General features: G+C 43.8%; 2 protein-coding genes across 5 annotated transcripts; both read left to right on the top strand.

Moving 5' to 3' along the window:
• Positions 1-10,989: 10,989 nt before the first annotated feature.
• LOC311044768 (Fc receptor-like protein 5) lies at positions 10,990-50,659 on the top strand. Of its 4 annotated transcripts, none has more exons than XM_084056547.1 (7): positions 10,990-11,127; positions 18,600-18,641; positions 47,660-47,821; positions 48,286-48,387; positions 48,486-48,743; positions 48,839-48,967; positions 50,551-50,659. In XM_084056547.1, the coding sequence occupies exons 1-7, from the start codon at positions 11,097-11,099 to the stop codon at positions 50,607-50,609; spliced, it is 783 nt and encodes a 260-aa protein (XP_083912673.1). In that variant the 5' UTR covers positions 10,990-11,096; the 3' UTR covers positions 50,610-50,659. The 4 variants fall into 4 exon arrangements, with proteins under 4 accessions (XP_083912673.1, XP_083912672.1, XP_083912671.1 ...); XM_084056546.1 differs by lacking the exons at positions 47,660-47,821; positions 48,286-48,387; positions 48,486-48,743; positions 48,839-48,967; positions 50,551-50,659 and adding exons at positions 21,175-21,339; positions 21,516-21,617; positions 21,819-22,079; positions 22,174-22,326; positions 23,240-24,520; XM_084056545.1 differs by lacking the exons at positions 47,660-47,821; positions 48,286-48,387; positions 48,486-48,743; positions 48,839-48,967; positions 50,551-50,659 and adding exons at positions 21,175-21,339; positions 21,516-21,617; positions 21,819-22,079; positions 22,174-22,326; positions 23,234-24,520.
• A 2,065-nt stretch (positions 50,660-52,724) lies between these two features.
• LOC311045702 (butyrophilin subfamily 2 member A1-like) lies at positions 52,725-59,953 on the top strand. The gene is made up of 9 exons (XM_084057662.1): positions 52,725-52,865; positions 54,263-54,604; positions 54,852-55,127; positions 56,062-56,172; positions 56,329-56,355; positions 56,986-57,005; positions 57,226-57,334; positions 57,779-58,289; positions 59,642-59,953. Exons 1-9 carry the CDS (start codon positions 52,748-52,750, stop codon positions 59,769-59,771), a joined length of 1,644 nt encoding a protein of 547 aa, XP_083913788.1. The 5' UTR covers positions 52,725-52,747; the 3' UTR covers positions 59,772-59,953.
• Positions 59,954-63,576: the final 3,623 nt, after the last annotated feature.

Genomic DNA, 63,576 nt, shown 5'->3' with positions numbered 1-63,576 from the left:
CATATGGGGTTTAGGACCGTGGGTTTGTAAAGGTAACGTTGCATAGAAGAACACTTACTCGCAAGCCAGACAGGTGTCTGGCTATGAGTGTATGAAGCGCGCAACGTTATCGCCAACTGGACCTCTCCTCCGTTCCTGGGTTCGTCTGTCTGTCCTCCCCGTCTCTGCTGCTACTGCGCCGTCTGCTCACCGTCCGCTGCTGGTGCCTTGGTACGTGCCGCGATCGCTGTATTCTCCACCTCTGCTCCGTGGTATGTCTGCTCCTCCTGTGCACAACCGTCCCTTCTGGCTGTCACTTCCACACTGCCCCTGTGTGCCTGTCTCTCTCCTGTTCGAATGGCCCGCGCCTACTTTTGTATTTGTGGCGGCCACACCCTACTCCGCCCTCATTTGCTCTGCCACCAGCGTGACCTGGGGACATTGGCCGTCTGGAGTCACAAGGTCAATGTCACGCAGCCTATAGGGGAGTCCAATGTCAAGTGGCTCGGGGACCGGGGGGAAATACATTGTCAACCATAAAACATGCAGTGCAGAAATACATTTAAGAGAATGATGTTTTTAAGTGCATAATACAGGTTTTTCATCATCAATAAAAAATGTTACAAAATGGTTTCACCCCCTGCTTTGACCCTGTCACACAGACATCTCCCTCCACAGCAGAGCCCAACTCACTCCACAAATTTGGCCAACTCCCTCCACAGCAGAGGACAACTCACTCCACCCCACTGCTTACACCTAATGGCCCTCCTCCACTGAGTTCACCCGCATAATCACCCTCCACCCAGGTTAGGGTTAGGGTTAGGGTTTAGGGTTAGAATGTAAGAGTCTCCACCGATTCAACCCACACACACACACACACACACACACACACACACACACACACACACACACACACACACACACACACACACACACACACACACACACACACACACACACACACACACAAACACAGGGCTAAAGTGTTTAATGCATGTTTTATAATATTATAATTTATAGCTGCAAAGTAACTAGTAAAACAAATACATTTAGTGGAGTAAAAAAACAATATTTGGATCCAATATGTAGTGGAGTAGAGGTAAAAGCATTGGAAGTTGGGAATACTCAAATAACGCACAAATACCCAACATTGTACTTAAGTACAGTACTTAAGTAAATGTACTTAGTTACTTTACACCACTGACACATTGAACCAATATTACACTGGTGACATTGCATGGAGTGAGTTGGCTTTGGTCCTGGAGTGGCTTTGGTCCTGGAGAGAGTTGGTCTTTGGTCCTGGAGGGAGTTGTCCGAGCCCTGGAGTGAGTTGGCCGAGCCCTGGAGTGAGTTGGCCGAGCCCTGGAGTGAGTTGGCCGAATATTTCTTAAGTCTTCATGGAGTGAGTTGGATTTGGAGTGAGTTGGGTGGTATTCGGGAGGGGCGGGGAGAAATGGACAGTAGCGAGCCGATTTTATTGGCAGCAAGTGGACAGCTGACTGGAGTGTTTTGATTGGAAACAAATCGACGGGGGGGGGGGAGATTTCATAGGCAAATCGATCCACATAGGCAAAGTGGATCGGGTGGATTTTTATTGGCGACATGTGGACGCGGGGGAGCTCCGCGATTGGCCCAAATAGGACCAGACGAGGTAAACGGACGGCCGCCTCTATGCGCCACCGTGCCCCCTACCTTAAGTATCATTCATAGTCGGACGTAAGGATACGTAACGAGCGCCAGCGCTCCTTGCGTTGTCGTTTTTTACTCCCCCTCCGTCACTTAAGGCTCCAGTTGTTCCGTCCGTCGGGCTGACGTTCACCGTCAGCCCGACGGACGTTCTCTACGTTTTGCCTGTTGTACCACTGGGCTACAATGCTAGTTTCATAACATTGCAGCGTGACACAACCGGTTGCCAGATTTTGTGAGAGAAATAAGTAACCAGGTCTATGAAAACAAGCCCAAAAGAATCGACTAGGCCACACATGAACAGTGGTGGAAAAAGTACTCAAATGTTTTACTTAAGTAAAAGTATCACTACTCCAATGCAGAAGTACTCTGTTACAAGTAAAAAAAATTGGAGTTGGAATGAAAAATGTACTTGAGTAAAAGTACAAAAGTATTGGTATCAGAATGTACTTAAAGTACCAAAAGTAAAAGTACAAAAATGTTTGAAAATAGCCTATGTATAAAATTGGGCTAAAGTGGTTAATGTATGTTTCATAATATCATCATTTATATCTGAAAAGTAACTAGTAACTAAAGTTTTCAAATAATTGTAGTGGAGTAAAAGTACAATATTTGCCTCTGAGATGTAGTGGAGTAAAAGTAAAAGTATTGGAAATTGGAAATACTCAAGTAAAGTACAATTACCTCAAAATTTTACTTAAGTACAGTACTTAAGTAAATGTACTTAGTTACTTTACACCACTGCATATGAAAATAGCAGATCTACAATATATATTTGAGAATCACTGGTTTAAATAATAATTGGCCCAAATAAGCAAGTACACTTTAGAAACAAGACCAAATAAAACCGCAACCACCAATAAAAAATTGCTTGTTTGTTTACAAGCAACTATACAGAAGAATAAGCCCAAAGTCGCTTATAATAAGCAGACATGGCAACATTGGGTACGCGCAATCTCTCACGTGAGCTAACCATGTATGTGTCCGTAAAGAACGGACGGAATGCCTCACCCCCATGACGCACGTTAAGACACATCTAGGGACTATGAACGGGCCTTTACTGTAAGTCTTACAGTGTAAGACAACAGGTAGGTCATCTATGGCAGTGCAGTGTTTCACCTTGTGACTCTAGTGATGTCATACAAAGCTTCCCCCTCTCCCAAGAAATGTCATCCACTGCTTCAACTACCACACTACACTATTAACATTATACACACTATAATAAAGACCATTAAAGTTGGAAAACAAATCATCAATTATCATTTTGGTTGGAAGAAATGGAAACACTTGTGCAATGGTTTGTGGGAGAAGTAGTTCCTTCAGTCTTAAAATACAGTATGGAAACAGTCTTGCCTATCTTTGCCTTCCACGTTTTCCACGATTTGTTTTCAACGGAATTAAATGTTTTATGGCCATGATTCATCACATCTCTGGTTGGCTTCATTACAAGCTTAAAACTCTTTATAAAAGGGGTTTCTGAAACATCTATGGATAAATAAATGGGATTTTTACATCAGCACTGGTAAAAACCTCCATGAAGTTGGCACCCAATATGATGAAAACATGAATAACTAGAAAAAGTGCTCCTCGGAGCACAGGTCTCCGCCATGCAGGTTAGGAATGTTATTGTGGGCCAGCACTGTTTGGAATTCGCCAATCAGGATGGATATAAAAAATCACACCCTGTGTGAAGGAAGCGGTGCCTTTGGGGCGGGGCATAACTCATTTCAGTTGGTCCCTATTGGTGGTCCACTTACCAAATTTGTACTTGGTAGCATGCTGCAAACTGGAATAATGGCTGTTTAAAGCCCAGCCAATGGGCAGACAGAGGGGGCGGGGCTTAAGTAATTACAGTTTGTCCCTATTGGTGGTTTTAGTCCATGCACAAAATGTGTACTCCGTAGCATGCTGCGAACGTGAGTTATGGCTGTTTAAAGGCCAGCCATTGGGAAGACAGAGGGGGCGGGGCTTCAGCAATTCATGCTGGTCCCTATTGGTGGTGTAAGTCCACATACCAAATGTGGACTTGGTGGCAGGCTTCAAACTGGAGTTATAGCTGTTTTAAATCCCGTGCCCTAAACGGGCGGACAGACAGAACATACACGGGGGGTCCCTGGACCCCGCTTTGATAACTTCAGCAATTCATGCTCGTGCCTATTGGTGGTGTAAGTCCACATACCAAATGAGGACTTGGTGGCAGGCTTCAAACTGGAGTTATAGCTGTTTAAAATCCCGTGCTCTAAACGGGCGGACGGACATAACATACGCTGGGGGTCCCTGGACCCCGCTTTGATAACTTCAGCAATTCATGCGCGTCCCTATTGGTGGTGTAAGTCCACATACCAAATTTGGACTTGCTGGCAGGCTTCAAACTGGAGTTATAGCTGTTTAAAATCCTGTGCTCTAAACGGGCGGACGGACATAACATACGCTCCCTGGACCCCTCTTTGCTAACCAGTGGCACGTGTGGCCAATGAGAGGATAGATGGCATAGGCAATCTGCAAGTGCGTGTGTGTGTGTGCGTGTGTTTGTATGTGTTGCTTCTTTGCCGTGCTCATCCCGTGCTGATACGGACGGACGGACGGACGGACGGGCGGACATACGGACAAAGTCAAGTGTAGAGCGGTTGGCACCGCTAAAGTAAAAAGCGGACGGAAACATCTTGCTGACTTGACTCTAATGATAATTTGTACTGATTTGCATGATGTTTGGACACAATTTGTAGGAGTAATATAAAAAAGAAAAGTGTTTTTCCATAAGGGCCACTCTTATGGAAAAAGGCACTGGCCACTCAAAACTCCAAGATGGCGACCATTTTTTTCAAGATGGCCACCACCTTAGCGGAGCAGTTTGTGATATAAACTTTCAGGTTGTGATACAAGGATGAAATTTGGCACACATACTCTGTAAGGGCCACTCTTATGGAAAAAGGCGCTGGCCACTCAAAAATCCAAGATGGCAACCATTTCATTCAAGATGGCCACCACCTTAGTGGAGCAGATGGTGATATAATCTTTCAGGTTGTGATACAAGGATGATATTTGGCACAAATACTCTTCAAGGTCCACTCTTATGAAAAGGGGAGCTAGCCACCCCAAAAAATCAACACGGCCACCATGAAAGATTATGTCACTATTTGCTCCGCTAAGGTAGTGGCCATCTTGAAAGAAATTGTCGCCATCTTGGAATTTTGAGTGGCCAGCGCACTTTTCCATAAGAGTGGCCCTTAGAGAGTATCTGTGCCAAATTTCATGCTTGCATTACAAAGTGAACGATTCCTTTGAAATCTGCCATTAACCTGCTGCACTTACAAGAGGGTATGTCACGTCACCAGCCGTCCCTTCCCCTTTCCGGAAGGACATATAAGGCCTGGTCGTGACGTAGTACTTCCTCTTCAGTTCCTCTGTTAGAAGATGTAACTACGGCTCACACGCTTTAAAACTGAATTTATTTCAAAACAACATAATCTTCGATTCCAGTCTTCACGAGAGAAACCAGCTTTAGCCCTAAAAGCGGAGATTCGGATAAATCGCCCACAGGTTTTCTCTCACTCCAGAAACCATCTTTACAGCTTATTTCTACCTTGTGGTGAGTTGGCTAACTAGCCACCTTTAGCTGCTAACTAGCTACCTTAGCCGCTAACTTATCTGCTAACTAGCCACTTTAGCTGCTAGGCTACAGCCACAGCTTCCGCTAGCACCTTGTTTCTTTAAGCTAACTCCCCGCATAGAGCTGTTAGCCTAGCTTACGACCGCCTCTCTCGATGGCCAACGCTAGCAGCGTCTCCTCCTACGATGGCCCCCGGACTGCTCGGCCCTGATCGCCGGAGACGGCAGCAGCGATGAGTCGCCCACCATCACCGGCCCCTTGCGCTGTGGAGACGCTGAGGCCTTGGATGCTAGCGGCATTAGCGGCGTTAGCGGGTCCCGCGACGCGCCGCAACGGCACTCCCACCTCCCCCCTTGACCCCAGTAGCCACGAGCGGCGGTTCTCATCGCTCGCGGGACCATGATGGGACCTCACCACCATGGGTCGCAGCACTAGCCTAGACATCGTCTTGCGCAGCCCCTCGGAGCAGTGATCTTCACCAGCACCCCCCTCCCGTCCGGCTCATCTGGTCAGCTCTCTCTCCTGCAGGGCCTCGGAGAAGCCACTGACAAGACCCCAAGCACCACCAAGCTCTCCGTTTCCTCCGTCTTCAAGAACCTCACCAGCCCTGTGTGAGGAAGCTGCCAGTGGCCGTTGGATCTAGGGAGAACTTCCAGACCGCCTGGAAGGGCCACGCTGATCCCCGTAAGTTCCCTGAGCTTGATTTTGCAGGACCTCAAACGCGAGGCGGCGTTGGGCGTCTTTGAGTCCCCTCCTCCCCCCAATGCTGCCAGGCCACAACGTCGCGACGCCACCCCGTCGTGGGCAGGGTACGCGACACTGACCACCCTGTTCCTCCCAGTGTCTGACAGACCTAGAAGGAGACACAGCATTGCCGGCCGCCCCACCCAGGTCTGCTCGGTCAGAGTGGGTGGGAGCGGATATCCCGTTGACGTTGGGGAAAAGACAGAACTTTTGCACTTTTCTGTGAGGTCGGTACAAAATATAATGCCTGTCTTTGTGCCAATAAATTTGTTACAAAGTACCAAACCTTGCATTATTTCAACCCTGTCGAAATAAGCCCACAGTGCTTGGAAAAGGGCCGGTCCTCGGCTTTCCAAACACTGCTGGGATACAACATATAATGCCTGTCATTGTGCCAATATATTGTTATATAATGCTCATCATTGTGCCAATATGTTTGTTACATTTACCACACCTTGCATTATTTAAATCCTGTCGAAAGACCAGAGAGGACGGGGGCCGCCTAAATGGGGGTCCCCCGTTCACGCTGGTCTCCATATAAGCCCACAGTGCTTGGAAAAGCCGGTCCTTGGTTTTCCAAACACTGCTGGGATTAACCTACTGATTACCAGACCCAGAGGGTTGGCCTACATGAGGCTTTGTCCCTATTTCGTCCATACATGGGCATAAAAGTCTGTCCATCTTTCGTCCCCCTTTCGTCCATACATGGGCATAGAAGGGACCTCGCATGACGTGACTTCGCATGACACGTCATGCGAAGTCCGGCCATTCAGATTTCAACCACTAGGGGTCTGGCAGTACCAGGTCTCCTGGTTCCCTTGTTTCAATAACACCAGTGCAGGTATTAAAAACAGTATCACCTCTGTCCGCCAGAGGACGCCTTTGCACCTTGGCACACAGGTGACGCCGGTTTTATCTCACGTCCAACAGGGGGCGCCAAAACGCCACTGTAGTAAGGGAGTTTCACAAAATGGCCGCACGGAAGGTAGGCAAGATGGCGACAACCAGGTTAGACCGGAGGTCGACATCGAGGAGGTATCACGTGCGGGGTCACGTGACTTCGTCGAATTCCCCAGTCAGTCATATAACGCCTATACTGTCTCTAGCGGGCACCACAGTTGTGGGCCCACCAGATCAACCGACCACGTCACTAGTTCCCATGGTAACGACCGAACGGTTTGTGGGACGAATGACGCCAGCAGCCCCCCCCAACCCTCTCGCTCGCTGTTTAACACAGTGGAAAGCTTTCAACCCGTCTCTTTGGGTGCTCCCCACCATACAGAAAGGTTACAAGATACAATTCTCCGCGAAACCTCCCATGTCGGACAAGGTATTGTTCTCCCATTCGATGGGCGGAGCGGCGCTGACTTTGAGAGAGGAGGTTCTCTCTCTCCTAAGCAAGGGCGCTATCAGAGAGGACCAAGCATGTTTTTTACAACCCTCTGTGTACTGTGCCCCCCTCACCTCTGGAGGGCGACAGAACGCCTCCACCGAGGAAGAGGGCCCGACTAACAACTCTAGCTCGACAGCCAGGTCTAGACAAGATGGCGACGACCAGGTTAGACCGGATGTTGACATCGAGGAGGAATCTCGTGCACAGTCACGTGACTTCCCCGAATTCCCCGGCCAGTCATATAACGCCTATACTGTCTCTAGCGGGCGCCACGCGTACGGGCCTACTGGATCAGACAACGACGTCACTAGTTCCCATGGTAACAACCAAACGGTCTGTGGGGCGAATGACGCAATGAAAAGCTTGCAACCCGTCTCCTTGGATGTTACGCACCATACAGAAGGGTTACAGACTACAATTCTCTGTGAAACCTCCCATGTCGGACAAGGTATATTGTTCTCCCTGTTTCACTTAGCGGCTAACTGCCCTCACTCACAACGACACATAGCAGTGTTGTTTCTTTAGTGCAGCGCTTAGCCAGCGCCCGCGGTGGCCATCTACCACCGCTACCCTTCCACAATTTCTAACGGGCGCCGCGCGTGCAGACCCGCTGGATCATGTGAAAACATCACCGATCCCCTTGGAAACGGATTTCAACGTTCCTCACTCATGGTGAGTCAGCCTTTGACTAGCTTGGATAGCTTCTATGCTAGCATAGCCTCCAGTCAGGCTACTATTGTTTCACTTAGCAGCTAAACTAGCCTCACTCACAACAACACAGTGTTGCCTTAATGCAGCAGGTACGTCAGTGTTACACTGTGTTTGTACTGGTCAGGCTCAGTACAGCAGTAACACACTGTTGTTGTATTGGTCAGCTCCCCTGGACAACAACAACACACTGCGGTTGTACTGATGTGGTTTTTCCACGTGCCTTTTTACATACCTCCTATGTCAGACACAATGTTGTTTCTCTCATGCGGAAAGGTAATGCAGCCATGTCTCTGGGAGAGAGGGTCTCTCTCTCCTGAGCAAGGGCGCTATCAGAAAACTAACTACGAATCGGAACCGACTGGGTTTTCTAATCGAAATATTTTCTAGTCAAAAAGAAGGGGGGAGGATGTGCGACCCATTCTGGATTAAGGGGTCCCAACAAGTCTCTTGCGAAATTCAAGGTTCATATGCTGACGACTGCGGCGCTACTGCGCACGGTACGTCAGGGGGACCGGTGGACCAACATAGACCTAAAGGACGCTTACAATTGGGTTTTCACCTTTATGAGACCTTTTCAAAGGTAGATGCGGGCTCTCAAGATCCCGCCTACCATGGAGTCTCGACAAGGTCTGGTGTCTCCACTTTGCATGGATTCACTCAGGCTGTGGTCACGCGCACTTTTTCTGTCAGAGGGTGTCAGTTTAGGTGCTGTGATCTCACGGAAGGTCATCACGACAGACGCCAGCCTCACAGGCTGGGGCGCCGTCCACGAGGGCCGCGCGGAGCTACTAGAGCTGATGGCAGTGTTCTCGCACTCAGACACTTTGAGGCTCGTATCAGCGGTTGCCTTGTCCTGATCAGGACAGACAACACCACGACCATGTGTTATGTCAACAAACAGGGAGGCTTGGGCCCCCGAGTGTTGGACAGTCTAGCATGCGAGCTGACGACGTTGTGCGACTCACGCCTCGCATCGATTTGTGCGGTCCATGTTCCGGGCCTCCTGAACAGCGGATCTGCTGTTGAGCCAGGTTTGGCCGACCACAGGTCGATTTGTTTGCCTCAGCAGAGAACACGTAGTGTTCTCGTTTCTTCTTTCTCGAAGGCGACAGACCTCTCACTGGGCCTAGACGTGTTCGCACACAGTTGGTCGGGGGAACTGTACTGGTTCTCTAATAACGACAGGAGGGTTCCTTTGAAACTGGACCTGGCGTTTGTTACCAAGACCGGGGTGGCGGCACCGGCTCCGGTTCAGTTGGTGGCTTTCTATCAGAATCAGAATCAGAATCAGAATCAGGTTTATTGTCACATCACAGGTTTACAAGGTAAAAAAGTGGGTGAAATTCGTTTTTGTACAACACTCCCATCGCAACGTTAAATTCCGTAGAAAGAAGAGTGGGGAGAGAGAAAAAGAAGAGGGGTAGGGGGTTAAGTGGGAAGGAGATCAACAGAGAACAATTGAAGGCCAAAATCAAGTTATCTACATATTTACAAAGTACCTGAGATAAGATATCCACCTCCTTTCGCATCGGCGGAGGATAAGCGGTTGTGTTGTCTCTGCCCAGTGAGGGCTTTGAAGCTCTACTGTCAGGAGACGGCAGCCAGTAGGTCGTCTACGCAGCTCTTTGTCTCCTATGGCCGCGGTAACCAGAGGAGAGGGATCGCCAGGGCGACACTCTCCAGGTGGATCGTTGAAGGCTGTAAGGCTGGCCTATACTAGTGATGGAGCCCCAGTACCTAATGGACTGAGGGCTCACTCTACTAGAGGAGTGGCTGCATCCTGGGCCCTCTCTAGGGGGGCTTCGGTTCAGGAGATTTGCACGGCCGCTAATTGGTCGTCACCTTCGACCTTTGCGGCTTTCTACAGCCTGGACGTGGCGGCGTCCTCGGTGGCGCACGCATTCCTAGGTGTAGTGGCCTCATCTACTTGAGGTTTTCTCCTCCTGAAATGATCCTGGGGACCAACAATCAGTTTGTCTCAGGAGCAGAGGGCCCTGTTCCCTTGTTACAGGGTTAGTAGAATGCAGACCTTGTATGTCTATTAGCTGAATAGGGCAGACTGTGGTCTGTCAGGGCCTTCTTTTCTTATCCCTTATGCCGCGTCCGGGGCCCGGAGGTCGGGCCCCCGCCTTGTGTGGGCCTCAGGGCCGGATGGGGGCATGTGCGTTTTTTGGGGATTGATCGTTTTAACGCTTACGGGGGGTTTATAGATCCCATAGTGAGTGCCTCACGACTCAGAACGAAGAAGAACCAGAGGTTACGTGTGTAACCCTGGTTCTTTTAGTTCAGGAGTGAGGCACTCACCAAACACCCCTTTGTTCGCCACTGCGAACAGAGGAACTGTGTTGGAGGAAGTACTACGTCACGACCAGGCCTTATGTCCTTCCGGAAAGGGGAAGGGACGGCTGGTGACGTGACATACCCTCTTGCCCAATGAATGGGCCCGTGACCATGCAGAGTCACAAGAGTACAGTGAGCAGTTAAATCAAGCCGAATGTCATCAGCCAGAGTCTGACTCAGATCAGGAAACACATTGAGGAAGTGGAAAAACTCATGTACAACATGATTTCACAAACAAGACTCAGGGAGGCCCCTCGGACAACGTTACTAGGTTAGTCGTTTGGCTAGCACCTAGCAACACTATAGTTGCGTTGTTAGACATGTGTGGCTCAAGAAAGCTCCTGCAAAAAAACATTTCATCATACAGGATTTACAGTCTTTAACCTACAGTATTTACATCATAGTAATTTGCTTATATATATTTTTTTTGTGTGTGTGTGTGTGTGTGTGTGTGTGGTGTGTGTGTGTGTGCGTGCGTGCGTGCGTGTGGCTCGCTGGTTTGCTGGCTGTGTACAGTAGGTGGGTAGCTGAGTGTCTGAGCATCTAACCACACAGGAAATGGATGCTCAGAAGCAGAGGGTCTAAGTCAAACAATCACTCTCTCAGTGAGTTTCAGACAGTCAGTTTGTCAGGATGAAATTTACACCAACCTACAAAATATCATGTGAGTATTTTATTACTATCTTATATTTCTGGACAGTTCAATGAGGAGATTGTGTGAACATCTGCTACCTGTTTTAGGACAGGTGCTGGATAACACAGCAAAGTTCATAGGGAAATTTAAATGGCTGCACATTGGATTCACACGGCAACATTTTGACCATTTCAACATTTCGACCTGCATGGTCAAAAAGTTGCCTTGTGATTCATTTTGTTTGGGAGTCCACTGCAATCCAGTGTGCATTTTAAAATTTCTCAATCTATATCAGTGGTTCTCAACCTTTTCAAGCTGCGACCCCCTAAAATAATCATATTTGAACTGGGGACCCCCCACCCTGACAGGCACTTGGAATTGCATAGGAGTTGAGGCATTACGTTTAGTTTGACTCGGTTCCACAGATAAATATTGTGAAAATAGCAGATCTAGCTCACAGCGCCTCGTGTTTGCGAGGCGTTGTGAGCTTATAGATCGCTATTTTCAAATGTTTTGCCTCTTTCATATATTATTGACAATTTGGCCAATTATTGATACGTTTTTTACAGTATAGTTTGTCGATTATTTTTGATGCAGTAATAGTCTTTTTTCATTTCAATTTCCTTTTCTTAGGTATTAAAAAGGTCTTAAAAGTCCTCAAATTGAAATGTTACTGTAATCTGGGGGACCCCCCAAAATCATGGGGTCCTGACCCACAGGTTGAGAACCACTGATTATTATATTACTTGACTTAAAATGTAATCAGTCCACTCCAGGCAGCACCATACAACACTATTTACACTCTACTTTGCTATTAGATCTAATAGATTGCAAGCAATATGCAGTTTAGTCCGGCAGCCAAAGGGCCTTTTTTGGCTGAAGTATGACATTTGGATTTGGTATATGTTTCTTTTTATTGGGCTAAAATATTGTCTATATACATACATTCACGAAACCACCTGCTGACCGGCTGTCAGCATTGAGCAATTGTTTTTATAGTGGGGTATTAATAGTCCAGGCAAACTAGCTCATTCTCTACCTCAAAATCAAAGTAGGCTAATTGTAACAGAATTAATATCTTCACAGACCATTTCTATTAAATCACCAAAACAACATACTAAAATTCCTAAGAAATCCTAGTTGTGGAAATACGTTAAATTGGCCTCAACCCAAAACGGCCACCACATTATTGTCAAAAAGCCACATAAAATGATGGTGAGTCAAATTTTCATTTGTCTGAGATTACAAATGACTTCCTTATACATTTTTAGGTAAACAAATTCAGATAAAATATAGAAAAAAAACATTTGAGCCATTTTTGAGGATGAACTACAGGATGTTATTACTCGGTAGTCTAGCAAACAAGCATTTCACATCAAAGTAATTGTAACAGCATGTTTACACTTTCTATGGGTGTCCAGAACAACATACTAAAAGTCCTAAAAAATCCTAGTTTCTGAAATATGTTTAATAGCATCAATCCTATCCTCCACCATTTATTGTCAAAAAGTCATATACATTTATGGTGAGTTCAATTTTCATTCCTGATATTTCAATTGACTTTCAAATACATTTTGAGTTGAGGAATTAAGATAAAATACCCTGACTGAAGTCCATTTTTGTTATGCATATACAGTATATGGCTTTTTGACCATAATTGGTGGACATATTGGATTGATGATGCCATTTAAACAAGGATTTCTTAGGACTTTTAGTATGTTGTTCTGGGCACCCCATCGCTTTTGTTAAAATGTGAAATGCTATAGTTTGCTAGAGTATCTGGTAATAACATTCTGGAGTTCTGAGACAGGAATCCCCGTGTTGTTACAAACAGGGTTATTCAAATACAAAGGCATCCTGAGTGCTCACAGGTAACACCTCCAGTCCTGGTGACTGACAGGTGCTGTTAAGTGGAGAAAATGGAAGGTCAGATCAAAAATGGATGAACTACATGACTGGTTATGAGGTTTAGATGTAAAAGTTAGTCAATCTGAAGTTCTCTCAGCAGGTTTTAAAGCTTGGTATAATGGAGGGTTAACAAGGTTAGGGGACAGATTATATATTATAATTTTCTCAGTGCTGAAGTACGGTAATATCATCTATTATTCAATTGTCCTTTTATATAAAATGTATTATTCTACATTGTCTATTTATGTTTTGGGACAAAACCTCTGTACATATTGCTGTAGTATTTTGCACATATACTTGCACGACCCATTTCTGCTTATTTTATATACCCAGTTGCTAAATTATTCCCCCTTCATATTCTGTACATATTCTGTATTATGTTTAGCAGCAATGGGTAAAGGTTTTTGGGGTGAGGGGCCCGTGGGGTGGGGGGCTCGTGGAGTGAGGGGCCCGTGGGGTGAGGGGCCAATGGGGTGGGGGGCCCGAGCCCGCCTGTGATGTTTTGGGTGGAGAACACAGAATTGCGGCATCGAAATTAACTCATAAACTACAGTCACTGTCCTGCTGTCAGTATACACCGCAAATCCATCACATGGTCATGGTTTTAATTTGTTTTGCTAAAATTGTCTTTTAACAAAATAGGCTTGTTCTAAGCTATGAAAACTAAACAAACTAATACAAAATGATTCAATTAAATGAATAATGTCTTCATTTGTTTGATATGTTTCTCTGTCATACGCAGTGATGATTGCTGGGTAATGTTGTCCAATGTGCTTGACTGTGTCTGTCAGTGCACAGCGTGCATGAGACCAATATATGTATGAGACGTATAGTGCTTGTACCTATAGCCTGTAAACTGCTTATTTGCCAGTGTGTTGTTATGTGCAGTCATGTGCGTGCGTGTGTACGTTTGTGGTTGTGTGTGTGTGTGTGTGTGTGTGTGTGTGTGTGTGTGTGTGTGTGTGTGTGTGTGTGTGTGTGTGTGTGTGTGTGTGAGAGAGAGAGAGAGAGAGAGAGAGAGAGAGAGAGAGAGAGAGAGAGAGAGAGAGAGAGAGAGAGAGAGAGAGAGAGAGAGAGAGAGAGAGAGAGAGAGAGAGAGAGACAGACAGACAGACAGACAGACAGACAGACAGACAGACAGACAGACAGACAGACAGACAGACAGACAGACAGACAGACAGACAGACAGACAGAGGCTGTGTGTGTATGTAACTTTAAAAGCAGTGATACGGAACATGTGAAGAGGTCTATAGTAGGAGGAGATGAGTTTCAGTCTATACATACCACTGGCTGCTATGTTTAAAGCTAAATTACACCTCAAGCAGACTTAAATAATCTAACCTTTTAATGAATTGTCAGGTTCTTGTCTTATTTTGTTTATAAAGTGCATGCTATTCTTGTGTGGCCCTCAACACAGGATTTGATCATTCCAGGCTCAAATTATTAGTATTAACACCACCACCAATAATCATGAAGAGCAGCTATCTGCACATACAAACAACGTTCACTGGAGCTGTGGAAGCTCTGTTTTGTTGTGGGTACTTGTGTTGTTGTGGAGCATTTCCTATAACAAAGTATAGATAGCCTACAGTAGTGTCATTGCTGTAACTTGCTATCTGGAATGTGATGCTGTTGCTGCAGGGTGAACTATGAGTATCATAGTATAATGGATGTCTTATAGCCCCCCACCCAAAATCACCACCAGCCGCTACTGTCAATAGCCTAGATATGATCTGATCATGGATACGTAGAAATAAAATGTTAAAAAAGACTAAAGCTTATAAACTTGTGTTTAACATGTAGTGCTGAGCTTGGGTTGACAGAATGTTTGTAACTAATCTATTTGTATTGATTTATATCTAGCTGTACACTGATTCCTCTCTCCTAGACATGCTCAGCAGGGTTAGCGTGTCATACCCCTGCAAGTGAGCCCCTGTGGGGCCCAGTGCATGCAGGCTTGCTTGCAGGGATACTGATAGCTCTGATTTCACACCTAGCTCAGCTCTCACAGGCCTAAAACTAATGTAGACCACAATTATATCCTCTGGTATTGTGTGTGTGTGTGTGTGTGTGTGTGTGTGTGTGTGTGTGTGTGTGTGTGTGTGTGTGTGTGTGTGTGTGAGTGTGTGTGTGTGTGTGTGTGTGTGTGTGTGTGTGGTGTGTGTGTGTGTGTGTGTGTGTGTGTGTGTGTGTGTGTGTGTGTGTGTGTGTGTGTGTGTGTGTGTGTGTGTGTGTGTGTGTGTGTGTTCTTACAGCACGTGTTTTGTGCTCCTGTGGTTTTTACACTTACAGATTACGTGTAAGGCCTGTGTATGGCTGGTGTATGTGTGTATTCAAATGTGTGTATGTGTATGTTTTTTGCAAGTTCCAGGCTGCTTTGCTTCTGCACTGTGCATAGTTAGTCTTGTAGAGAAACATCATTGTCTTTTGTTAGTTTATTTTAATCATTTATTTTTAGTATATAGTATACACAAGTATATACACATTTGACATTTCATTTATCTTGAATTAAATCAGGATGAATGAAGTAATAAAAAAGAGAGAAAAGGAATTAGCGTGGGGGGAGGGCCTGATTCTCTTACAAAAATGTTTCCTGGAGCACAATGTGAATGTAATGAATGTGGTCTGAAGAATCCGGATTCCAAACATTCTAAGATCAAGATTTTTTTTCCAAACATTTGTTTATTGGTTTTTGAGCATTTCTAGCATACATATCAAAAATACATATCATTGCATTGCCCCATGTATAGCCCAATGAAGAAATAGTTACATAGTCTTATTATTTTGTTTTTTTCCCCCCAAATGAAGACACAAAGGACAAGACTTACAAGAAATAAGATATAAGTTTAAAAAAAAACAAACAATACAGACAATCAAAAACAGGTACATAAACAAGAAAAGACAACAACCAAAAAACAAACACATCAGTCAGCTGAACCATGCAGAAAAATGACAGTGTAATCTGCAAAACAGTGCTCCCGTCACGACACCCCAAAAACATTGCACCACCAGACCTCACACAATACCTTAATCTGGAACGAAAGGAAAGGGACTCCATACCTTCCAGAATTTTTCAGCAAAACCATTCAGGGACAGAAAATACAGGACCCACCCACCCATAAAACAAACATGGGCAAATTCTCCTTCTACAGCACAGCCACCAAGGTATGGAATAGTCTAAAAATGCAGTTCGCTGGGCTCATTTAAAACAACCCTAAAAACTAATCTTTCTGGAGGCCAAAAGAGGAGGTAGTACCAGTTTCCCGGTAGACAGTCAAACCCCCCCCCCCCCCCTTATGTACATATTTTTAGTTTTTTGTACATAGTGTTATTCTTCTCTGTATTTTTATGTTGACATTTGAACTGTTTGGTTGCTACTATATATGTCAATGAAATGAACACCAAGAACCCCAACGGAAACAAATCCGCAAGGACTTTTTTGGACGGACCTTTTAGACAAAAGTATTATAATGTAATTGTGATGTATTACATTATTTTTGCCTGATAAAAATGTCAATCAATCAATCAAATCAAACAGGACAGAAAATAAAAACAGGATAGAACAGGTCAAAAACAATTAAAAGATATGTACATAGGCTACAGGTAGCATAATGTATAAGGTACAGTATGTACATGACGTTTAGAACATTAGCATCAAATGCAGGTGTTTACATGTTCTTTAGAACATTAGCATCATATTTAGGTGTGTACATAAATGTGCTCCCACGAGGCGGGGTTAAAAAAACATAGTAGCAGGTCCAGTGTTCAGTGTTCTTAAGGTGCCGTTCGCTGCACATAGTTCGCATCCTGTAAATCCACATCAGGTAAAACAAAAAAAAAGATCCACATAAAGGATGGTAATCCAGCATAAGGAGTCTAGACTGACATATGGGAAATAGTCCAGTGCAGCAGTCCAGCTTGGCAGCAGGCGGTGTTCAGGCCTTGTTGTCTCCGCCAGGCCGAAAGGCATGGCGAGAGAGTATGTTTTACCCCCTGTCCGTCCGTCCGTCCGTCCGTCCGTGTGTGTGTGTGTGTCATTCTGTCTTGTCTGCATACAGCTATTATCTGGCACCGTTGGCTTGATTGCAGCGAAACTGTGCACACACAGTCCCTGGATGCCAAAGCCAAAACTCTGCTCCAAATATTTCACATGGGCCTTTTATAGCGCCACCAGGAGGCCGATTTGTGCAAAACACATTTTTGAACAGTACTCCTACAAATTTTGGCCAAAAATCCCCCAAATCGGTACACAGTATCTCTATAGTCATTAAAAGAAACGGCTCATTTCAGATTTTTCATATTCCATCCTGATTGGCAAAAATTGTCTTTCAAAGTTTGCAGGAGTACTCCGTTTCGAACAAAATGCCTCAAATCATTAACACAGCATGCAATTTCCGTGAAATTTTGCACACACATTCCCATTAGGCCGATGAAGAAATGCCATTTGAAAATGTTCAAATCAGCCTCATGGTGGCGCTGTAACAGGCCGATTCGTGTTTTTACCTATAACTGCACCGATCAGTGTAAAACTTTGTATGCACACTCTCTAGAGGCCAAGGACAAACCTTTGCCCTGCATTTATCACATTTGCCTTTTATAGCGCCACCAGGAGGCAGACCTATGTAAAACACATTTTTTGATATTAAGCCTTCATATTTGATCCAAATTTCACACAAATCGGTACACATGATCTCTATAGTCATGTGATCAAGACGGATCTGTTTGATTTTTCATATGCCATCCTGATTGGCTAACATTGACATGTAATGTTTGCAGGAGTGGCCCGTTTTGAACAAAATGCCGCAAATCATGAATGCAGCGTCCGATTACGGTGAAACTTTGAACGCACGTTCACACTATGTTGAGGAAGAAATGCCACCCTTTTAACATTGGCCTGTTATAGCGCCACCAGCAGGTCAAATTTAGCAAAACGCATTTTTAGAACAAAATGCCTGAAATCATGCATGCAGTGTCTGATTGCCGTCGAAGGCCTAGGAATAAATGGCATCCTTTTCACATTGGCCTATTATAGCGCCACCAGGAGGCCATAATAACCTACCTGACCTGGCGGAGACTTGTGCTCCGAGGAGCACTTTTTCTAGTTCAACAGTATGATGGTAGCCGGGTAGAAAATGTTCAGAAATCGGGTTTTCAGAAAACCCACCGTCCTTCCCCATCAGTGCAGCGAAAGCAGTGGTGGATGGGGGGAGCCTGTGCAGAGAGTAGATCTGAGTGAGTGTAGATTTGTGCAGTACATTTATTGAAATTAAATTGAATAACTATTACCATTAAATAATAAAATAAATAAAACAGCATTATGAAATGAAATGTTGAACTGACCCAAGCCGAGAGCTTTTTTGTGCATGAAATTGAATAACCCTGAATCAAGATAAGAGAAGATAATTATAATGACTGGGGGTATATGTTTTCACAATATAAAGGTGTCATTAACTTCTTGTCTATGCTATGCATGTCTCTCTCTCTCTCTCTCTCTCTCTCTCTCTCTCTCTCTCTCTCTCTCTCTCTCTCTCTCTCTCTCTCTCTCTCTCTCTCTCTCTCTCTCTCTCTCTCTCTCTCTCTATCTCTCCACACAGGGCTGTATCTCCTCATCTACTGTGGACCTGGTCAAACAGAAGGTGAGACAACTTATGGGTAGTGTGAGACGGCCTGTCTGACGGCCTGGCCATCTGATGTGTTCCAACCATCCTGTTAAAACACAATAAACATTCATTTAGGAATTCACAATCCACCTCAACAAAGACATGAATGTAGGCCTAGCATTGTTATTGATTCATATAATGTGAATAGGTAGCACTGGTCTTAGACCAATAGTTAGTTAGTTCGTTGGTTCTCAAAGTGAGGTCCGGGGACCCCCAGGGGTACTTGAGGGGGTTCCAGGGGGTACCCAGCTAAATGATGGACAGGAACCAAATGGACCCTTATGGGTCTGTAACTCTGAGAGTGTACAAATGGAACCAAATGGACCCTGACGGGTCCATTTGGTTCCATTTGTACACTCTCAGAGTTAAATTAACATTGATTTTACAATATGAATTGGGGTCCCAGAGATAGAAATGCCATTAAATGGGGGTCCGTAGCCTAATGCATGTCCTGAAATTAAAATGGTTGAGAATCACTGCTAGAGCCGTAAAAATCTTCTCTTATGGGGGTCCCTGGCATATCTTTTCAAATGGGGGTCCGCGGACTAATAAGTGTCAATTTGGGGGTCCTTGACATGAAAAAGTTTGAGAACCACTGAGTTAGTTAGTTAGTTAGTTAGTTAGGACAATAATTGTTATGCTCCTATCCATTTTTACACTACACTGAAACAGAACAGAGATTGAATGCAATATTTCACCTTTATTACACGGCTTGGTTGAATGCTTGATTCTTTTTGGTGAATTCAGCTATGTGTTATTTATGAATATGTATGCGCCATATATGAAAAAATATGTCAAACAATGTATTGCTTGTAGCCTAGTATGCATATTATAGGTCATGATGCAAATTCAACCAATTTGTATTTATTTTTAGGCTATCAGTTGCATTTAGAGCTGAATTATTAGGTCTCAGCCAAGCTGAGCTCAGCCAAGTTTCACATAATGATAAAAATAGACTATCATGCTTTAATGTCACTGGAGGCAGAGACGCGCCTCCAATGTCCGGTATTCATTTATGATAGTGTAGACTGTATATTGATCATATGATCGCCACACACAATAGCCTAATAAGTCTTACCATCTGATGAGGAAACAGTGGATGAAAGCTGTGTCCAGAATAGATTCATTCCCCTTTCCAACGTAGGACAGTGATATATTAATCCAAAAAGGCAGTATGCCCTGCTGCTGGATCTTAGCATCATCTTTTTACCTCGGTAAAGGTGAGCAATGTTCAGTAGAAAGGGCAAAATAATATCCTTTCGTTGTTGTTTTTTTAGCCTATTATTTGGTGGTGGGATTAAACTTTGTAAACTTCTAACATGCGACATGAGAGTCAGCTATTTACTTTATAAATGTTTAATCGTGTGAGGGACTCGCTTCCGCTGATCTACAAGTTGTCATGCAGTGCGTCGCGCCACGTTATAAGCTTGTAGATCTGTCCCTTTTGGAGAGTCGTTTTTCGTCTGTTTCCGGTTGCCTTGTATGGTCTTAAATGGGGCGTGGAGCAATGCAAAGGATGTCCCACATGAACAGGATGATTAGACTCCTCCGCTATCAAGTCGGGATCTAATCTTCCTAATCATATATCTTCCTGTGTTGTTTGTGAACGACAAAACAAAAGATGATTTCTCATGATAACGACTTAACGTCTAATAAAAACATGGTCTTTTCCATATTTTTATTATATTATGATGTGATGATGACATGATGTTGACTGTAGCGATGTGATCACCCCCTACTGGCTCTGTAGAAAGCTGCCAGTGCTTTTCCTCCATGCATTTCTGCGATAAGACGTGCTAGGAATGCCATGCAACACGTTTCAGTGCTCTTGGCAGCCAACGTTTTTGCCCAGAGCGCCCTGGGCACCTCAAGTAGAAATGAATGAACTCCTCCACTGCAGAGGAGTGCTTTGGTTATCATGAGTGCTCGCACAAACCGATTAGACTGTTGCTGTGCTCGAAGATCCTGTCATCTGTGTTATTAAGACAAATAGCTAAGCCTTACCCTGCGCAAAACTACACTTTTTGTGCACACGCCCCCTTGATGTTATTTATAGACACAGATAGCTCACATCTGATCACATCACATAATGTCATCAGGTTGACATTTGTATCTCCCTCTCAGCATTATGTTCTTTTTTGTCTCCACCAGGCCGAAAGGCATGGCGAGAGTATGTTTTACCACCTGTCTGTCCGTCCGTCCATCCGTCCGTCCGTCTGTCCGTCCGTCATTCTGTCTGTGTACAGCTAATCTCTGGCACTGTTGGTTTGATCGCAGTGCAACCGTGCGCACACACTCCCTGAATGCCACAGCAGAACCTCTGCCCCAAATGTTTTACATGGGCCTTTTATAGCGCCACCAGGAGGCCGCGGTGCCAGACCGCTCCGTTTTTTGTACTGGCAGATTCGTCTGCTCCCAGGCTAACAATAACCTACCTGACATAGCCGAGACCTATGATCCGAGGAGCACTTATTCTAGTTTCTTTCTTTATTTATTTCTCTCTCTCCAGTGTCTCTGAGAGTCCATCCTGACAGATATCAGTTCTTTAAAGATGAGTCCATCTCACTGAGTTGTGAGGAAGAAGGGAAATCTGTGCCAGGCTGGTCTGTGAGCAGAACATGTAAGAGCATCCTTGGCATGAATGGAAGCTGCAATGTATGGGGACAACCCGAAGGTATGTAGATATAGATACTATAAACTGACTGACTGATTGACTGACTGACTGACTGACTAACTGGTTGGTTGCGTGGGTGGTTGGTTGGTTGGTTGATTGATTGATTGATTGATTGATTGATTGATTGATTGATTTTGAGTTAAATATATTGTTCTTTTCATTGTGATTGTGTGTAGGACTATCCTGCACCACTTCACTGTATCCATGGGACAGTGGAGTGTATTGGTGTCAATCCGACTCTGGAGAACTCAGCAAAATCATCAACATTATGATCACTGGTACAATCAATATATCTACATCAATATATTGTGGTGGATAGACACACATAATTCAGATAGTTTCATTCCCATTTAAAAGGCATAGGTTGTATGCTATGTAGTTGTGCTACATAGTAAACTTTGAATGATCTCACAAGCAGTACCTCTATGACTCTACTGTTCGTTCTAGATGTTCATAACTCAACCTGCTGTTGGTTCTAGGTGGAGATTTGTTCCTGGAGAGTCCTGTGCTTCCTGTGATGGAGGGAAGTGATGTCACACTCCGCTGCTGGTCCAAACCCAAGACAACTGGTAATCCGACCTCTGACCTCCAAGCTGATTTCTATAAAGATGAATCCCTCATCAGGACTGAGTCTACAGGACAGATGACCATCCACAATGTCAACACATCTGATGTAGGATTCTACAAGTGTCACATCTCTGACCTTGGAGAATCACCAGAGAATTGGATGGAAGTGAGAAGTGAGTCTTGAAATTGTATCAGATTATTTTACCATTATCAACATGAAAAGATAAACCAGTGTTTGGATACTGAAAGCCATTGTTCTCTTCACAGATTCATCTTCCACTCCTGATCAAACCTCTGAGTCTGAAGCAGACCCCCCCATATCTCTGCTCCATGCGATCATTCATGTACTGCAGGTCATTCCTTTGGTGGTGTCAACCATCCTCTACTTCTCCATACTGAGAGACAGAGCTAGAGCTAGAGGTGAGACAATATGTTATATAAACACACACACCTTAACCTGTGGCCATCATACTGGATGCAGAGACAGGAAACCCCCAATGCATCCTACAGCAGAACAGTTTGGGCAGTCTCAGAACCTATTTCCCTTGTTCTGCGCGTCCGAGATGTTTAGACTAGCCGAAGCTACTGTGATGGGTCCGAAATTGGTCAGAAGTTCAAGGTCGGCATGATAGTTTTGTTACAGCATTCAGCTGCGCTTCAGTCTCCCAGGAGTGAAGTGAGTGAAAAGCAGCGATAGTTAAGACAAGCCAACTTCCAGGAGGTACAAACACCTCTGATATCGCTGTCTAATGACCATTCATAAACACGACCAATTCCCCTCAGTGTGTCGCGATATCTACTGTACGTATTAAAACCATCGGTTCCAGTGCTGGCTGTAGCGTAGGCTGCAATGCTTGGCTTGAGCGACTAACAGAGCGAGCCATGGTGGGCGGGGTCTGGCTTCCAGAACACAGAAGTGTTCAGTGACAGTATATGAAATGCCATTTGCTTGTGAGACGTTTCTTCGGTTCAGGCAGCCCTCCCTCCCGAACCGAACCGAACTGTTCGACTATGCTGCTACCCTGATAGGTACTACATCTACAGGCCACGACCACTGTCTCTCCACTGTTATCTTATTATTCATGTGTTCATAATGCTATGTGTAAACATACTGTAGGCCTTCTCAAATAATAAACTGATCAATTAAGAACATAACAATTGCACTTATTTACAGAGCAGTTTTACTTTATGAAGTGACTTTAGTAGCTGATATTCTCTCTCTCTCTCTCTCTCTCTCTCTCTCTCTCTCTCTCTCTCTCTCTCTCTCTCTCTCTCTCTCTCTCTCTCTCTCTCTCTCTCTCTCTCTCTCTCTCTCTCTCAGCTGCAGCTGCAGCAGCAAGGAGAAGAGACATCAATGATGTCATCATGGAGGTAGCTGTGTAGCCAATCAGAAGTGTTGAAGGTGATGGTTCAGCACACTACTGCCTGTCCCACAGTCTGCACTGTCTGACGGGTAGACGTGGTACTGATTCACACACACACACACACACACACACACACACACACACACACACACACACACACACACACACACACACACACACACACACACACACACACACAGTGGCGGAGCGTCCGGGGAGGCCAGGGAGGCGGCCGCCTCCGGGCCCGCGACCCTGGAGGGCCCGGGCCGTCAGATAACAAATCGGTAAAATCAGGCAAAAAGAAGAATTAAACAACATAACCCTACCCTAACCCTAAAACCGAAATAAAGTGACAAAAAGCCCCCCAAAAAGTGACCGAATCCGCCCAAAACCTTTTTTGCCCAAAATGTTGTGCACGCAGGGGGGCCCTGATCACTGTGCTGTGCCTCCCGACCCGGCTTTGAGTTGTTCCGCCACTGCACACACGCACAGTGCGTGTGCATAAGTTGTTTATTATAATTTTTGCCATGGGCTATGGGATCTGTAGTCACGGCCCCATAGCCCAGAAGGATGGAATCAGAATCAAGTTTATTTGTCATGTTTACAGGTCTAAACCTGTGATGTGAAGAAAAGTTTTAAAAAAATAATCCGTAGGCGCTCGGTCATTATGTTGTTGTCCGTGAGAAGAGAGAGGAGGTAGAGTGAGAGCAGAAGGGGAAACAGATAAGAAATGTATTACTGTACATACAGATGTGATAGTAGGTATGGAATGAACATTGCATCCTATGCTTTGAAACATTAGCATCATAGCATAATGGAATGCAGTATGGAATATAGATGATTATTATCATTAGGTGTGAGAATGTAAAGATGGCAGGAAGCTCTACAGAACTCTGTCTGTCTGTTTGTCTGTCCGTCTGCATGTGTGTGCATGTATGTTCCTAGACTCACTGTCATTATGTAAAGTTAGATTGATATGCATGCATGCAGATTTTTCTGCTTATGTCTATGAAAGACCCTCATTGCATGTACAATAAGAATGATAAACATTTTAGTTTGAATCTGTAATGTTACCCAAAATGGAAAAGGAAGTGAAGACAGGATGCTTCGATGTATTAAACCAACAACAGCTCATGATTATGTGCTGTTGTGGTTTGCAGTGGCGTCTTGCCCAATGACACTGAGGGGGCACATGCTCAGTCTGTCTTTTTTATAGTTGGCTACTATTATATTCTATGTGTAGTTAAGACAAATCAAGGAAATCATTCAGTGAAGTAATTTACATTTCATCTGTAGAAATTCATCATTATTAATCATTATAAACTATCTTTATTTTTCTAGTCTTTGCATGATGTAAATAGTATTCTTTTTCTTTTTTAATGCTGACTAGTTGTCTATGAAAGACATTCATTGCATGTACAAGAATAAGATGAATTATAACTAGAAAAATACTGATCCTGAAGAAACGTTGTGGGCTCGCTGTGTTGGTAGCCAGTATATAAGTTAGAATGTTTATAGTGTTAAGTATTAGTAGTGTTAAGTATGAATAGTGTTAAGAGTGCTGACAGTTTTAAGTATTGTTAGTGAACAGCACTCCATTGTCCTCTGTGGCCAGACAGCAGTGCAGAGGAGCGGGAGGGAGAGGTAGAGACGGCTTGTTCAGGTCCGTTTGGCAGCTTATTTATAAAGTTTATATTATTTTTGTGCATAAATAGGTCATCTAGTAAAAACAATATTTACTCATTATTATCATCATAAATATTGAGAATAACAAGGGTGGTCTCTGTAAAATGATGGTTCATAACTTACAGGATTATAGGTATCTTGGAATTCCTTTGGACTCTCAGCTAAGGTTTGACAAACATAAAAAGGTGGAACTGAAAATCTGGCACTGTTTAACATTTAGTACAGCTTTAACATGTATGTAGACTTCCTACCTGTGAGTCTAAGGTGGTTTCAGGATATTAAAATGTTTAAAAAAGAAAAGAGAAGACAAAAAAAGCCCAATTTAAAATGTGGTTTTAGTGAAGTGTCTTTCAGATTGGACGGACCAACTAGTCATTATTTGTGTTTTTTTGTTCATAAATAAATATGTTCTGATTTTGTTAGTTTTCTTTGTCCCTCTTTATTTTTGTTTATGTGCTGTTGTCGAGGGTTGATATTATTTTAGCATTTGCTCAGATTTTTCATTACTTCACTGATTTTAAGAATTTAATCTATAACATAACTATAACATATAATTGTAATGACTTGAACTATCCCTGCCCATCAAGGGACTGGTGTTGGATATGATATTAAATCACACACCGCTTCTACAAATGTCAAATGTTTATCTGTATATACATGTATCTTAAAAATAAAATAAACTAATAAAAGACAAAGATGTTTCTCTACAAAACTAACTAGCACAGTGCAGAAGCAAAGCAGCCTAGAACTTGCAGAAAACATACACATACACACATTTGAATACACACATACACAGGCCTTACACGCGATCTGTGTAAAAACCACAGGGGCACAAAACACATGCAGTAAGAACACACACACACACACACACACACACACACACACACACACACACACACACACACACACACACACACACACACACACACACACACACACACACACACACACACACACACACAGACACAAAATGCCAGAGGATATAATTGTGGTCTACATTAGTTTCAGGCCTGTGAGAGCTGAGCTAGAAGTGAAAACAGAGCTATCGGTATGACACGCTAACCCTGAGCATGTCTAGGAGAGAGGCATCAGCGTACAGCTAGATATAAATCAATACAAATAAATGAGTCACAAACATTTTGTCAACCCAAGCTCAGCGCTACATGTTAAACACAAGTCTATAAGCTTTAGTCTTTTTTTAACATGTTATTTCTACTTATCCATGATCAGATCATATAGGCTATTGATCTTAAAAGGTTTGGATACTTTAGAATACATTCATTACATTTAATCACTCAATTGATATGCTTGAGACAATTCTGAATAGTGCTTCTGACCCTAATCTGTCTAAAACACTTTGGGGGGAAAAGTGAAAAAAATAAAAGTGGACTAAAGAGCATTTTTATTCGTGAGCCCACACCTGGCACTTGAGTCCCCCCAGCCTGGCACACCAGGCTGGGGGGACTTGACATGGGCCAAGTTATTGTGCAACATCTTGCTTCCATTATGTACTACATTTCTGGTGTGAAATGGCACGAGGGACCCCCGAAAATGTTCCCCCCAAAAACCGGCACACTTAATGTGCCCTTTTAAGATGTTTGAGCACTTGCCCGTCAGTGGTCTCAGCTCGGCCCTGCTCCATACCACCCACACCACTAACCCCCCCCCGCATCCTGTTACCCTTAGCTTCAGCGTAGCTTCATCAGCAAAAAGCTGAATTTCTGAGAACTCTGTCAAGCTGTTAGTATGAAGTCACACGTGTTTCCTGTATGTGTGTGTGTGTGTGTGTGTGTGTGTGTGTGTGTGTGTGTGTGTGTGTGTGTGTGTGTGTGTGTGTGTGTGTGTGTGTGTGTGTGTGTGTGTGTGTGTGTGTGTGTGTGTGTGTGTGTGTGTGTGTACTTGCATGTTCGGCAAGTAACCTGTCCCCAAGTAACCTGCATCAGACAACATTATGAACTATTTGTGTCCTGTTGACTTCATTCGTCCTTTAATATCTCTCATTTTGTTTTATAACTATTTATTTAAATGTGTATACTTTATTACTATTACTAGCACTTACGTAATTTGTAGTTAATTTGGATCTGTCTGTCTGTCTGTCTGTCTGTCTGTCTGTCTCTGTCTGTCTGTCTGTCTGTCTGTCTGTCTGTCTGTCTGTCTGTCTGTCTGTCTGTCTGTCTGTCTGTCCTATTATGATCCTTCTCAAGGTTTCTTCCTTTTCTTTTCCTGTCAAGGCTTTTTTCTCTGGAGTTTTTCTTTGCCCGATTGAGGGTCAAAGGTCAGGGGGAGTTGTTTGTTTACTTTGCTAAAGAGGGATGAACGCTTATTTTGTAGTTTGTTTTCCAGTTCATGTATTTAAAAAAAAGACCTACAGCAAGTAAAAACATGACAGGCTGCATAAGGCTGAGCTTATAGTACACAATGATGTACAGTAAACAACAGGTAGGAGTCTTTGGGCCCCTGGGCCTGATGCTTCGTCCACACGTACACGGGTATTTTCATAAACGTAGCTTTTTATATGCGTTTTGGGGGGTTATTCGTCCACACGCAAACGCGTTTTTGCTCCATGTAAACGCATCTTTTGGAAAACTCCTGCCACAGTGTAGATTTTTAAAAACTCCGGCTATGTGTTCCCGTGTGGACACGGTAAACGGAGTTTTTGCGTTTAACGTTTAGCCGTTGTCGTGTGGACAGAGAGATTTTTTTAAACAGGGCCGTGTAGACGCGGAGGTTTTCAAAAACGAAAGCGAAATATCTGCGTTTATGAAAATACCCGTGTACGTGTGGACGAAGCCTGAGTCTGCCTCAGCTCCCCGTCACACATTAATGCATACCAGCCAGAGCCAGAGCCAACCTACACGGTGCCCATAGTTTGAATAAACACACACTCTACACACAACTGTCTATTTGCATCTAAAGGAAACCAACACACTGCATAGTTGATATGACTGAGGAGATAACACCTCAGGATTTACAAGCCTAATATAGCAAAAAGCTAGTTATGGCTTATAGAATAACACAGTGGTTCTCAACCTTTTCATGTCGCAACCCCAAAATAATCATATGTGAACTGGTGACGCCCCACTCTGATAAGCACTTATAGGAGATGAGGCGGATAAAGGTTTAAAACATTATTTAGCTCTTTGTGGTAAGGTGGAGACTGCAACATGCACAGTTTACACTGAACCAATAAAAAGTGAGGTTATTGCAGAGAACACATTGTGTTGTGGTCCCTGCAGTGACACACACCAACAGCAGTGGAAACCATGCAAGGCACCAACCTGCCCATCAGGAGCAGTTAGGGGTTCAGTGTCTTGCTCAAGGGCACTTCAACACTAACCCAGGGGGAGCAGCTCATGAAAAAACCCGACCCGCACATCACTACCGGGTACACAGAGTCCCTTTGCTTTGTCTCTTCTAAGAACACAAAGGTGTTAAAACCTCACTGCTCAAGTAAAGGGAGCACACGCCTATCACACTTTCAAAATGTCAACATGTTTAGAACAGATAGATAACTTTCCAACCGCAAATGGAAAGTGTTGCATTATACTTGCATGTACTTCACAATGGTATTATCAAAGTGTTTTTATGTAGTGTATATGAAACAATACATTGTATTTACATACAAAAAATGAATTGATTGCATAATATTATATATGTTTTCAACTTGGCATTTCTTGTCTCATAGTCAAAGGTTTTGGACATTCATGTCAATAACAGAGACAGAAAAGTCCTACTGAGAAGCTGGAGGAGGAAGAGTAAAAAAAAACATTAACTTTGAAGATGTTTCAAGAAACCATCATGATACCTTAAGACTTGGCAAAGTACTCATGCAATATGGCTACTCATATTGCATGAGCAAGTTAGCCTTTGGTGTTGTCAATTATTTTTGAGGGCACAGAGGCCAAATGCCAGGGCAGGGTCAAAGCCATCAAATAAAATACAAATAAGTCCACACATTTATTTTTAATATATTATTTTTATATTATGTTTTATTTAAGTGAAATAAATACGCTGTTATATTTCACAAAATAACTAGAGAGTCTAGTCTTTTTGTAATAGTGTGTCTTATGTGTAGAAGCAGCTACTGATTAGGAACATTATTTGCACCTGTGCTGATTACCAATATCCCCTGCACCTGTTGAAAGCCTCTGAAGTGTGCTGTATGTGTCAGTTGAACCTGTGAAGTCTACCAGTAAAGACCTATGTTTGGAAGCTCACCCAAGTGTGGTTATTCAGAATCACCAGTATATTACAGTGGCGACGAGGATGTTTTTGAACTTCTCTGCGTGAAGGACTTGTTTGGAAACTGTACACTGGTCGTATATAAAACAGAAAGAGTTGTTTTTTTGTTAAGGAACCAGGCACGTTTTTCTACAAGTTGCCATGGCTGGACACGTCGGTCGAGTGGATGAATACAATGACTCGAAGGAGGATTTTGAGTCATATGTGGAGCGTCTGGAGCAGTGGATGTTGGCGAACGACATTGCTAATGACAAGAAAGTGGCTGTGTTTCTTTCTGTGATTGGAGCGGACACTTACAAGCTGCTGAAGAACCTGGTATCTCCTGTTGTGCCAAGTCAAATGTCTTATGCTAACCTAAAGAAGGCACTGAGTTTGCATTATAAACCAAAACCAATTGTGATAGCTGAACGCTTCCGTTTTCAAAAACGTAACCAGAAAGAAGGGGAAGCTGTTTCTGATTATGTTGTGGCTTTGAGGCAGTTGTCAGCCACCTGTGATTTTGGCCGTTACCTGGACGAGGCACTGAGGGATCGCTTTGTGTGTGGACTGCGTTCTGAGGCTGTGCAGCGCAGATTGCTGTCAGAAAAGGATCTGACATTCCAACTGGCCTGCGAGATTGCTATATCGATGGAGCTTGCATCAAAGAATACGATGGAGTTTGCGGGACACAGACACCAGGTAAATGCCCTGACAAGTACTCGCACTTTTTCTGATAAGGGGAGGAAAGGGCAGTTCAGATGGGAAAATGATAACAGAGGAAGAGGCCAAAAAGTAATGAACAGAGATACTGGGGTGCAACAAGAACAAGCGTGCTATCGATGTCTAGGAAGACACTTAGCACGTGATTGCAGATTCAAAAATGAAAAGTGCCATACATGCTCCAAGATTGGACACATTGCTCGTGCATGCAGAAAAGGCAATGTCACTTCTCAAACCCAGTACGTGGAAAATGAGAAAGATGCACCTAGAAGAGATGATGATGAAGATGATGGTCTTTTTGGATTGTATGCTATATACTCTACATGTAGCCATGAAAAAGGTTACACAGTTGATGTTGTACTGGGTGACAAGAGCAAAACCATGCTACTGGATACAGGGTCAGCAGTGTCAGTGGTATCTGAGGAATACTACCAGTCAAAGCTCACCTGTTTCCCACTAAAACCAGCCTCCAGATTAAAGCTGAAATCCTACTCAGGCCAGATAATCCCTGTTTGTGGGTACATAATGATACCAGTACAGTATGAGACTCAGCAAGTCACTCTACCACTAGTCATTGTTAAGGGAAAGAGACCAGCTCTGATTGGCCGAAACTGGTTAAAGAAGCTACAGCTAAATTGGAAGCAAATATTCACAGTACACAGTGTGCTAACGCCAGCAGAATGGAATCCCAGAGTCCAAGAAGTGATACAGCGACATCAGGCAGTGTTCTCTGAGGGTCAAGGATGCATTAAAGGTTTCAAAGCTAAGATACGCACCAAACCTGACACCACACCAATATTCTGTAAAGCACGTCCAGTTCCTTATGCACTAAAGGAAGTGGTAGAGAAAGAGCTCGACAGATTGGAGAAGGCAAAAGTGATCTCAAAGATTGAGACAAGTGAGTGGGCATCTCCCATAGTCACTGTTCCCAAGGCTGACAAAACAATCAGAATATGTGGTGACTATAAGGTCAGTGTCAACCAGTGTGTCGAAGTGGAGACATACCCACTACCCAATACTGAAGATTTGTTTGCCACTTTAGCCGGGGGAACCTCATTCAGCAAATTAGATCTATCACATGCCTACCAGCAGCTGCAGTTAGATGAAGGGCCCGAAAAATATTTGACCGTTAACACTCACAAGGGACTGTACAAATACAACCGCCTCAGCTATGGTGTTTCCAGTGCCCCCTCAATTTTTCAGTCTGTCATGGACCAGATGCTACAAGGGCTGGATCATGTGACATGCTTTTTGGATGATATCCTCATCACTGCATCCTCGGAGGAGGAGCACTTAAAGAGGCTTGATGAGGTGCTCACACGTCTGGAGAAACATGGGGTCAGAGTGAAACTGTCCAAGTGCCATTTTCTTCAGAGCAGTGTGGTGTATCTAGCACATCGCATTGACAAGGAGGGTCTTCACCCCACAGATGAAAAAGTGGAAGCCATATCAAAGGCGCCGGCACCAACAAACGTCACAGAATTGAAGTCATTCTTAGGCCTTCTAAATTACTATTCCCGTTTCTTGGAAAACCCATCTACCACTCTAAAGCCTCTGCATAACCTGCTGAAAAAAGAGGTGAAGTGGGGTTGGACTGCTGAATGTGCTAAGGCGTTTGAAGATGCTAAAAAACTGTTGAAGCAGAATACGGTGGTGGTGCACTACAACACTATGCCACTGAAGATTGCATGCGATGCATCACCTTATGGAGTTGGTGCTGTAATCTCTCATGTAATGGAAAATGGAGAGGAACGACCTGTGGCCTTTGCATCGAGGACTCTGAACGAGGCTGAAAAGAACTATGCCCAGATTGAAAAAGAGGCTCTTGCCATCATTTTTGGAGTCAAGAAATTCCACAAGTGTTTGTATGGGAGAAAGTTCACTCTCCTTACAGACCATAAACCGTTGTTGGCCATCCTGGGGCCGAAATCAGCCGTTCCAACATTGGCAGCTTCAAGAATGCAACGTTGGGCTCTCATTCTCATGGCGTACAACTATGTCATTGAATACAAGAAATCGGCTGATCATGCAAATGCTGATGCTTTGTCACGCCTTCCCCGAGCCTCAGGTGACAACACAGCAGAGGAGGGAAGTATCTTCTACTTCTCTCATGTGGAGGAATTACCAGTCAGTGCAAACGACATTGAGAAGGAACAAGGCTACAAGGAAAGATCCTGTACTAAGCAGGGTGTGGAGCTACACAATGAATGGCTGGCCTAATTATGTGCAGAATGAAGCACTGAGACCATACTTCATGCGCAGACAGGAGTTGTCAGCAGAGCAAGGCTGCATTCTCTGGGGCCAAAGGGTCATCATTCCCCCAGTGTATCGACAGAGATTGCTGGAAGACCTTCACCATGAGCATCCAGGTATCTGTCGTATGAAGGCTCTTGCCCGCAGTTATCTCTGGTGGCCAGGCTGTGATGCTGATATCCAAGAACTTGTGCAGGGTTGCTCAGTATGCCAAGCAGTACAGAAAATGCCAGCTGTGGCACCGCTGCACCATTGGAGGTGGCCGGAAAGAGTGTGGCAGAGGATCCACATTGATTTTGCTGAGAAAGACAAGCAGCATTTTCTAATTGTCATAGATAGCCATTCCAAGTGGTTGGAAGTTTTTCCAATGTCCTCCACAACCTCCCAAAACACTATTACGGTTCTGAGGGGCCTGTTTGCTTCGTATGGGCTACCAGAAGAGTTAGTTTCAGATAATGGCCCGCAACTAGTGTCTAAGGAGTTTACTCAGTTCCTCCAGAGTAATGGAATCAAACATACTGCTGTACCTGCATACAACCCTGCATCAAACGGACCAGCAGAACGGTCTGTACAGATCCTGAAGCGAGCTCTGACAAAAGATGTGCTGGAAGCGGATGGTAAGGGGACATTGCCGCTCAGCCACAGATTAGCCAATTTCCTGCTTATGTACCGCAATACATAAGCAGGGTTATTCAGCCGAGTTATTCCTGAAACGCCAGGTCCGAACCCGGTTCAGTTTACTGACGCCTGAACTTGCCAGACGGGTTGAAAAACAACAAGCCGCACAGAAATACCATCATGACCGTGGAGACTCGCCTGTTCGTGTTTTCATGGAAGTAGAAGAAGTCCGCATTAGAAATTTCAGGGATGGAGTCGAGAAGTGGATTCGGGCAACAGTTCTAAAGAGACTGGGACCTGTCACTTACCTGATACAAGAGGGACAGAGACAGCGGACAGTACATGTTGATCACATGTTGCAATGGAGAGAAGCTGTTGGCAGACCCACAACTACATTGATTCCACCTGCTGCAGTGGGTGTGCCCTCAGTACCTGTACCAGTTGTTTCTCCCAGTTCACCAGTGAGCGAAACACCACCCCCTGTTCACGCAGAACCACCTGAACAAGCTGTCGAGGTGGCATCATCACCAGGGTCACCCTCAGCAACCACAAGCTCACCTGCGAAACGCAGGTACCCAGAAAGAGTTCGGGTACAACCACAGAGACTGACCCTTTAAAGACATTATCCTTACCATGCAGTATTAAGATCTATGCTGTTAACCAAATGTTATGCTTGTTGCATTATATTAATAGGAGGTGAACAGTTTTGTTGTTAAAGGATTTTCACTGAATGACTGCAGATTATATTGCTTATTTGAAATTAAGACTTAGAGGCATTTTTTGTGTTATTTGTTAACCACGACATTGCTAAAAAGGGAGGAGTGTAATAGTGTGTCTTATGTGTAGAAGCAGCTACTGATTAGGAACATTATTTGCACCTGTGCTGATTACCAATATCCCCTGCACCTGTTGAAAGCCTCTGAAGTGTGCTGTATGTGTCAGTTGAACCTGTGAAGTCTACCAGTAAAGACCTATGTTTGGAAGCTCACCCAAGTGTAGTCACCAGTATATTACACTTTTGATCGACCTTTTGATTTGACCTTTCAAACCTGTGTCAAAAAGTGCTTTACACATGAGGCAAGGTACATCAGCAACAAAAAACAAGAAGCAACAAAAGACATTTCAACAATCAACATGAAGCTTGTGGCAGAGCATCAAAGGCTATGGGAAACTGACAGGAAACAGGTTCTGTATTTCACCTTCTGGAAACCTGGGATTACGGTTATGCACGGAGCCTGTGCAGGTCATTCATTCAGCAAAAAAATAGGCTAATACTGTAGGTGCGTATAATCACAATATTTGCAGAAATGACCGTCACACACATCACAACCTGCATCTGAGACTGTATTTTGTCTGGGTGCTCATGCCAGGGTGTAGCTCACACACTCTCCAGTGACCTGTCCTGTGTCTTTGCTTCTATCCTTATATCTGTCATATCTCTGCAGACCGGCCCATAATTCTGATGTCAGTGTGAGTTACTTCTCTATGTTGCTTAATTTTCTTGTGTCACATGCTGAAAATAGCAGCTCCACAAGCTCACAACACGTCGCAGATTCAGCGTGTTGTGAGCTTGTGGATGTGCTATTTTTGGCGTGCGACACCGTTGTACGACAAAGTATAGAAATCGGTGTTATGACCCTAGGGTCATATTATGTATTTTCCTGTGTGTTTTCCCCCTCATTGGTGTGTTTGTGAATGAGTGGTGAGGATAGAGTGATTTGTATACCAGCTGGAGTGAATGGTGACTGAGTGTCTGGCTGATTAATAGGTGGAGCCTGCTGATGATTGGCTCCTGTGACCAGGCTGGAGACTATAAAGATGGCTGTCCGTAGTCAATCAGAGGTCTTCCTTCTTGCCAGCCTTCAACCACACCAGTCCTTTGTGTCTGTTTTTGCCAGTGTGTTATGTGTTCAGCCTGGGTAAAGTAGGGGTGGGTGGCCTTTGTGTTTATACTGCTAGTTTTATGTGTTTCTTTAGTGTAGGTAAGATTTTTGTATAGTTGTGGAAGGTAAGCAGAGGTGTTTTCTTTCTTGATTCTTATATTATGTTCAGGGACCCACCCTGAGGTAATTTGCCTATGTCTGTTAAAAATAGACAATAAATCACTGTATATTTGATTTTAAAATGGTGTTGACTGGTTGTGTTTGGGGACTGGGAAGGAGGGAGTCCACTTTTTGTTACAACTTAGGCTCCCCTAGGCCGGGTCGTAACAATCGGCGAGGCCACCCCCTCTCATGACTTACACCAAGCACATCTCTTTCTCATAATGACTTCGTTCTGCATACAGGACGTATCCTTTTCCCTTGGTCTGGTTACACATCATGAATGGATTATGTATGTCAGTGGGACCAGGGGCCGATCGATGATTTAATCTTAATCTACAAATATAAAATGTGTGTGGGTTAAAGATCAATGTGGGCTCCTCAGCCTATACAGTAGGCCATTCCCATATGGCCTTTCTGACTAACAGGACTAATGTCTGACTAATAGAGCATAAAATAGTATTTTAAATCTTTACATTTTTTAGCAAATTACTATCATGTGAATGCTGTAGGTTATATAAAGAAAATGTCTATAGGAGCTCTCTTGAGCCAGTTACAACTCAACTAGTGTGTTGCTAGCCAGATGACAGTTTTTTTTTATTGAGAACTTCCTCATGTGTTTCCTGATCTGAGTCGGACCCTGCTGGCTGATGATGACAATCAGATTTAACTGCTCGCTGTACTCTTGTGCCCTCTGCAGGTTGAACAGTTTGAGTTGTACAGTTTTCCACGTTGAAAACTGCACAACATGCACTGTGCCGTGCACTAAAAGGACTCAATCTAATTCAATCTAATGTAAGAAAAACACAATTGATATTTTCAGGTCAGGACACCTATTCTAAATAACAGCGCTATATCAGCGCCAAAATATGGTACCTGGGGATGGGTGCGGGATGATGATGATTATGATTGGTTCTGTCCAAATTAAAGTGAGAAGATGTTTTAATTCTTTGGATCAACGGTCGTTGACATAGTCCTATTGAAGGTTGATATAACTGTGATTGAGCTACAACATGGTGGAAGGGGTTATCATGTTAAAACATCATCTAGAGATGTAGACATTTTAAAAATAGCAATGCTTTGTCTTGATTTCTCTATTGTAAGCCTATATGCACTGATTTTAATGACTGTTAGAGCCATTGATGTCCACCAACATGATGTCCACCAACATAGACAACATTACATTTCATTCATAATGTTTTACATAGTGAGGCTTTAATGACTGATTGATGTCCATCAGGGACTGGTGCTATAGCTACACATGTACATTACATCACACATTGTTTCTGTAACTGTCAGTGTGTGTCTGCATTTGTGCTTTATGAATAAACTCATAAAGTACAACTAAACTACATAACAATGTCTCTGTCACAGTCACTGCACTGTGGCATTGGGAGAGTTTTTAATAGCAGAGTGAAAACTGTCCCCTACTGGCCCACCAACGCCAGTTCACCCAAAGCCAGGAGGAGGCAGGAATTGAACCGGGAACCTTAAAGTACCCAATTGGCCGCTCTACCTCTGGTCCGTTAGTAGTAAAACATTAGTTATTAATTCCTACAGCAATACAGTAGAAAGTTTGTAAACAAAATGTGTAAAGCGGTATTTCCAGTATACAGTATGGATATCTACACAATATAAAATAAAGTGGCCTGAACATTAGCTATTAGTCTATCAATCTGTGGATAACCTTTTTATAACAAAATAATATATTTCTAATTGTCAGTAACAATATCATCAAGTGTCCTGTTCTTCCAGAAATAAGGTCAATGAATAATGTTGCTCCAATGCAACACTATAGGCGTTATATCCGGAATTACATTTGTGGTTATGGTGATGATTTGGTCTATACGGTAAACATTAGTTACCGATTCTTAGAACTCATTGTGTGGCTTTATGTATTTATGGGTGAAATGGACAACATTTCTAGAAGCTTCCAAAAAAAACAAATGCTGTATCTTCCACTCTTTCATCAAATTCACCCATTTGAAGTCTTTTATTGCTGTTGGCTAGTACGGCTTATACATAGAATTGAATTTCAAAGAGGTTAGGTTAGGTAAGGTTGCTGCACTCCTTGTTCACATTCAAGCTTTATGACTTCTTTAACTACAAGTCCACACATGCCAGGCACTGCCATGATAAAAAATCTCCTCTCTCCTGTCGCACCAAATTGTGGGCCCTTGGGGCAAAGATTCACTGTTTTTTAGGCACCCCTTACCTGGGGCCCTAGTAACTCAGTCCCACTTATAGGCGGCTGAATATATGAAAAAAAAGCACCTTACCCAAAAAAAATTGAACAAAAGGTTTTTCAACTGTTTTTTTGTAGTATGTGGTGTCCTGAATAACATACTAAAAGTTTACCAAAGTTTGCCCACTGGAAAGGTGTTATTTTCAAGATGGCGTCCAAGATGCCCCAAAAATCATTAAAACAGCCTAACTCCTTCATTATTTATCCTAGACAAGTACTTTTTGTGTCTAACCCCATGTTTTGGGGTCCTGGGGATCCATTGGACTTGTCCAAATTGCAGAGATACAATTAGATAATTGTGAAATCCAATATTTTGTTTGTGACCCTATTAAAACCCTCTGAAACGGTCACCCGTTTCAAGTTAACTTAACTAATTATATAATAAATGTTCAACTACTTATATTTCTTTTTTACTGGAACAAGGCTTCAAGATATCCTCAGAACACAACAAAACTAGTAGTCACAACTTGCAGTAATTCAGAAGGTGGTGGCAGAGAATATGTCAGTTGATAGATAGTGTTGTTTTTAATATTGAAAGGTTTTGGATAGCTCCGTGGATCAAATTTAGCCCAAACTAAATTCATCTTTGACTATACACCCCAACCCCAAAAAAATATCTTGCATTATGAACCAATATCTCTGCACCCCTCCCCTTACTCACCCCACAGGAACTTCATAACTCCTCCCCTACATACACGAGAATATTTATTTTACTCGTGGACACGCAGTATCATCTTGTAGACACAAGATTTTGAAAAAACATTAAATAGATATAGAACTTTTTAACACATTAGGAAGGCAATCAGTGTGAGTGTGCAAAGAGGGATGGGCGTGGTTATGGAGGTTAGTGTAGAGCTGTCAGAACCGAGTATCTACTGGGTGCCTAGACAGAGGGGAGTATGAGGGGTGGGTCTGGTCTAGAGTATAGTGGGCCTAGGGTTCCCCTCAGGTGGGTAGAGGGGAGTATGGGGGTTACTGGATTGCTCCCTGGGCACTTGGAGCGCAGAAGAGCAAAGTTAGGAGGCAAGGAGACCCTGAGCTTCTGATCTCCCCCATGTCCGACGTGCAAAACCTCCAACAGAAATTATACGCCATTTCAATGAAGACAGTTCTGCAAACGATACATGAAAGATAAACTTGTATCTTTGCCAGATCTCACTCTAAGTAGGCTTAGGGAGCCTGCGCTCTCCTCGTTCTCAGCTCCTCCAAAAGCAACTCAGCATTTGGGATGCAAACAATTTCTAAGTCACGGCACGCTGGAGGACGGAGTGAGGAGGAGGCAGAAATTAAGGTATTTGAATTTAGCTAATGCGTGAGGCTGAGAGGAGTGTCCCTATGTCGCCTGGCTCACTGGATAGTCCCACTGGTCCCAAGTGGACCTCCACGCTGGCTCCCGAGATAGGCACTCTTGAGTTAGCATAGGTAGTGCGGACAGTCCCCAGTGGTGGTGGTTGTAAGACCTCCATATGTTGCAAGACTGTGTCAGGCAGACAGTCGTGTCCCTATATATACTGGTCCCAAATGGACCTCCTGGCGGGTCTGGCTGGCTCCTATGTCCGAGATAGGCGCTTGTGAGTTGGCACAGGTAGTGAGGAGGGTCGGCCCCCCATAGTGGTGGTTGTAAGACCTCTACGTGGTGGTGCATGACTGTGTGTCAGGCAGACAAGTGTCTATGTCGGACTGGCTCATAGGAGAGTCGGTGGTGGCTGACCATTAATATTCCCAGGGGCCCCCAGTGACTTATCATTATGGCTCAGAGCGTCCTCTCCCCTCTCCAGAACAAAACATTGGTGTATGCCGAAAGCAATGCTTGTTTGTTGGCCCCGTTATGGGCGTGGAGGTCGGTTAGATTGGGATTCTATGGGGAGACTGGAGCCCAGGGCGTCATGGGCTGTCCCCTATACGTACCGTCTTGCTGTTAAAATTACCCAGAAAAAAAGATTAGGGTTCAAGCTTATTGCCAGCAGTACCAATCACAAAATAAGGACATGTGAAATTATTTTTGCACTAAAACCTCACACAACTACTAGTCTCAGGATAGGAGACGTCTGTGACAAGCACATCTGAACCTTATCCACGCCACACTCCTCCACCACCCCTGCCTAGACACCCAGTAGAAGACACTAGATACATGTTGTGATAGCTCTGTGATGACTTGTACATCCTCTCTTGGCCCATAAGGGGCCATTTCTCTCCACAGTATCCCCCACTGAGGAGTCCATCTTCCCCATAGACCAGACAAGTGGCCATTTCTTTCCAACTGAGTGTAGTGTTCTGAGCTTATACTATTTTCACAATGTTTTCCTCTTTCTTACCCAATATTTGAGATAATATTGAGTCTTAAGAGCATTTAAATTGTAACGTTAGAAATGTGCAGATACCCTGTATACACTTATACTGTATGTTGGTTTGTTTACTGTTGAGTGAGAAAACAATGTTGCACATAAAGGTAACCATCTGGGGACCCCCCAAAATCCTTTGGGGGACCCCCAGTTTGGGAACGGGACACCTTTACAAACAAATTGGTGTGGACATTTCTCTGTAAGGAATTTCTTCCAAGATTTGTGTAATATTCCCAGTCTATCACTTGGCAGCCATGTTTTTACAAATGTCACAGTACCACCCAGTAATAATTAATTTATTCCTTATTGGTATCCAAATACATTTTTAAAGCTTCAACAGAATGTGAATTACATGTATAGGCGATTAATTCACCGATCCTGGGCATTATAGTATGTGGAAAAGGGAGAAATGTCCAATTACATTGTTAAATATGCTTATAAACAATTGCTTTAATATGTAATTGTACTTATAATCACTTGCTTATAATTTATATATGCTAATTGGATTCCTAGATCACCAAAACATGGGGTTAGGCACCAAAATTACTTGTGTAGGGCAAATAATGAAGGAGTAATGGTCTTTTATAAGGAACTGGTGGCGGCCATCTTGAAAATTTGACATTTCTAATGATCAGATTTCGGTAAACTTTTGATATGTTATTAAGTACACCTGATACTACAATAAACCATTGAGAAACCTTTTGTTCAAATTATTTTTGGGTCAAACCATATTTTCAGCCGCCTATTACCCCCCCCTCCCCTGAGACGCCCCTGCGTATGTGTGTGTGTGTGTGTGTGTGTGTGTGTGTGTGTGTGTGTGTGTGTGTGTGTGTGTGTGCGTGTGTGCGTGCGCGTGTGCGTGCGCGTGCGCGTGCGTGTGTATGTGTGTGTGTGTGTGTGTGTGTGTGTGTGTGTGTGTATGCGTGTGGTTAGATCCATACTTCTGTTTTCACCATTGGTGCTCTCTAAGTCTGTACATAAGGTGTGTGCGTGCGTGTCTACATGTCAAACAACACTCAATGAGTTTCAGTCAGTCGGTTTGTCAGCATGAAATTTACATCAACCTACACGATATCATGTGAGTATTTTATTACTTTTATTACTGTTCAATAAGGATAATTATGCACATCTTGTACCTGTTTTAGGACAGGTGCTGGATAACAAGGCAGAGATCATAGAGAAAATTAAATATCTGTTCACTGCTTTATCGCTCTCATACAAATATATTCACAATGCAATGTTTAAACCATGTAGGACTTCATCAGAAAAAGCCACCATAGTAATTATCTATGCAAAGTAAGGACACATTCAATTCAGGCCTAATAGCAACAAGATCCAACGGCCCTGGCTGCTTCGATATTTTCATTATACAAAATATTCAGCATTCTCCTATGACATCCAAGCATTACTACCCTTTATGTAAAATATACCATAACAACCCAAACTAGAAAAAGTGCTCCTCGGAGGAGTCGGAGCACAGGTCTCCGCCAGGTCAGGTAGGTTATTGTGGGCCAGCAATGTTCAGAATTTGATAATCAGGCTGGAATATAAAAAATCGGACGGAACCATCTTGATCACTTGACTATAGAGATAATGTGTACTGATTTGCATGATGTTTGGACAAAATTTGTAGGAGTAATATAAAAAGTTTATATTGATTGTTCTTCATCATCAACATCATCATCATCATTATTATTATTATTATTATTATTATTATTATTATTATTATTATCTTATTATTATTATTATTATTTGGCTATGCAGACGTAACAGGGTTTTCAGTGTTTGGTGTGCTCATGTGACTGTGTAGTAGTGATGCGCGGGTCGGGTTTTTTCATGACCCGCCCCGCCCCGCCCCGCCACGGAACGCAACCCGCCTCAACCCGCCCCGCGAACCCATATATAAATCTATGGCTCAACCCGCCCCGCGGGTTTTTTTTTTTTATTCTGTAAAATTATGGTTAGAAAATAATCCCCAAGTGTATTCAAACTGTTTTATTGTTATTATTCTTATTCTTATTAGGAATAAAGACAAAACAAGAGCATGTTATTATTTTTTATTTTTTTGCGTGTGAGAGCGCGTGACCCGCTCACCCTCAGCAGTGATGTTGCTAGGTTTTCAATGTAATGGGTCCTGGGATGCAAGAGTGGTCTTTTAGATGGGTCCCAGGGACATTTTATGGGTCCCCAATTACACGCCCCCCCCCCTATCGTTTTCTTTGATCTCCAATCTCCATATCTTCTATGCGTGTGTGACTGTGTACATTATATCCTGATGCAGTGGATCTCAACCTTTTCAGGCAGCGACCCCCCAAAATAATCATATTTTAACTGGGGATCCCCCACCCTGAGGAATTAGGAGTTGAGGCACACGTGAAAATAGCAGATCTAGATCAGTGCGACCCGTTCCTGCTTTTCAAGACCGATACCGATATATATACATATATTAAAAAATCATAAATATATTTTTTCAAATGTATATGATTCTGTAGTATTAGCACACCTTATGGTAAGAAATACTAGTAGTGGGCAACAGGTGGATTTAACATACCTTTGACCAATAGAATACATTTAATCATAGAACCTTTTAATCATTATTATTATTTTATTTTGTATTATTTATGAATGTAGAATTTATTTTTACTATTTATTGTGTAGACTGAAAACACTGGCTTACAGTGGAAGTATTGGCAAATAAAGAAATAGGAATTCAAGAAATAATGAAGACAAATACTGACAATGCCTATGAACATTGGCTTGCAGTTATTGCACATAGTCAACATGCAATAATACTATTAGGCTTGTCATTGAGAAAGGAAAATAAAGTTGTCTTTTTGAGGAGAAGTGGAACCTTATAAGTCACTTTAAGTTTAGCATGAGGGAGAGGGTCTACCCTCTTCAGGGAATTAATTGTTATGATATCTCTAAGCTACAGAAAACATCCAGTTGCCTATTAAACATACACAAGACACAGACGATAGACAACCGGTTACTTACAGCTGCCATTAATTAGTGCTTTTGTTTGCCTTTGTGGTCAAATCAGGGTCAAATGCATAGGATCAACGAGCCATCGTTAACCTGCTAATGTTACACAGCTGATTGGCAACATGCGTTAATCCACCACTCACTATGATCTCCAAGCAAGTGGGAGAACACTCTAAAATCGGGGATTTTACTTTGGCTGGTCAATTTAAGATGACAACAGCAACAAAGATTAGTAGTAGACCTGTATGTATGATGATCAGTTATTATTCCAGACAGTGGTCTATCCAAGACGTTTTAACACGTTTAAGAGCAGGTCCTCATGCCGTCTCTCTCTCTCTCTCTGTGTGTGTAGCGTAGACTAACAGCGAGGGGCTGTGCTGCTGCTTCTGCCACACAACGCCGTTTAACCGAGTTATACTTCTCCAGTACAACGGTGTCTAACCGGAGAGTTATACTTCTCCACCAACGGTGCCTAACCGAGAGAGTCCATGTAGATCACAGCTGACAAATATTATATATTATCGGAGCTAATCGGAGCTGCGTCCCATGGACGCACTAGAGTTGTCATGAATGCGTCCTTTCGCAATATGGTGCGTCAGCGACGCAGGACGCAGGCCTACGAACATCTCTGCCTCAGCCCGCATCATTTTCTCCGAAATTCTGACTTGACCCACCCGCGCCGCGGGTTGACCCGCGGGTCCCGCGGGTTACGGGTCAACCCGCGCATCACTACTGTGTAGATATACAGTATTATTTCTACATGAAGCCACATTGTAATTGTAAATTGACAGTCCTTTTGGTGTGAGCATAATATATGCACTACTTGTCTGCATGCATCAGGAAGAGCACAAGGTGTTTGAATTTGCTGTAATTGTCTGCAATATTTCCCAACCGGGGGTCCGGGCCCCCATGTTGGGCACCAAAGATCACAGGGGGGCCATGAGGACATGTCTGTTTAGATGTAGTCCAACATTTTAACTTTTTTTTGTTTGCTTTTTTGGGTCATTATATTGTAAAAAGTTGTGAGGTTGTAGCTATTTTCGTCGTGTGAGAAGTATATAGGGCTTAATAACATATCTGAAAAACACAAGTGTGTGTTTGTGTGTGTTTGTGTGTGTGCGTGTCCATGTACATGTAGGGGTAATTTAGCTTGTGTCATAATGTAAGAAGGGGGGCTTCTAGGTAAAAAGGTGGGGGACCACTGCTTCATGGTTTGAACCGTACAAAGGGATGAGCAGACAGCAGCAGTAGGCTGTCTGGGTTGAGGAGGAAAACGTTATTTTTGGGAAACATGTTCTAGAACTCTCCCTCTTCAGGATGGCGGGTGGTGTTCGTACCGCTAGTTTGAGCAAGACCCGGTAAGGGGACACGCTGTGATTGGCCAGTAGTCGCTGTGATTGACAGTTCTGCCTTGTTGAGCGTTTTTGCAACTATGCCTAAACCTAACCTTATTCCTAAACCTAACCTCAGTAAAATGATGCCTAAAGCTAACCTTATTCTTAACCCTAACCTCAGTAAAATGATGTCTAAAGCTAACCTTATTCCTAACCCTAACCTCAGTAAAATGATGCCTAAACCTAACCTTATTCCTAACCCTAACCTTGGTAAAATGATGCCTAAAGCTAACCTTATTCCTAACCCTAACCTCAGTAAAATGATGCCTAAAGCTATAACCATATATTCCTAACCCTAACCTCAGTAAAATGATGCCTAAAGCTAACCTTATTCTTAACCCTAACCTCAGTAAAACAAGACCAGGAGACCTGGTTCTGCCAGACCCAGAATAAATTCCCTTTTATGTCCATGTATGGACGAAAGGGGGACGAAATTCAGAGGTCCCTTTTATGCCCATGTATGGATGAAAGGGGGACAGACTTTTCCACAAAGTGGACAGACTTTTATGCCCATGTATGGACGAAAGGGGGACAAAGCCTCATGTAGGCCGACCCCTTGGGTCTGGCAATTATGTCTAAAGCTAACCTTATTCCTAACCTAGCATTTAATCGGAGAAAATAAATTGTCTGCAAAAAGTAGCGTTGGATCGGGGAAAATCTACACGATGGCAGTGAGATTCGAACCTGACGACTGCGGACTGGGAGTCTAACGATTAGAGACAAGTGGCCAAGTTGCTCAAATTAACGGTACTAGCACCACTCGCTTGCAGGATGAGCAGAGCGGAGCTCCTCAGTGGCATGGGAAGCTGAGAAATAGACATGCTAGGTGCTCCACGTCACATGCAGCACCCACCATCCTAAACCATAGCTGCAGCTGTTTTAAAAGCAGTGGCGGGGTGGAGAGTAGATTTGAGTGAGTGTAGATGTGTGCAGCAGCAGTACATGTGATCAATGAGGAAGTGTCTGCTCCTTAGTTTGGTTTCGTGTCACAGTGGTTTTCTGTGACAGGATGGAACAGACCACTGGAAATACTGTATGTGGATGATATGACTCTGGTCCAGACATGGAGGTCCCATGTAGCCTGCCACACCCTCCAACAGAACCTGAAGTGTTAAATGGCAAAAAAGGGAAAACTTAAAAAGCCTTTATTCAATTGGTTAATGCATGGCAAGAAAAAAACATATTTGTATTGCTTTTACTCTTTTCAAAAACGTATGAGTTTCTTTTTTTCTCTACAAGACCCTGAATGGTCTTAGCATCTGTAATGGAGCATAAAATGAAACTCAATCCACAAACAAAATTCAGTTGTACTTGTCACTGGCATCAGTGGCATGAGACATAAACCGGACCTGCCCACACTCACCATTGACCAGAACATACTTGAAGTCTGTGACACAGTCCAGGTCCTGGGGATCACCATTCAAAGTGACGTGAAATGGCAATGGGACAGTCAGGTGGACTACATGTTGACCTCAGCCAATAGCAAGCTGTTTGTCCTGTGTCGCCTGAAGAAATGTGGGATGTGAAACCCTGAATTGGTTTCAATCTACACAGGCTATGTGCGTCTGATGCTGGAGTGTGCAGTCCCAGTCTGGTACAGTTCCTTGAATGTTACGGGCTTGCAAAATCATACATGACCGGAGGTATACTCAGAGTTTGCACTTTAGATGCTCCAAAAGAGTCTGACATTTGCCTGGGACCCAACCTAGTGAAAATAGCTTCACAGCGCGTTGTGAGCTTGTGTATCTGCTATTTTCACTACATCTTAGACTTTAAAAAAAAATGTATTTATAGAAATTATTAGATTTCTTTACATTTTATTTATTGAATCTTTATTTTATGTAGGAAACAAAACAGGACATAATTACTCGCAACCCATAAAAATTGGTCCGCGGCCCAAACACGGTTCCCAACCCACTGCTCTCTGCTAGTCTAGCAGAGAGGCACACTAGACTGTGTCTGAACTTTGCCAAACACATATGAGGGGATTAAAGGTGTGTGGGTGCACTGTACGCACATCTAGATCACCTGTGGTCTGCAGTACAGTTATATAGTTGGATAATGAACTGATTAATGTACGTGGCAAAGTGAAAGATTATTGACAACACACACACAAAATGAGCTATTGCAGTGGTTCTCAAAGTGGGGTCTATTTGAAAATAGCTGATCTACAGGCTCACAACTAACCCCCCCCCCCCCTTCTCTCTCTCTCTCTCTCTCTCTCTCTCTCTCTCTCTCTCTCTCTCTCTCTCTCTCCACACAGTGGTGTATCTCCTCGTCTACTGTGGACCTGCTCAGACAGATGGTGAGACAACTTCAATGCAAGGCATTATGGGTAGTGTGAGACAGTGTTCCAACCATCCAGTTAAAACACATTATTACACAATATTGATTCATATTTCATCAACACTTCCTACCGGAGTTTTGCGAGCCGACCTTTTGCACTGGTGGACGCACCTGGCATAATCTCGTGGACTAATAGCCCATCTTTCTTTAACATAAGCAATTAAATCATTTTAAAATCAATGAAATTGTTTTATTGCGTCTTGTGTTAATAGCCTATATTAATTGCTTTATTATGTAGCCATGTTATAAGCGGGATAATGAATGGTGAGCAGATCACTGTTGAGAAATAAAGTCCTTCACGGTGATAAAGACCCCTCTGCTTCATGTCAGGGTCTATTCACACTATGGGGGGTTATTTCTCAACAATGACCTGCTCACCATTCACTATCCCTTGCATATTGTCCATACAGGCCATTAGTCCATATTAGCCCTGTCTGTTAGAAGACATCTTTTTATGCCCCTATCCATTTTACACTAAACTGAAACAGAGCAGTGGGTGATTGAATGCATTACTTTAGCTTTATGAGAATCACATAGCAGTCTGTGCTGTATCGTGTGTACGACAGAACAAGAGCTGATTTCTCATGATAACTTGATCTCCACATTAAAACATGGAAAAATATGATGTAATGATGTTGCCTGTAGTGACGTGTCTGTGTGTGATCGCCCCCTACTGGGTCTACAGAAAGTGTTATTTGAGCTGCCAGTGCTTTTCTTCCATGCATTCCTGTGGTAAAGACGTGCTAGGAGGAATGCCATGCAACTCGTTTCAGTGCTCATCAACTCAACTCAACTCTACTCAAACTTTATTTATAAAGCACATAATACAACGACCAAAGGTCAACCAAAGTGCTGTACAGGTTAAAACAAAGAAACAACACTGAACAAAGACAAAGAAAACAAAAAGAGGCATAACAAATAATGCATTGCAAAGAGAAATAAAAAGGGCTAAAAACTGCATTACAAAGTTATACAATTTACACAATCAAACAGTGTCAAAGGTCACAGTGAAAAAAATGTGTCTTCAATAAAGACTTAAAGGCCTCTAGTGAAGGAGCAGAGTGAATATGGAGGGACAGGTTGTTCCAGAGTCTAGAGCCAGCCGCTGCAAAGGCCCGCTCACCTCTGGTCTTATAACTAGATTTGAGCTCAGTCAAGATCGACTGGTCAGCTGACCTCAGCGCTCTGGCTGGGATGTACGGCTCTATGAGCTCTGATAAAAACGAGGGGGCGGGGGGCAGCCCATTTTGGGCTTTAAAAACAAACAGTTAAGATCTTAAAATCAATTCTCAATGTAACTTTCCTATTATGCAAAGGGTCAGAGCAACACTCACAAGCAGCAAACATTGAGCAGAGGAGTGTGGCTCGGTACATGTGTAACATTCTGGACATGATGTCCAAAACTCTCCACCGCTCAAAACAACACTTTCTCTGGACACTTATTTCTAATGACATCACATAATGTCTTCAGATAGACATTTGTATCTCTCCCTCTCATCACTGTGTTCTTTCTTTCTTTTTTTCTTCCTGCCCCCAGTGTCTCTGAGAGTCCTTCCTGACAAATCTCAGTTCTTTAAATCTGAGTCCATCTCACTGAGTTGTGAGGAAGAAGGGAGATCTGTGCCAGGCTGGTCTGTGAGAAGACACACCAGTACCAGAGGGAATGGAACCTGCAACAGTGAATGGGGAGAAACCAAAGGTATGTCAATATAAGTAAGCCATTAGGCCCATAGGGTAGGTGCCTGTCTCCTGTGAGGCAGTTTGATACACAAGTCCATTCCCTGGACATGACGCTACTATGTCACAGGGCTTTACTCCCAATGCCAACCCATGTCTTTGGTATGACCCGACCGGGGAATCAAACCCCGACCATCCCAGTCTCAGGGCAGACACTCTAACCACAAGGCCACTGAGACGGTATGTGGTTAAGACTTGTGTGTTAACCACATTTTCAACACTATAATTACATCTTTTCATTGTAGATATAAATCAGTCTTTTTGTGTTTTACTTAATGCATCTAGAATTTCAGTTAATTGTCCAGACCGACCGACCGACCGACCGACCGACCGACCGACCGATTGATTGACTGGTTGATTGATTGATTGATTGATAGATAGCTTTTAACTGAAATCTCTCTTTCTTTTCATTGGGATTGTGTGTAGGAGCATCGTGCACCATGTACCTGTATCCTTGGGACAGTGGAGTTTACTGGTGTCAGTCCGAGTCAGAAGAACTCAGCAACATCATCAACTTTATGATCTCTGGTATACAGTCAATATACGTAACAATACATTTCATCTAGTTTGTGGAGCCACCTGACCAACCACAACATGTTCATAACTCAATATGCTGGTGGTTCTAGATGGAGATGTGTTCCTGGAGAGCCCTGTTCTTCCTGTGACGGAGGGAAGTGATGTCACACTCCACTGCTTTTACAAAGACAAGACAACTAATCCAACCTCCGACCTCCAAGCTGATTTCTATAAAGACGGATCCCTCATCAGGACTGAGTCTACAGGACAGATGACCATCCACAATGTCAACAAATCTGATGAAGGATTCTACAAGTGTCACATCTCTGACCTTGGAGAATCAGCAGAGAGCTGGATGGAAGTGACAGGTGAGTCGTGAGCCTTTTGTAGGATTATTTGACCGTTTTCACCATGAGAAGATGAACCAGTGTGTGGATACTGAAAACCGTTGTTCTCTTTGCAGATTCATCTACCACCCCCCCTGCACCCCCCCTCATGTCTCTGTCCAGACTGATCATTCACCTACTGGTGCTCAGTCCTTACGTGGCGTCAACCATCCTCTACATCTCCATACTGAGAGACAGAGCTAGAGGTGAGACAAACCCGGGGACATGTGTCATTTTTTGATTTGAGCTAAAAAAGCATTATTTTACACTTTGGCTATTTTTGAAAAATCGTGAAAATGTGTGCAAATCTTTGAATATATATGTTTTTAAAGCGAACATTTTTAACTCAAAACTTTGCTTCTGGGGGTTCCCTGGAACAAGATATTTTGATGGGGGTCCGCGGCCAAATGCATATCATTTTGGGGGTCCTTGACATGAAAAAGATTGAGCACCACTGATATAGAAACATATGTTTTTCAGAATACTGTTGAGATTTAGGACACATGTAGAATCGGCTTCAGGGTTCAATGGGTTAACCTGTGGCCTTCATACTGCTACTCATATACAGAGACAGGATTAGAGGTAAAGGCCACAGCCGCCACACTAATAAACCGTCCCTCTGTGTCCTGGGATCTAGATCCTCGATCCTAGGATTTAGGACCTAGATCTATAGAAAAGGTTGGGAACTGCTGTCCTAGATCCTATAGGACCACCATCATTGTCTCCGCCAGGCCGAAGGCATGGCGAGAGAGTATGTTTTACCCTCCGTCCGTCCGTGTGTCCGTCCGTCCGTGTGTGTGTGTGTCCCTCCTGTCTGTGTGTTACCAGCTAATCTCCGACACCGTTGGCCCGGTCGCTCCGAAACTGTGCACACACACTCCCTGGATGCCAATTCAGAACCTCTGCCCCAATGTTTTCACATGGGCCTGTTATAGCGCCACCAGGAGGCCGATTTGTGCAAAACACATTTTTTTACATTACTCCTACAGATTTTATCCAAACGTCATGCAAATCGGTATACAGTATCTCTATAGTCATGTGATCAACACGGATCTGTCCGATTTCCCATATTCCATCCTCATTGCCTATGGTTGGCTTCCAAAGTTTGCAGGATTGGTCCGTTTTGAACAAAAAGCCTCAAACCATGAACGCAGCTTGCGATTTCCGTGAAATTTCACACGCACATTCCCACTAGGCCGAGGAAGAAATGCCACCCTTTTCACATTGGCCTGTTATAGCGCCACCAGCAGGTCTAATTTAGCAAAACACATTTTTGGAACAAAATGCCTCAAATCATGAATGCAGTGTCTGATTGCCATGAAAGAACTAAGAATAAATGGCACCCTTTTCACATTGGCCTATTATAGTGCCACCAGGAGGCCAGAATAACGTACCTGACCTGACGGAGACCTGTGCTCCGAGGAGCACTTTTTCTAGTTTATTGTGTATCTGCTGTACAGCAGCCGTCCTCATGGCACTCTCTCCTTACTACTGCTGCTTCCTGTTGCACCAGAAGCTTGTTGTGTGCATGTAGGCTACTTAAGAAAACCACAGAGGCTACAGATATGCATATAGTATATCTCTGCCTATCTTTGTTTTGTTTTTTCCTGTCAATTGTGAAGACCATTTCTGGCTTGGTGAACTCTTCAGTATACAGTAGCTGATATTATGAACTCCTCTCTCTCTCTCTCTCTCTGTGTCTCTCTCTCTCTCTCTCTCTCTCTCTCTCTCTCTCTCTCTCTCTCTCTCTCTCTCTCTCTCTCTCTCTCTCTCTCTCTCTCTCTCTTAGCTGCAGCCAATGCGAGGAGAAGAGGCATCAATGATGTCATCATGGAGGTAGCCGTTTAGCCAATCAGAACTGTTGAATGTGACACCACTGCCTGTCACACAGTCCACTGTCTGACGGGTAGATGGGTGTGTTTAACTCCTGTTCAGGTCAACACATATGATGGATCATCTCTCACACGCACACACACGCACGCACGCACGCACGCACACACACACACACACACACACACACACACAGGATTTTTTTCTGTTTTCTTTTTTTTAATCATATTTTTGGATCAATTCGAAGTTCGAACACAAAAGAAGTGTGGAAATCTGGTCACCTCCGGGTGTTTTGTGTCTGTAGTTTGTACCAAACAACAGTTCCAGACTGAATTGTTTGTAGCTCCAATATGTTTACTTTATGTGGAACGTATCTGGCTTTGGAGACAAAAATGCTCCATACGTACTGGAGGTTTGTGTGGTTGTTTTTTTCACCCTATAGCCAGCAGTCCTGCCCAGCATTCTCACTTCTGCTTCCTCTGACTGTGCTGTTTGTGTTGCTTGTCATGCCAGAAAACAATGCATATTATGTCTGTTGAAATTATATCTTTTGTAGACCAACCTTAATGAAGTCCTGTCGGATAGTCCGGATACAGTACATAATTTGCTTGGCAAGACTCAGTAAAGAAAGGCAAACAAACAAACACACACGCGCACACGCACACGGCACACGCACACACACACACATGCACGCACGCACACACACACACGACAGTTACATCCATATATGCCATCATCTTCATGTGTGCGTGGGTGCGTGTCACAATTTACAGGTACTCTTTTAGGTTTTCAATTTGCTTCTGTTTTCAACCACATCTGTAGGCTACTGTACTTGTGGAAACAGTCAGAAATGTATTATAAATTACTATAAACTATCTTGATTTTTCTAGACCTTGCAGGATGTAGAATTCTAATGACTATTTTTGAATTGATTTGTACTGTAAGCTTCCTGCTTCTGTCTTTCAAAGACATTCATTGCATGTAGAAGGAAGATTACATAAATACATGTACAATATCCATCGATCGATATTATTGTTGTGTTGTAGTTGTTGTTGTTGTTGTTGTTGTTGTTGTTGTTGTTGTTGTTGTTGTTGTTGTTGTTGTTGTTGTTGTTGTTGTGGAGGGCAGTTTTTCCTCTTGCTATTAATTGTTATGTGAACTGATTTGAAGATTTTAAACTGTAAAATGTAATTTTTATGAGTGCTTGAACTATCACTGCCCACCAAGGGACTGGTGTTGGAAATGGTCTTCAGCTCTGAATTTAAACCAGTTCAGTAGAATGGTTCATAATTCAGTGTGTGTGTGCGATACTTCACACAACGCTTCTGCAACTGTTAATGTTTGTACCTGTATCTTTCTAATAAAATAATAAACTAAACCAACAATAAACAGATGTTTCTCCACAAAACCCAATGTGCACAGTGCCTACACAAAAGACACAGACAAGTGTGTGTGTGATTGCGTGTGCTGGCAGCACACCTGTGGGAAGCTGTGGTTTACATTAGTTTCAGGTGTGTGAGAGCTGAGCTAGTTGTGTACACCGTTGAACATGTCCTGAACACGCCTCACTGTAGTGTACAAGTTACAACTGCATATAAATGACACGTTAGCACTGTTCAATCCAGGCTCAGCTGTGTTAAACAAAAGTCTAACCTTTTCTCCTTTATACAGTATATTTTCGCAGGACAGGGTGTGCTATTTCTATTCATGCATGATCTAGCAAATCATACGAAGGGGTAATTTACCTTTGTGAACTCAAGGCCCACCTGGGTGTGTCAAGCTGGTCAGGGCTTAGATATAAATGCAATAAATGCAATACTTCATTATTCTGCTTTTCAAAGGGCTTTGTATTATGATCCTTCAATCCTTTTTTCTGATGAGGTTTGTCCATATTGGTATAGATGGAATGTTTTTCTTGGTGTTTTCAGTGCATTGGGAAGTGTATAGAAATGCATTCTGTACTTATAATAGAATGCATTAAAACTGCAGAGCCACAGCAACCTCTACTGGGACAAATGTAATAGGTAAGTCATACAGTAGCTACTGTACGAAGATGTGCAAAAAAAAAACAAGCACCGCCCAATATTACAGACTGTACACAAGTTTAGTTCATACACATATCTGCACTCCTCCATACGACAAAGGAGCAGGGCATCATGGCGATCTCCTCTTTTTCCTTCCAAGTCAGTATCAGTGCTGTGAACTCATGGATGTGGATTTATCTCCATCTTTTCCTGCTATTATGGACCAGCTGCTACAGCACATCTGTCACAGGTAACGTTAAGTATACAGTGGGGTCATCACCATGCCAGCTTGTGATGGACATTTTCATATTTTATTTTTGCTATGGACATACAAAATAAGTGGTCAATAATATTACCAGAAATACTGCAGTAGCCCTAAATGTATAGCCTACTAATGGACTCATAATGTACCATAGATAGTGGTAGTAAAATTATAGTATTTTTGCATTAAGCTCTGAGCCACCTAACCACAACAAACTCAATCTACTAGCTCATAACACTTTTTTCTTTTCTTTTCTTGCCAAAAATGGGTGCAAGGGTTAAAGTGGTTATCTATTCTGAACAAAACCTGGAGACTGTGAAATCATCCACTGTATGCTGGCAGGTGGCATTATGTGCCATTGTCCTAGTCTATTCTGTTTGGGATTTCATTAAGTGGGTCTTATCAGTACAGACAGTGCTTCCATAACACGTTACATGAGCAAAAGGAGCTCTTAGCTGCAACGGTGAGTGGGTGCATATTACAGATCATATGGTTATTACTACAGAGACTACGGGCCTTTCAGAGGACAGAGTTACTTGAGGACATGCAGAGGTAGATATACCAGCTAAACTAGTTTCGTGTTTGTCGAGAAGTTTCAATGGTTGTGGTTTCCACTGAGTATGGAAAGAGTAAGTATTCTAGCTTGATGATAAAGTCTTAATGTAATGTAAGGAATGCAAATACAACAATGTAAAAATGCACTTGAGAGTCAAAACAGCTGCATACATGATGACAGATTAATGATGGGTATGACAGGATTTAAAGGAATGCAGTGTCACTACTAGGCTGATGCAAGGCCTCAAAAGTGTGATAAGAGGTGAAGAAATCCTGCATGATTTGCAACAAATCTAACAGATCCTCCTGATCACATGACTATAGAGATCATATGTACCGATTTGCGTGATTGGATAAAAGTACTGTCAAAATATTTTTTGTTGCAAAAAGCGTCCTCCTGGTGGCGCTATAACAGGCCCATGTGAAACATTTGGGGCAGAGGTTCTGCTCTCGCATCCAGGGAGTGTGTGTGCACAGTTTCGCTGCGATCAAGCCAACGGTGCCGGAGCAGAGATTAGCTGTCCACAGACGGACACGCGGACGGACGGACAGGGTGCAAAACATAGTCTCGGCTATGCCTTTCGGCCTGGCGCACACCTTTTAGCCTAAATGTTTTGCCGTACCTCCATGCTGTTTACATTTTGCAATCGATCAAAAAACATTATGTTGATGAGTACAAAATCCAACTGAGACTTTATTCTTTTCAGAGTTCCTCTGCAATCAAACACACCTGTGGTCAATCGTCAATCACAGAGTCCATGTTCATCCGTGTCTCTGCTTATTGAATTCCACACTATCACTATACTAAAACAATTTTGTTTTGTTTGAAGGACAACATCAGGTGATCGGGTCCTCTCAGCCCGTGCTGGCCAAAGTGGGAGATGATGTGATCCTTCCATGTCACATTGAACCTTCTGTCAGTGCAGCCAAGTGGACCGTGGAGTGGACCAGACATGGCCTGAAGCCAGAATATGTGCACATGCTCCAACATGGAGGAGTGATTTCTGATGTTCTGAACCCGCTGTACAAAAAGAGGACGTCTCTGTTCCACGAGGAGCTTCCTCATGGAAACATCTCACTGAAGCTGTCCAGGGTGCAGCTCTCAGACGAGGGGAAGTTCAAGTGTTTTGTTACGAACCTGCGCAGCAGCAGAGAGATCCAGCTACTTGTTGGTAAGATTATGGTCAATACATGGACGTGAAAACAACAACAAAGGAAAGAACAGGACAGAATAACTTTAATTAATAAAAAATGATTGTTGAGCAAGAATTTTCAAATTCCAATCCTGAACTGTTGAACTGCTACAGTAGCCAGGGTTCAAATTGTACAAATTGTACAAATTGTATAAGGACAGACAGACAGACAGACAGACAGACAGACAGACAGACAGATAATGATGATGTTTATTTATTTTCGCAGGGGCTGTGTCTCAGCCAGTGATCTCAGTAATTGGATCAATAGACGAAGGCTTATCTTTGACATGTGATTCTGGGTGCTGGTTTCCACAACCTGAGGTGTCTTGGCTGGACAGTGAGGGAAACAACTTCACTGCTGAATCCTCCGTGACAGACCGACCTTCTCAACACTGTTATGCTGTCCAGAGCAATGTGACAGTGAGAGGAGCTGGACATGTGACCTGCAGAGTTCATCTACCACGCTTCAACCACACGGTTGAGACACGCTATGACATCCCAGGTAATGAATGTTTCCATCGCTCTTTAATGCCTTGAAGAACCTCTGTAAAGACCTCCGTCACACTGTAAGACTGTATTCAGTCATTTGTAATTCTTTTTTTAATAAATGGATAGTTCTGGTCATTGATTAAGACTGCTCAGCCAATGTGTGTTCAAAACTGTTGTAAAACTCTTTAAACCCACATCTGAGAGTGACTGCATGACATCAGTATTACTGCACCAAAGAGATTATCTCAAAATGTCAGACTTTATTCTGAATTTGATTTGATTTGTCATGTTAGGCAAGAAATAGGCAATGCAGTCGCTCAATAATGATTAATTTAACATTTAGTATACCTATAAATCCCTTATCAGACGACGTCACGCTGATAGCAGTCAGGATGCGTGCGCAGGCCGGCTTCACAAGAACCCGACCGCTCATAAGATGCAATGGAAAAGAAGTTACGTCACTCAACGTGTAAAAATGTATTCCATCAAACTTTCAGCTGCAGTTTTCCCCCCTGTGCGGAGGAATCAGGCGTAGGATGTTTTCTGTCATCTCTCACTCTTGAAATATATACTCCTTGGTTTCTGTTGTGTGTAAGCAATTATAGCAAATTCTTAAAACAGTTTTACTCAAAACCCTTCCTCCAGTCATTGTGATTAACGTATACGCTCAGTGTCAGTAAATGTACATTCATTAATAAATGCACATTTATTCACGTGTTAATATGTACATTTATGCAGAGTGACTGACTGTACCATGCAGGACACATGGCTGTTATGGAGACAAGACAGGAATCAAACCTGTGGGCTTTGGGCCACAGGACAGTGGATTGAACCATTTTAACACTACTGTTGATAGGGTCAATTTGATTGTATAACAGTTGTGTCATGGTTCACTGTCTTTCAGAGGTTATGACTATAACTAATAATGATAACTATTATTCACACAGGGAAGGAGAGTAGACTAAATGCAGGATGGATTGCAGGGATTGTGATTACAGTGATCTTGCTGGCATCAATACTGGGTGGTTATTTCTACTGGAAAAAGAAGGAGAAAACCGGTAAGCCTTCAAATGTTTAACTAACTTATTTATCAAATGTATATTTATAAATCCATCTATCTATAATGATAATAATGACTAGTGTCTCCACACTGACCAACCACTGTCTTCACACTGACCAACCACTGTCTCACATCTCTACTTTTATACAACCAGACAAAGACATCACCGACGAACAAAAAAGTAAGTGTGTGTGTGTATGTGTGTGTGTGTGTGTGTGTGTGTGTGTGTGCGTGCGTGCGTGCGTGCGTGCGTGCGTACAACTATCTCGCCTCAATAATCAGAGTCAGATTGTCCATGTATCCTATTCATGTGTCGATAGTGGCAGCGGTGGCCTAGTGGTTAGATAGTGGCTAGGTTGATACCGGAAGGTCCCTAGTTCGATTCCCCAATTCATCACATCAATCATGAATCACCGCTGAATAGCCCTTGAGCAAGGCTTCCATGCAGGGTCTGGTTGTAAATAAGTTCCGCACTTAGTCCAACACCCTGGGTAAACAACAAACTTTGCTTTGCTTTGTTCAGCACCACTGAAGAGGGTTAGGGTTAGTGTTAGGGATCTCTCTCTCCCCCCTCCGGGCTCTGACACAGGCTCACAGCTGGAAGACGGTTTACAGAAATGATCGTTCATCACTGTCAGTGTGGATGCTCATATAGTTATCGTTATACTTATAGTGCTGGGTGTGAACTGCCCTTCAGCCTACAAAAAGACTATTCCAAACAATTCTATAAAACTAATGTTTTTTTTGTTTTTTTTACAAATAAACCATTTGGAATGTAATTTTATTCTTGCCTTTTTTTCACCCGATATAGAACTACTGAAGAAGGTACATGTAAGTATAAGTAGTGTATTGTTCACATAATTTTGTAAGGCAACAGTACCGTATAGAAAGCTCCTCTGTCCTACAGAGCGTAATAAGTTGTTTTTTGTTTCATTTACAGTTCATAGTAATGCTGGACATTCAGTGTGTTGGGATTCGTTGGGCAGCAGACATTGTTGTGTATCATTGTGTATTTGTTTCAAACTCTAAAATGGGTTTCTGATGTTTTTAGAAGGAGCAGTACCAGCTGAACAGCAAACCTAGAGGTCTCTGTCTTATCATTGTCAATGAGAAGTTTAAGGATTCTAAAAAGAAACGAGCTGGAGCGATCAAGGATGCTGGTATGATTGTTGTGTGGATACTGTTACAAATACCCTCATACTCTTTACTGTTGTTTGTTTGTAAAGGTATAATCTATAAATTGAAGATCATTCTATCTTTGTCACAAATTGCTCTCTACAAGCATGTCAACTTGACATGAAAACTAAACACTATGCTGTAAGTGATTGTTTGCTGTTTGAAGCTTAACCACAAGCTTAAAAGCCTTATTTTGTACCTAGTACTTCAGTGTTGCATGGGGAAAATAGCTATGCTCACAAAGCTTTGCACCACGGCACGTTGTGCTTATAGATCTGCTATTTTCAGTATATTTGACAATCGTTGAATTTTTGAATTGTTTTGAATATTTTGAATTTGTGAGTTTTATTTATCCTATGACCAAAAAAAACAGGGACACCAGGTTGAAAATGATTAGTGAGTGAAGGGTGTTTGTTTTCCTCCTGCAGATCAAGTGGGACGTTTATTTGACATGCTAGGGTTCAGGGTGTTGATGTGTAAAGACCAAACCAAGAGACAAATGAAGATGACACTGGAATGCATCTCTTCTTTGAAGAACATCAGTGAACTACAGAAGTTAAATGCAAAGGAATGGTCCGTTAAAGACACAGACTTCACTGCCCTGCGTGTAGAGGAACCTCTACAGCACACAGATGCCTTTGTTTGCTACATTAGTAGTCACGGATACGAGGGTGGTGTTGTGGGGACTGATGAGGAGATCCTCTTCATTAAAGACATAACTACACCTTTTAATGTAGAGAACTGTCCCGTCCTGGAGAACAAACCCAAACTGTTCTTATTTGATGCTGGCCTGGAGGGACAGAGTGAAGAACATTCCATGGAAGACCATTTTCTGGTCGCCATAGCAAACAAGGAGGGTCATTGTTCATATCATGACAAAGTGTATGGGTCCGATTTCACACAGGCTGTGTGCAAGCAACTGCATGAAGGCCATGAAAGGTAATGCTCAAAATAATTAAACATTTGAAAAGAAAACGTGAATCTAACTATATAAATGGCGACCGACTTCCGCACCCTCGGTGTCCACACCCCACAGCTCTGTTATCGAATAAACAACGCACCGCCAGACCACATGTGGCCAACTGACTCGCCACGGCGGCCGCGCTGAATTTACGCCTCGCGTAGGGGACATCTCACTGCGCAATACACCTTTTCCACCGCGCAACATAATTAATTCTACTCACCAAATGTCGGACAAAACGGAAGGGGAGGCAGCTTCGTACCGTTTACCGTGCGCACGACCTCATCACCACAACAGCAGCCAGCCGCTGCGGGGGGTTTTTCCTTTTTTTCCAAACTTTTTTTTTGGTCACCATTTTCTCCAGGCACCATTTCTGGTGTAACGTGCGGCAGCATGCGCTGGGCTGCCAGGTTTGCACAGCCAGCGCCAGCAACAAGCAACCACCTTCATGAAAAGAAAAAAAACACCGAAATGGTCCGCCATGTTCCAGGGGGGTCCCCGCGCGTCCCAACACTCCACAGGGGGTCCGTCGACCAGCAGGGGGTCCGCGGGGGTCCCCCTCAAACATCAAAAATATATTTTTTTCAATTTTTCAATTTTTTTTTTTTTACTTTTCCACAGTTTTACTCCGGCGATTTGGGTCCCCCAATATACACGCGGCCACGCTGGGCCCCGTGCGCGGCTGGGGTTGAGGGGGGCGTAGCCCCCCGAAACTCTAGTATAATATAGACTGATAAATGAATATTATTAGGGAATGTTAAGTCAAACTTGGTCAACAACATTTTTAAGCGGTGCCAGCCGCATCTAAAAAGGACATTGTGTGTTTATATATATATATATATATATATATATATATATATATATATATATATATATATATACACACTTCTACTGCGTGTAGGCCTGCTGCAATGTTTACATTACAACATAATGTTCAGTCAATAGGCTATATGCACAGCAGCCTTCCTTCACATGTCTTACCAATTAGACTAATTAAGGCTCTGTGTAGCACAGTGGTTATCGTATTCATTTAAAGGACCCCCATAACTCAGAGAGTGTACAAATGGAATCAAATTAACCCGCACGGGTACATTTGGTTCCATTTGTACACTCTCTGAGTTACACACCCGTAAGGGGCAATTTGGAACCCGCTCAAGGAACCATGAGGGTCCCTGGACCACACTTTGAGACCCACTGGTGTAGCAGAGTGTTTCCAGTGAGCCAACATGAACGATATCAGCAGCCTGACTTTGTTTGACCAGAATGGAACACAACATTTAATTAGCATCATTGGTAGAATAATTGTTGTTGTGTTGTTTGTGTGTTACAGCGGTGGCGAAATCCAGGCTATTCTCAAAAAGGCCATCAAGGAGGTGATCAAGAAGAAGCCACCAGCAGGGTGGGACAAGCCGCAGATTCCTTTGGTTAGAAACAATCTGAAGAAAAACCTGGTGTTCTAACCCAGTGTTCTCAACCTTTTCAGGCCGCAACCCCCATACATAATCATATTTGAACTGGAGACCCCCCAAAATAATCATATTTGAACTGGAGAGCCCTCAAAATGATCATATTTGCACTGGGGAACCCCAAAATAATCATATTTGGACTGGGGACGCCCACTCTTGACAATTTGGCCTCTACCTTCTGAGCCATTGGCACTCACTGCGCACTATGGTATTCCCCAGGAGGTTTGGGAAAGAGTATATCGCTTGTTTTTGGCTCCGCCAGGTCAAAAGGCACGGCCGAGACTACGCTTTGCACCCTGTCCGTCCGTCCGTCCGTCCGTCCGTGTGTCTGTCTGTTGTCCCGTCCGTCTGTGAACAGCTAATCTCCGGCACTGTTGGCTTCATCGCACTGAAACTGTGCACACACACTCCCTGGATGCCAATTCAGAGCCTCATGGTGGCGCTATAACAGGCCTGTAACAGAGGACTAGGACCTCTACAGTTGCTAGAATAGAGCTGGTACACTATAGACCGTGATTCCGGTAAAAGAGTCACAGGAGAGGAGCTTGGTTCAGTTGCTTTACTTCTGATACGTGCGGTCTACAAAACACAAAATACAAATTGCCTTTAGCATATAATATAACATAAATCAACAATCAAATTATTGTTACATGAAACATCACGGTTCAAATAAACAGTGGGTACTGCACAGCTAGTAGCCATCAACAAACAGTTCACAGAAAGTACAGTCACTGTAATATATTCAAACATACATAATATAAAACAGCACATGATAATAACATAAAGTATCGCATCATATTCTAAACAAACAATAAGACACTTACTTTTACTGGCATGAACACACACACACAGTCAGAGAAATAGCACTGCTCCTCATGTCAAACAAAGTCAAACTGGCTGAGTGAGAGCACACAAGCTGAACATAATCGCTCATTAGGTGAGCATCAACTGACTGGGAAAGGAACACCAGCTGAAACTAGTCGTTAATTAGATGCATCAAAGCATTGCTGGGTCAACATGACTTCTAAACTAGTCGTTAATTAGATGCATCAAAGCATTGCTGGGTCAACATGACTTCTATGTCAACGAGGACTGCTGAGTCAACGAGGGCTTTCCTACACAGCCGCCCCCAAATGTCTACTTAAACATTTGAACATAAACAGGAAAGTCTTTCAGGGGTCCTCCTGGTCAGGAAGACTCGGTAGCTGCACCAGGCGAGACACAGGGCGCAGGTAAATCTTGTCTTTCACCTGTACAGATGCGGTGCGGACGCGTCCGTCAGCTCCAGGGTATGTCTGAGTGACCCTCCCGACCGGCCAGAGGGCCCGAGGGAGTTGCGGGTCCACAATGAGGACCACCTGACCGACGGACAGCTCTTTGCCGTCCTTCCTCCACTTCTGCCTCTCTTGTAGACCTGGCAAATAGTAGCGGATGAAGGTGGACCAGAAATGGTCAGCCAACACTTGACTGTGTCTCCAGCGACGCTTCCCAAGGAGGTCACTGGAGTCGTAGACAGCTTGTGGCAGGGACGAATCCCGGCGTCCCATGATGAGGATGTTCGGAGTGATGGGATCTGGATCCGCAACATCCGAGGAGAGGTAGCCTAATGGTTTGGCGTTCATGATACCCTCCACTTCAATGAGGACTGTCCGGAGGACGGTCTCGGACACCGTCTGGTCTTTAAGGATGACCTTGAGGGCAGTCTTCACTGACTTTACCTCTCTCTCCCACGTTCCGCCGAAGTGCGGTGCACTCGGAGGGTTGAAACAGAACGTGATTTTCTGCATGGCCAGCTGTTCCTTCAGTCTGGGCGCCATCTCAGCAAACGATTCCTGCAGTTCTCTGTCCGCTCCGACAAAGTTGGTGCCATTATCGGAAAGAAGTTCGAACGGAGTGCCTCGACGTGAGATGAATCGTCTCAGGGACATCAGGAAAGCATCAGAGTCCATGCTTTCCAGGAGGTCAAGGTGTATGCAACGAGTAGTCATGCATTTGTACACAACCCCCCATCTCTTCTCGTTACGGCGTCCTATCTTGACTTGGAATGGCCCGAAGCAGTCCACTCCAGTGGAATAGAACGGGGGCTTGTAAAGACGTAGGCGAGAAGGTGGAAGGTCAGCCATCTTGGGCACGTCAGGCTTTGCTCGCCACAGCTGGCATTCTCGACAGGAGTGCTGATGCTTGCGGATTGCTTCTCTCCCACGGAGGACCCAGTATTTACGGCGTAGACCAGCAAGTACTCTCTCTGGCCCAGGATGGAGAAGAGTCTGGTCGTAATCTTGGATGAGCAGCCTTGTCAGGGGATGCTGTGGATCCAAGACGATTGGATGGATGGCGTCAATCTCCAGGTTCTCTGCTCTGCGTAGCCTACCTCCAACTGTGAGGAGGCCAGTGACATGATCATACTCTGGGGCTAGCGAGCTCAGCCGACTGTCGGAGGGAAGAGCCCTATCTGACTTGAGGGCCTTGACCTCCTCCGGGAACGAGTCCGTCTGGGCACGTAGGATGAGGGCCCTCTCGGCATTCAGGTAGTCCGCTGCCTCGAGTTGATCTGAGGTGTGAGAATCAGCCGCCCCGTGAAGGGACCTGGCTGTCGCATGAATGAGCTCCTTCCATGAAGAGAAGTCTTCGACGGCAGGTAACTGGGGAGCGGGAGAGATGGTCACATTACCAATGATGGCGGATTTCCTCAGCTCACCGTCATCGGAATCAGGTTCAGCTGAGGGCATGGTAGGCCATTGATCTTCAGGTAAGTAGAGGAACTCTGGTCCCATGTGCCATCGATGTGGTTGTGCCAACTCCTCCAGGGTCAGACCCCGAGTGATGTCATCTGCCGGATTCAAGGCAGAGTTCACATATCTCCAGCTATCTGGCTCAGTCAGGTTCTGGATCTCCGCCACGCGGGTGCCCACAAACACCTTGTATCTGCAGGACTCTGACTTGATCCAATGTAGAACTGTAGTGGAGTCAGACCACATGACAACTCGTTGGACGGGCACGGTGAGTTCAGTTTGGAGTACCCCGGCGAGCTGAGCACCTGTGAAGGCAGCACTCAACTCTAGGCGTGGCATCGACAGCTGTTTGCGGGGGGCCACCCGAGACCTAGCGAGCACAAAGGAAATGTGGACTTCCTGCTGGTCATCCACGGTCCTCATGTAGGCAACAGAGCCGTATGCCCGCTCTGACGCATCACAAAAGATGTGGAGGTCCCTGGTGACTGTAGCGGTGTCGGCCTTTGGCGGAGCGTAGGCTCGGGGGAACTCCAGGCGTATAAGGTGCGGAATCTCTTGTTCCCAGGAACGCCATTGGTCTAGCAGACTTCTGGGTCGAATCACCTCGTCCCAGCCAACCTCCTCCTTCCACAGGTCCTGGATGAGGACCTTAGCCCTTGTGGTGAATGGCAGGATATAGCCAAGAGGGTCGTACTGACAGGCTAATACTCGGTAGAGGTTCCTCAAGGTCGGTGATAAGGTTTCCACCGGGCGATGCTTGTACCCCAAGGTGTCGCTGAGGCAATTCCAGCGTAGACCTAAGGTAGGCTCCTGAAGGTCGTTACTGGATTTAGAGAGCCATAGTTCGCTACTTTCAGAGCGGGCCTCAGTTGCTCGATGACCTTTGGCACATTGCTTGCCCACTGGCGGACCTCGAAACCTCCTGACTGTAGGTGCTGGCGGAGGTCGTCAACAAGACCTTTGGCCTTGTCGGTAGAGTATGTGCTGTGAAGACAGTTGTCGACATAGAAAGACTGCTCAACTGTCTTGGTTAAAGCCGTGTTGCCCTCTACACTGTCTTGAATGTG

This window comes from Gymnoscopelus microlampas (genome assembly GCF_963454915.1).
Source record: "Gymnoscopelus microlampas genome assembly, chromosome: 5".
Classification (NCBI taxonomy): Eukaryota; Metazoa; Chordata; class Actinopteri; order Myctophiformes; family Myctophidae; genus Gymnoscopelus; species Gymnoscopelus microlampas.
This window is presented reverse-complemented; position numbering and strand designations above follow the sequence as displayed.

Bases quoted from the DNA above. Each gene is read 5' to 3' on its own strand.
- LOC311045702 (XM_084057662.1), top strand. From the start codon at position 52,748: ATGGCGATCTCCTCTTTTTCCTTCCAAGTCAGTATCAGTGCTGTGAAC. The intron at 56,173-56,328 runs GTAAGCCTTCAA...TTATACAACCAG, and splicing joins GAAAAAGAAGGAGAAAACCG to ACAAAGACATCACCGACGAA. The intron at 57,335-57,778 runs GTATGATTGTTG...TTCCTCCTGCAG, and splicing joins TGGAGCGATCAAGGATGCTG to ATCAAGTGGGACGTTTATTT.
- LOC311044768 (XM_084056544.1), top strand. From the start codon at position 11,097: ATGAAATTTACACCAACCTACAAAATATCAT. The intron at 21,618-21,818 runs GTACAATCAATA...TGTTGGTTCTAG, and splicing joins CATCAACATTATGATCACTG to GTGGAGATTTGTTCCTGGAG. The intron at 22,327-23,227 runs GTGAGACAATAT...TCTCTCTCTCAG, and splicing joins AGACAGAGCTAGAGCTAGAG to CTGCAGCTGCAGCAGCAAGG.